At 40.9% G+C, this 72,089-nt stretch overlaps 2 protein-coding genes across 2 annotated transcripts; one reads left to right on the top strand and one right to left on the bottom strand.

The window, feature by feature from the left end:
* Positions 1–46,100: 46,100 nt before the first annotated feature.
* On the bottom strand, positions 46,101–53,139 carry MRPL46 (mitochondrial ribosomal protein L46). Its single transcript, XM_027852074.1, has 4 exons — positions 52,894–53,139; positions 48,749–48,950; positions 47,767–47,940; positions 46,101–46,481 (listed from the first exon to the last, which is right to left on the bottom strand). Exons 1-4 carry the CDS (start codon positions 53,122–53,124, stop codon positions 46,231–46,233), a joined length of 858 nt encoding a protein of 285 aa, XP_027707875.1. The 5' UTR covers positions 53,125–53,139; the 3' UTR covers positions 46,101–46,230.
* Positions 53,140–53,465: 326 nt separating this feature from the next.
* MRPS11 (mitochondrial ribosomal protein S11) lies at positions 53,466–62,973 on the top strand. The gene is made up of 6 exons (XM_027852075.1): positions 53,466–53,576; positions 53,739–53,864; positions 55,708–55,806; positions 61,229–61,358; positions 62,097–62,162; positions 62,559–62,973. Exons 1-6 carry the CDS (start codon positions 53,512–53,514, stop codon positions 62,664–62,666), a joined length of 594 nt encoding a protein of 197 aa, XP_027707876.1. The 5' UTR covers positions 53,466–53,511; the 3' UTR covers positions 62,667–62,973.
* Positions 62,974–72,089: the final 9,116 nt, after the last annotated feature.

Below are 72,089 nucleotides of genomic sequence, written 5' to 3'. Positions count from 1 at the left end.
TTCCATGGTCTCTACTTCTTTATACAGTTAGTCTTTCTCATTAGAATGTTAGGTCCATGAAGCTATCTCACTCTTGTTTTTCTAATGCACAGTGCCTGACACATAGTAAATGCTTAATAAGTGCCTTTTCATTCATTCATTCATTCACAGTCAGGGATAGAAACAAAGTTTTCTGACTCCCAATCCAGTGCTTATTCTATGACACCACCAATGGTTCCCATACGGCTTTGAGAACATCACTCCCCTATTCTAGAGCATAATGGTTCCATATTATGGAATAACAATAATAACTGACATGTATATAATACATTAAGGTTTCTTAAAGCTCCTTACCTACATTCTCTCATTTGACCCATACAACTTTAAAAAGTTGTCTACTTATGATTTCATTGGGGTAGTCTACTTATGATTTCATTGGTATAAGGAATGCCTAGTAAGATTCTACATTCTACCAGTGCAAATGTGCAACTATTCTGTGACTTACAGTCTTAGACAGATACTTGGAGCATAGAGAGGTTATTATAAAAATGATCACTCCTATTTTATACGGAAGGATAAGGTTAGATATATCAAGCTCAGAGAAGAAAGCCCATGGTCATACAGCTAGTAAATGTGACAGGCAGGATTTGAACCATGGTCTCTCCTGACTCCATGTCCACCCTGAAATGATTCTACTACATCACTAAATGTTTTTTCATTACCTCAATCTAGAAAGATCTCTTTTTTTCTCTGAATTCCTATAATTCACTGTATTCTATTGATTGTCTTTATAATGCAGTCTAGTACTTGATTACATGCTGTATTATTTTCTCTAATTGTTTCATATATTAATATCTCCTTTCCCCAATTAGATCATAATCTCCTCAGGGCTAAGTGCTATGTCTGCTATTTAGTTTTTTTTCCCTTCTATTCATGGTGCCTTGTTCAATGCAGTATGCAAGGAAGACATTAAATAAATACTTCTAGACTTGACTTGTTAATCCAGGTTTCTGCCCCATCCAACTAATGCAAGAAACCTCAGAATATCCTAGGGAAACCAGAATGGTAGTCATCTCTGAGGTGAGCTCAGTAGACCTGTTTGATCTTTCTTGCCCAGGAAGGGCAAAGAAAAGCTATTTTGTTTCTGCTCTCCAGGATCAGATGCTTCGCCTTCAAAAACAGATTCCATGGAATTCCCTTTCATCTTCGCTCATGCCTTCTGCTTGACCGACTGACCACATTTTGGGGCCATTTCCTGGAAGAGGCCATTCTTGCTAGAATTAATAACAATAACAAAACAACAACAATAATACCCTCTAGTATTTATACAGCACTTTAAGGTTTTTCAAAGCACTTCACATGCTTTCTCATGTGACCCTCACAACAACTCTGTGAGTTAGGTGCTGTTAGTATCCCCATTTTATAGATGAGGAAACTGAGGTCATATAGAGGTTGAGTGACTTGTCCAGGGTCACAGAGCTAGTAAATGTCTGAGGTAGAATTTGAACTCAGGTCTTCCTGTCCAGAGATTGAACATCTTCTCCCCTTAGAAACCAGGCTCACCAGACCAAGACTTATGCTAAAGGGTGAGGAAAACAACCCAAGCAGATGCCAGTCTAGGAGACCAAGCTCTGCCAGGTCTCATGCACTCCTGAGAGACCTGTTAATTGATGTCTATTCATAGCAACAATTATAAGGACATTAAGGTGGTATTTATAGCTGCCTTCACCTCAGGCTCCCAGCAAAGTGGCAGGGGGTGTGTCTTGGCAGAATCATTCCATTACTTTCTGGTGACGGATCAAAAAAAACTTGTGGTGGCCTTAGGACTATGTATCCATTATTTTATACCTCTCATCCCTACCTGAGTCAGACTTTTTGAGCAATCTGGTATTCTTCCATTCCCCAAGCAGTTGCCTGAAGGATGCTATCCTTCATGTGGTCAGCATCAGGCTCTTCAGGCCATATCTCTGACCTCAAGCCATCCTCCTGTCTCAGCCTAGCACTGTAGTGGTGGACCCCAGTGCCTGGCTCTCTAGGCACTTTGTACCTCTCCTTATGTGCCGCCCTGTATCATTGGTACTTGTGTGTATATCTTCTTTCTCTTACTACAGGCAATGTGGTGTTGTGAAAAGAGCAATGACTTGAAGTCAGCTGAGGCCCCAGTTCAAATTTCATCTCTGACATTTAGGTGTGTGACCAGGGGTGAGTATTTTACTTACCTGTTTCCTAAGGGTTGTTGAAAAGATCAAATGAAATAATGAATGCAAGGCACTTTGTAAACTCTAAGAACCCTATAAAAAGTCAGTCCTTACTATTATTTTGTAAGCTCCTCAAATGAAAAAACATCATCTGATCGAAATTTTTATGCCTCTCAGCACCTAGCACATAGCACCATACACATAGTAGACATTATGAGGCAGCTAGAATACAGGATTTGGAATCAGGAAGACTTTCATTCAAAATCCTGCCTCAGATACTTGCTAGGTATGTGATCCTGGTAAGTCTCAGACTCAGTTACCTCACCTGTAAAATAGGTGTAACAAGTGACTGGTGCATACCCAGAAAGCATCAGTGTTTTTAAACAATGCAGCTCTCAACATGGAAAAGGTTGTGGGGCTTGCTTCCAGAAGAGTCATGGTGACATGTAATGCAAATGCCTTGGAGAGACTGTGGAGCAGGTGTAAACGTTCTGCAGCTAGTCCTGACCTGCCGACTGTGTCATAAATGGCAGCCTCTTTGATTGGCTGTAGTCATAGCCCCTAAAGGCCTCAGTCAGCTTCTACCTTTTCCACTCTCTCGGAGGATCTCACTTCTTGGTTTGATCCCTTCACGGATAGCGTCTGGTGGAGTTAATACTGTGAGGGAAGGAGCTTTGGGCTCTCCCTCCAGGCTAACACATGGCTCCATGAATATGGGTCTTAGTACTTTGTCTGCCTCTGCCTTTGTCCTTTCACGGCAGGTATGGGGATTGAAGACTTTGACCTTTTAAGTTTCAAAAGATCAGGAGAGTGAGCCATCCAGACATCCAGGAGTCAAACCTATGCTAGGTTTTGCAGCCAGTACAGCACTGATCCTCCTAGAATCAAAAGCAACCACCTTCAGGACCCTGTCCAGCAGTGTCTGAGACAAAGACTTTTCCAGAAGCAATGCTGCATTTGGATATGAATTTCATGAGAATAATGCTAGATAGAAACTGTTAAATTTCAACCTATTCTCCCCAGAAACCAGGGAGGTATAGAGGAGAGAGTGTACTTCAAAGCTAGGGAGAAACTTTGCATTTTGTTCTTGCAACATCTTACAAGTAAATTGACTTTCTAAAAGTTAATTGATAAGTGATTAAATTGAACTGGAACACTAGCCACACCCTGATGGCTAACAGTAGGGAAAGCACAACTGGTAGGCCCTTGAGCCAGTAGCATTAGCAAAGAAACACCCCCGAATCCTCAGGGTTATCTCTAGAACTCTGATGGGGATACATAGCTGTTTGGGGGTGGGATAGTGGGTCACAGTATACTTACTACATGGGGATAATAACAACATCTATCTCACAAAGCTCTTATGAGGACCAAAAGAGAAAATGTATGTAAAATACTTTTCAGACCTTAAAGTACCATTTAAATGCTAGCTATTACTATAATATTATTATATTGTTATTGAATTATGTTTATATCATAATATGATTATAATCTGTAATACATTGTTATGTAATCATTTTAGTTGGTTGGATGAATGAATGAGTTCTTCCTGGAGTCCAGAGAGAAGGATCGAGGCTTCAGCTTTTAAACAGGGAATTTTCTTTTCTCTATCTTTGATTTGGCTAATAACTCTTTCATTTTCCTATAGGGTTTGTGAAGTCAATCCCATGATGGAAACCAGATGAGTAATTCTGCAGGAAGAAGATAGGGATATGAAGCTCCAAACTCAACTACTTATTCCTGTTAGCCTTGGTCCAAGACTTCCACGCTCCTTAAGACTGTGTGTTCTATTTCCTAAATCTCTGCTAGGTGAAAAGCTGTAAAGATGTCCCCCGAACTCCCCTGACACATTTGCAGTTTTCCTAGGGAGAGGTGACTGATGACCTCCAGAAAGGCTCTTATTCTGGACTTTGACATCTTTCAAGTTGCTGACTTGGTTTAACAAATTTCAGTTTATCCAAAGAGAGAAAATATTTACAACCTGACAACCAGAAGGGGAAGGAGGAAGGGAAAGATGCCTGTCTGGTGCCACCAGGCATTCTCCCTCCTCTGGGATAATGCCTCAATAGCTGACCCCTCTGTCTTGTTATCCCACCAACCTGGCCCACCCAGAAAGTGCCCACCCCCAGCCTCCAGTAGGTTCATATCATCATAGTTTTATCATTTCAACACCCCATCACTACCACCCCCGCCCCTCACACATACACATGCATATCCCACTTCTCCATTGCCAGACTAGACAGAGAGCTCTTTCTATGACAGCCCTTCCCTTCCAATAACAGGCAGAGACAAATTCTGGGCAATTTGTGGAGCATGGGAAGAGTTGTATATTTGTAGCATCCTTTGTAACACCACAGGCAGCTATTAGACAATGTTTCTCCCAGAGAGAAAGGCTCAGAGAGATGGGGGGAGCCAAAGGAGGGAAATGGCGAAAATATGGGGTGGACAGATGGAGAAACAGAGATGAAAATGGTTGAAGGAGGTTAAATTCCTCACTAGCCCTATTTCTTTGCACATTGTCTCATCATTTCCATAATTCAGAACAAAGTGCAACACTATTTAATGAGCCCATTAATGACCCTCTAATTTAGTCTCTGCAGGACAAATTCATAAAATATTTATGCTCCATTTACACAGGATTTCCTCTGACTCTTTGGGGTGAATGGACTTTGTAGAACAGCTGGACGGTGATATGCCCATAGGCTCTAGACCAATGAGTTCCTGAGATCTTCTGGCCCGAATCAAGAGGGAACAGAGGAAAGATGAAAGAAAGCAGAAAGGTGGCCGCTTCCTGATGTAATCATGTTTCCTTGTCCTGCTCCCAATCACAGGCAGTGAGAAGTTAGGTTAAAGAAAGCCTGGATTTTAGTCTCAGCTCTAACCCTAACCCAACCCAGACTTCTGTGGGAGGCCCTCAGCTTGATGAGTGTCAACAAAGAAGCGTTTAATTCATGCCTGCTAGGTTCCTAGAACCGTGCAGGACATCCAGCCCCAGAATGCACGGATTTCTCTCTAGAGCACTGGTTTCCACAGTAGAGGGTACAAAATGACCCATTAGGGTGCAGGTAGAAAATATTAGAAGTGAGGAGAGTCATTAGAGCTGCTCAGCGAATTGCAGCTGCAGCCTTCCTCCGATGTTCCCCTGGACGTGAGCCTTGCTTACTCATCCCCAGGCTGGCAGGTGAACAGGAAGGTGTCTGGCTCCCATGCACCCTGACCACATAGGAGCATCATCGTTCCCTGACATGGGTACTGGGGGATCTCAGGCTGTAATTGACATAGGCAGACCCTACGACTCTGGGAGCAAGAGTGGGGATAGATGAACGTGTACCTTCAAGGTGCCTCACTAATCCCCTAGGCATACCACGAAGCCTCCAGAAGGGCAGAGGCCCAGGCTGCAAGAGGAACAGGCAGACTATGGTTCCCTGGGAATGGAAAAACTTGAAGGAGATGAGTCCCATATGACTAAAGATGTACAATACAGAACCTGGGCCAGGGTAAGGGGAGGGGAGTCTTCATGGGCCAGGGAAGAGGGAAATACTTCCCAAGAACTTGAATTCCTTGATGCCTGTGGAGACTGTCCCCCCATTCTCCCACACCTCCCACTATGAGAGAACCCAGGAGGCTCATGCCTGGCCAGGAGAAGCCTCAGCAAAGAGAGCCAGAAAGGAACAGTACCTTAGCCATGGCAGGAAGAGGGGCAGTGGGAGCAAATAGCAGTACACAGAGAGTAGAGTAAGTGGCAAGTATCACTGCCAGTGGGCTTAGAGCTCATGAAGCCAAGCAAAGAACTCATTCTATAATGCAGTCTTGTTCCCCAATCTACCTACCCAAACCAGAGAGACAACTTGGAAGCAAATGAAAAAGGACATCCACTACCAGGAAACCCGGTGGGCATATTGCTATCTGCCCTGCCACAGCCCTGTTTGCCCACCTAGAAGAGTCATTTCTGGACCTGGGATGTGACCCCAGAGCCCACACCAAATTTGGGAAAATGGAAAATGGAAATTTACTGTCCAAATTTTAGCAAAAACTTTTATATAATTAGTGGTGGAGATTTTTTAAAATGAGCATCATGTAAGTAAGTGCAATCACGGATGCATGCACTTCTTCAATCTTTATCTAGCTGTCTTTATGAGGTATCTTTCTCAGCTGTGACAGACATTAAAAGCAAGTATTGAAACAAACCAAACTCAGAACCAGACCTTCAAAATCACTCTATCACCAAGATTTTCAAAAAAATAATAAAGCTTATTCAATCACACTATTTGTACTAAAAATTCTAGAATACATCTTAGAAAGAGCAAAAAGGATTTTTATGATTAATAAAATGATATTTTAAATATTTCTTTCATCTTTATCTCATTCTTTTTATTTCTATTTTTGTGTGTTTTGTAATATACATATTAAAATGAAAATTAGCAGTACAGGTCTCTAATTTACAAATAAATATATACATTATACACACACATACACACACACACACACACACACACACACAAACACACACATACATATAATGGGGAATATGCTCCAAAATAGTTTGTTGCTAGGGGTGCACAATCAAGAGTTTGGAGGTCACTTCTACGGAGACCACTAGAGCACCTGGCCCAAGTCCGTAGTCCCAGAGAGACTCCCCTCCTCCAAACACTGGGTAGTTCTGAGAGCATTCTGGATCAGGTTGGCGGCCTGTTGGTCCTCAGACCAACCTTCATTCTGCCCCAAAGCACTCTATTCCTGTTATGGAGATGTCGCAGGAAACCTTAAACGTCCTACCCTTAAAGTTTTATCTCTGGCAATCAGCAGTAGTCTAAGACACAGAGAAGGAATTAATCCTTCTCTCTCCCTCCTTCCCAAGTATCATAGGTCAGGGCCCAAGCTGCTAGGGCTCTCTGCTTCTCCCTCAGGCTACTAGCATGTACCTGAAAATGAATGAGTGTTAGTGCTATGATTCCAGCAGCACTCGGTGTGAAAAAAAAAAAATGCCCGCATTAGGCATCAGAAGGCCTGGATTTTAATCTCAGCTCCAACACTTACTGGCTTCAGAACTTTGGACAAATCACTTTACCTCTGGAGGGCTCTGTTATCTCATCTACAAAATAGAGGTAATAAACTAGAGAAGTAAGAATAAAATAAGGACCTTACAGGGTTACTATAAGGGTCCAATGTCATAATGTGTGTAAAAGTGCTTTGAAATGTGGAAAACAAAGATATTTACTGAGATGGTGTCATAAGAAAAACAGTAATAAAGCATTCTTTCTGTAGACCTGGAGTGTACTCTCCCACAAATATACATAGCATTAGAAGGGAGAATGGTTATAAGCACAAACTTACAGAGAGGTATACACTCATGGGACACATGTGGCCAAGGCAACTTACACCACCAGCAATGTAGGACCCTAATGTCCTCTCTCTTATCATGTTGTCTTAATGGTGTTCCCCTAGACTGGTCACTCTGCCTAGGAGAGTTCCTCTCTAAAGTTCAGAATATGCTGTGGCCAAGTAGCTCAGATGCAAGACATCATCACAAATTTGGGGGGAGTGATAATGGGGGTGGGGATAGGCAAAGTAACCTTTGATCTGGAGATTCTTCTCATAGGCATATACCCTAAAGAGGTTGATGACAGAAAAAGAAAGGCTCCATACACACCAACATAGTTATAATAGCATTTTTTTGTAGTAGTAGTAGTAGTGAAGAATCGGAAACAAAGTAGATGCCCATCAATTTGGGAATGGCTAAATAAATTGTGGTATGTGAATGGAATGGAATGGAATATTACTTTGTCAAAAGAAAAAATGACTATGACAACTACAGGTATACACAAGAAGACATATTGATACAAAGTGAATTAAACAGAACCGGGAAAACAATACACACAATGACTGCAATGATGTAAATGGACAGCATAACAATAAAAATTGAAACTGAATCCATGTGATTATGACCAAACTTGGCCCTGAAGAAGAAATCAGAACATACTTCCCTCCTTTCTTGGCAGAGGTGGGTGACTTTGGAGATGGAACACAGAACAAAATGTTGGACTTGATTGATGGTTTTGCTGAACTATTTTTTCCCTTCTTGATACCAAGATCCCTAGATCTTGGTAAGTGTATGTAATCCTGTCATCCCCAAGATTCCCTGAACTCTATGGAGTTTCTCTTTCCCTCAGTGAACGGCTATGAATCTCCTCCCTCTCCAATTCCCTCGCTGTCTGTCTCTCTTCCCTCCCCCTTCTTCTTTCCCTTTCCCCCCTTCTCCTCTCTCCCCACCCCAGCACCTATCAGCAGAGATCTTAAGTGGTTCTAGCATTAGGCTGAGTCCCAAGGGTGTTAGATGTCTAAGAAGCCAATGGGGCTCCAAGGACATCATGGCTCATTGCTCATAGACTCTATCACCCTTCGTTAGTCCTGATTATGAGCAAGAGCCCAGACAGGCTGCCTCCAGGTTTCGGTCCTTGACTTTTCTATTTCAATAGCCTTTTTCTGTTTTACCAAATCACCAAATTGAATTATGCCTGACGTCTTTCCAGGTCACTGGCTCCTTAGTTCTCCCCCTTTCAAGCACATAGAACAAAATCAGACCCTCCTCACTTTCTATACTTGCTCAGGTGCGCGCGCACGCTCTCACACACACACACACACACACACACACACACACACACACACGAGCAGCAGCAGCAGCACCAGTATCGTCATCATAATAAGGAGCCCTTATATAGCACATTAAGATTTGCAAAGTGTTTTTACATATTTTATCTCACTTGATCCTTAAAACAACCCTGGAAGGTGCCTGCTACTATTATCCCCGTTTTGCAGATGAGGAAACTAAGGCAGACAGAGGTTAAGTGTTGCCCAGGTCACACAGCAATTAACTGTCTGAGGCAGGACTTCAGCTCAGGTTTTCCTAACTTAAAGTCAGGATCCAGTGAGGTCAGAGCAATACTCTATCCACTCCCTGAATGACCTAACTGCTTTGAGCAAACATACACATACGGGAGACAATTGGGAAGGAATCCCGATGTCTGGTGGCCTGAATCATCCACCCCCCCTCCCCATTTACTTTCTCTTCATAGAATCACAGAAACATGTACTTACAAAGAACCCTTCAGGTCAATGTAGTTCAACTTCCTGCCCAGTACCAGAAGCTCCCCTAAAACATCATCCCCACTTCTACTTTGGTGGGGAACTCTCTACTTGGACAGACTGCATCAGGAGACAGCTCTGAGTATTAGAACAATCTTCTTTATATGGGCAGCTAGATGGCACAGTGAATAGAACCACACCTGGAGTCAGGAAGAGCTGAGTTCAAATCTGACCTCAGATAACTTGCTAGTTGTGTGATCCTGGGCAAGTCACTTAATCCTGTTTGCCTCAGTTTTCTCATCTGTAAAATGAGAAGGAAATGGCAAGCCACTTTAGTATCTTTGCCAAGAAAACTCCAAATGGGGTCATGAAGAGTCAGACATGACTGAAACAAATGAACAAAAAAAAAAATCTGCCTCCCTCATAGGATCATAGGAGCATAAGCTTATGAATTAAGAGCTAGAAAGGATCTTACAGGATATCTAATCCAACCTCCTCATTTTATAGATCAGGAAACTGAGGCCCAGAGAAATTAAGTCACCTGCCCAACATGACACAGATGACAAGTGGCAGAGCTGGGACCTGAGCTCAGGTCCTCTGACTTCAGATTTAGCACTCTTCCACCCTGATTATAGTGGTAGCTGCTGGAGCTATACAGAATAAACCTAATTTTACTTCCACATAACATATCCTTTCAAATATTTAAAGACAGCTTTCATACCTCATCCAAAAAAATCATCTTCTCTCAGCCAGTTTTTTCTCAATTCCTTCTTCCATTCTTCATTAGCAATTCATAGGGTCATAGATTTAAAGCTGACAGAGAATCTGGAACTCATCAAGTACAATTCTCTCACTTTACAGAAGAGGAAACTGAGGCCCATAATGGTTAAGTGACTTTCTCCAAGTCACATAGATAGTAAGTGGCAGAGATAGGATTCAAATCCAAATCCAGTGCTCTATCCACAGCACTGCCTTGTTATTTAGAGAATTATAATATTCCAGTTTCACTCTGCATTCAGTGGCGGTGGAAGTGGTGGAAGTGGTGGTAGTGGTGGTGGTGATGGTAGTGTTGTTTTTCCCATTCGCTGCTCTGGCTAGTGTTGTTATGAGAAAAAATGCCATTATCCTTTTGGAGAAGATGACCCAACTCTAAGAAATGAGAACCCATGAAAGAAACTACTCATTTTACGGGGCAGCTAGGTGAAGCAGCAGATAGAGTTCCAGCCTTGGAGTCAGGAGGACCTGAGCTCAAATCCTGCCTCAGACACTTGACACTTACTAGCTGTGTGACCCTGGGCAAGTCACTTAACCCCAATTGCCTTAAAAAAAAAAATGAAGGAAGGAAACTACTCATTTCGGTAATGGATAGGATAAAGGACTGAAAATCTGAGCTACCAGGACTCAATTGTGTGCCTTTAGTAAGGCAATAAGCATCTCTGAACCTCAATTTCCTCACCTATAAAATCAGGGTATTAGACTAGATTAACTGTTAGGTCCTTTTTGTCTCTAGAACCCCACGACTCACAAGAGAAGTGGATCTCAAAAGTGAGAAGCTTATCCAAAGGTCACATTAGGTCTGCCAAAGTGGGCTATCAGCAAGGATATGCGGGTAAATGTTTACCAACAGGTTCTCAAAAAAAAAAAAAAACGCAAGCATGACATACTTTTAAATTTAGTCTGCATTATTAACTTTTTAATCTATCATTTTCTTAAGCCTGGACAATCAACAAAAGAATAAATCAAGTCCTAATTTGTAGCATTGGCCTATTTCTGAGGTATAATTGCTCACACCAAAAATTTAACAATTGGCTCTCAGCATTCATTTTTTTTATGAGATTTTGAGTTCCAAATTTTCCTCCCTCCCCCTTCTCCAAGATGGCAAGCAATATGATATAGGTCACACATGAACAATTGGCCCTCACTAGTTGGTACAAGTTGGCTCCAGCACACCTCTGCAGTCTATCAAGCACAACAAAGAGGTTTAGACATCTAATTATCCCAGTCTTCAGCCTACATGTCTAATGTTTTAACAAGACCCTTCCTCTTTCATGATTTTGGAAACTCTAGACCTTAGCCAATGGCCAGACAATCAGTGAAACTTACACCTAGAGGGAAAACCTGAGCATCAAGTCAGGGTAAAAAGAAACTCTAAAATGACCAAGGTCTTTAGAGCTGATAGACTTTCTAGTCTTTCTTGTATCACCAAATTAAAGGCATTAATGAGAAAGCCTCAAAGACTGAGTTGAACTCAGAAGAAATCTAATCTGAACACATAGGCCTAGCTACAGAAGATAAGGCTTGACTGCATCTAATATGTAGGAGTCATCTAGCTTCCTTTCTAGATGCTTCAATCACCTTAGAGATGCTTCTTCACAACTTGTCCAGGAAGTTCTTTCTTACTATTACGTGCTATATGATTTTTTAATAGAGAGCAATAGAAATGATTCTTCTGGCAGAAGAAACTGAGATATAGAGAATCATCAGCACTTGCCTAGTAATGCATAGTAAATAAAGAACAGAACTGGGGTCAGAAGTTTGGTCTCAAGATTCATAATCTCTGGGGCAGCTAGGTGGCGCAGTGCATAGAGCTCCAGCCTTGGAGTCAGGAGGACCTGAGTTCAAAATTGACCTCAGACACTTGACACTTACTAGCTGTGTGACCCTGGGCAAGTCACTTAACCCTGATTGCCTCACCAAAAAAAAAAAAAAAGATTCATAATCTCTTCTTTATATAGTATTTTGTCTAGGATTCCTTGCCCAACCTGGGCTTAGCATTGGCAGGCCAGATCTCCAGAAGGTGGCTGACTACTGTCTCTAGAACCCTGAGGGGGAATAGAGATTTTCTAGTAGTGTCACTGATGAGCCCCTATTTGTGTGTTGCTCATTATCAGAAAGTATTGATTACCTTTTAGAAAAGGTATTTACTAAGAGGGGCAACTAGGTGGCACAGTAGATGGTGTGCCAAACCTGAAGTCAGGAAGACTCATCTTCCTGAGTTCAAATCTGGCTTCAGACATTTACTAGCTATGTGACTCTGGGCAAATCACTTCACCCTGTTTGCCTCAGTTTTCTCATCTATAAAATGAGCTGGAGAAGGAAATGGCAAACCACTCCAGTATTTTTCCAAGAAAACCCCAAATGGGGTCATGAAGTTGGACAGAACTGAAAAACAACTGACCAACATTTACTAAGCAGGTAGAATAAACCAGATGTTCTCTTCCCTTGTACACTTAAGGTCCCTGAGGAAAATGGGATCAAACTTGGAAATGGCATGTGGCCGAAGGGTAAACTCACAGAGCTTGGTTACTAGGAAGTCCTTTTCTCCCTTGTGAAGTCCTTAGATGTAGGTCTATACTGGGCTCCATGGGTCAGTGCCTTTGTAGTGTCCTAAAGCTGACTTTAAGTGTGTCATATATCTTATGTGTATTTCACAGCTCCGTAAGCCACTGATGTTCAGGGGACAATGCTACTGGCTCCAGTGGACACTGTTGTATTCATGAGAACTTCTTGAAGTTCCCAAGATTATCATCTCATCTTTGGGGAGAGGGAAGGGAGGGGACTGGAACAAAAGAAAAAGAGAAAAATCTTCCCATCCCCAGGGCAATTCCTCTCCCAAGTCTTTCACCACAAGATTTTTCATCACTCAACCAGCCTACTGCTGCTGGAATGCATGTTTTTTTAACTCACTCACTGTTGTTATACAGAGATCCAGAGGAGCGTTTGAGTCTTTTAGACAATCACAACACATTTTCTGTGTACCAACATGTGTGTTCATCCTATGATTAAAGCAGTTCACTTTTCCCAAATTGATTATGAACTTATTTCTACTCAGTTTATACCTTTGATTGATTGATTCAATCTAGCTGTGCAAGCCTCTAAGATTACATTAATTGGAGTGGAGGTCTCCTACCCTTACACTTAGATCTCGAAGCAACATTGTCAATTTTTACCACACACCACACCACCCCTATTATAGAAGGTAGGGCTGCCTTCCCTGTGCCAAAGTGGTGCACTCTAATGTCACAGCAGCAACTTTGGGGATGGTGATTGGCAATCTGTTGCTTCATTTGAGGAAATTCACAAGTGTTGGTTATGCAGGTATGATCTCCTTTTTGAGGGGGTGCGAGTCTCTCATGATTGCTGGAGTCTCTTTTTCCCAAGGATGATTTCCAAATTAGCCCTAGGCATAGTTGTATGCCTCCCCCATTCCTACACAGCTGGTGAACAGGAGGCCCACAGCTCTTAATTTGGAAAACTATCAGCTTCTAAGCTCATTTCTGGGGCCATGCCTGTCAGAAGCCATCTTTTAAAGGAATTAATTAGCCTTGTTCATTCTGATTGATCATAGTTTGTTTTTTTTCTCTTTTTTTTTTTTGCAACACGATTTGCTGAGAGTTCTACAGTGCTCCTGCCTCCCTTTATCATCACAGCCCTTGTAAGGCGGTTTGTGTTGTGTTTTTTCCTACTGCTTTTCCTTCTCCAAATCAGTTACCTTGTGGGAGAATTGTTCTGGCCCATGGGAACCTCTGATGAAAATTTCATCTGAGTTTTCAAGATAATAGAATATATTTTACACTTTTAGACCAAAGGGACCTTCGAGATCATCTAGTTCAACCTCTTCATTTTATAGATGAGGAAACCGAAACCCATCCAGACTAAGTGACTTGCCCAAAGTCACACATTTAGTCAGAGGAGCCAGGGATAAAACCCAACTCTTGTGACACCAAGTCAATTTCTCTTTCCACCGTGTCACGCTACCACTTAAGCATGCCTGTGCACATAAACCAGATCTTTTAAGATACTCATTGTCTCTTCTAATTCCACACAAGAAAAATTCCAAATTCTGATTTCCAAAGAGAGAACTTATTCCTCTAGTGGTGGATGGGCCCTTAGTTAGATATCAAAGAAATACTTTAGCAAAGCACTTGACAAAGCCCAGTGGACAAGATGCAAAGATACTTGCTAAACAATAGTATATTTACTGGATTCAAAGCTGATTGAACGGCCTGATTTGATTAATGACTCAATGTCATTTTACAAGGGGATCTCTAATAGAGAGCCTTACAAATCTGTCCTCGGCCTGTGTGAATTTACATATATTTATAAACATAGATATATGTAAACTTGCACATGTATGCATATATTGTTGGGTTGTCTTTTATTTATTTTTTACCAGTTACCCCCTCCAACCCACTGATGCTCACTTTTTACCTCCCTTTTGTATATTATCTTCCCCATTAGAATGTAAGCTCCTTGAGCAGGGACTCTTTTTTTTTGGCTTATATTTGTATCAAGTAGGCACTTTATTGATTGATAGATTGATTGATTGTATCTCTAGCTCTTAGCATAGTGCCTAGCATATCGTAAGTATTTAATAAATGTTTCTTGAATTGCCTTGCCTAGCCTTGCCAAGATGGTCTCTGTGCAATTTGCAACTGACGCAAAGCTAAGAGGGATAACTAACTGTCAAATGACAAAAACAAGACCCAAAATGATCTGGATAGACTCAATTGGCTGGATGTAATTAGATGAAATTTAATAGAGATAAAAGTCATCATGAACTTGGGTTTAAAAAAAGCAGCCTCGAAAGTACAAGATTGGGAAGGCTTAACTAGATAGCGGTTGGCCTGAAAAAGTATCTGGGGGTTTTAGTGGACTGCAAACTCAATATGAGTCAACAGCGTGATGATATAGCCAAGAAAGCTAACGCTCTCTTAGGCTGCATAAATGGAGGTAAAGTGTCCATACAAGAGAAGTTGTATTTCCACTCTATTCTACCCTTCTTAAATTGCATCTGGAGTATCATGTTCACTTGTAGGAGCCGTAATGTGAAGACACTGAAAAGCTAGAGAACATATAATGGAGGGCAACCAGGATGGAAAAGATTCCGAGGTCATTCCACATGAGAATTGATTAAAGGAAGTTGGGATGGTTACTCTAAAGAAGACTTAGAGGAGGACGTGATACCGTCTTCAAGTATCTGAAGGAACATCATGTGAAAAGGAGATTAGACTTGTTCTGCTTGTCCCCAGAGGGCAGAACCAGGAGAAGCAAATTTTTAAAAATTTTTTTTTCTCAATTACATGTAAATACAATTTTTAAGATTCATTTTTAAAATTTTAAGTTCCAAATTCTCTGTCTCCCTTCCATTCCCCTTCATTGAGAAGGCAAGCAATTTGATATACATGTGCGATCATGAAAAACATATTTCCATATTAGTCATATTGTGAAAGAAAACACAGGCAGAAAAAACAAGAAAAATAAATTTTTTTTAAAGTATGCTTTAGACTCCATCAGTTCTTTCTCTGGAGGTGGACAGCATTTTTTCATCATAAGTTCTTAATTGTCTTGGATTGCTTGGATTGCTGAGAATAGCTAAGTTATTCACAGTTGATCATCATACAATACTGATGTTACTATGTACAACATTCTCCTCTTTTATGTGAGATAATTTACCCTATTCTCCCTCTCTCTTCCCCCTTCTCCCATAATAGGCAAATTTAGGATTGATCTGCAAGATATGTGGGTACATGTTAAACAAGTATATTCTCATGGTTTGTTTCAGAGTATAGATGTAGTTTATAAGTGGTAGGGATAATTTCTGGAATCTGACCCATCCCTCTCCAAAGGAGATTGCTATTGCTGCCTTGAGGGGAACAGGAGAAGAGCATGAGACATATGAGACATATCTATATGCCTCCCCCTCACACATGTCAAAGGGTACAGTACAAAAAACCATACTGAACTAGGATGTGAAATAAAAGCCATTCCCCAGGTCACTCATAAAGGAAACAGTAGATCCAAGCTTATATTCACTAGCTTGGCCCATTTCAACCAAACTCTAGTTACACTAAAGACCATCACAAATAGCAAACAGCCAAGAAAATACTAAATAGAAATTGGAGAAATTCAGCAGATTAGAATATACCACAAAATATGTAAGTGAATGAGTTCATTGCCGGGAACAAGATAAAAGCTAAGCTCAAAGAGAAAGGTTCCAATCTTACTTAAGAGAAAAGTCTCCAAAGTCTCTAGGAGACAATCAGGGACACAATGAGGAATCAACTTCCCCTATGTGTTTGCAACTTTCAAAGTTTTTTTATGTGTGTCTCTCTCTGTGCCAAAACACATGTCTTTCAAGAAGCTCTGGCCTCCCATTTCACCTGTGAAATCAGTCCCCAGTATTGTGTCAGCATTATGTCAGCCATTGAGGAATCATGTCTCTTTCTGCAAATGCAGCAACATCCAATACACCCCAGGCTCAGTTAGAAGGTTAAAGATGTAAGGAAAAAGTCGTAAAAAACCAAAGATATCCAAAAATGTAACTGGCGGCCTCAGACAGTAGTGATTTCCCTCATTGGAAGTCTTTATAAGCAAAGGTTGGATATGTTTTAGAGAGAATTCTCATTTGAGTACAAATTAGACTAGAAAGTCTCTGAGATCCCTTCCAATTCTGAGATTCCATGATGAGACTATGCCTTGTCCTCCATCAAGTTCTCAGAGATGATCAGAGTTTGGGGTAGCTATGCTTATCTATTCTAGGACAGGCCTAACTCAGGCCAATCTAGTGATTCAGGTGCAGGGGTAAAATGCAATGAGACATTCTTAGAGGCAATTTATTAAATTTGAAAAATAAACTTTACCAATAGTGAGAGGGGATAGGAACTGGACCTGTGGTTCCATTGGTATAGAGAACTCCTGGATGCAGGAGCTTCCTGTACCAATGCAGGCACCTTCTCCGAAAGTAACAGTCTTAGAGAGTTACCCACAGCTGCCTGGCAGCAAGTGGCCAGCAAAACTCCTAGTGTGGAGGAACCAGATTAATATGTAGATGAGAAATATTTGTAGATAATGTTAATTTGTGGTTTTCTAAGTCAATATGGACCTGCAGAGATCCATTTCTACTTGAGTATGATACCCCTGGCCTAGAGAACTGAGATATTAAGTGACTTCCTGTGGACCTAGTACACATCAGAGGAAAGATGTGAACTCAGCAATTCCTGTTTCTAAGGCCAGCTCTCTATCAGACACATAACACTACCTCTCAACTTTATTGATTATGATATTTTAAAAGATACAGTTCTTGGTTAAATTCAAATAAAATACTTCTCCCCTCTGCCTCCACATTTACCACAATAATCAGTTAGGCTAGGTTAGAAAGATATCCTACAAGGTATTGGGAATTCTGCTAAAACCTCCAACACCAACTCCCCATGTCTCCTTAGGCTGGGTCTGTTATTACTCAGATGGCAATGAAAGCAAAGGATAGTTTCACTATCTTCAAGAACTTCCCCAGCCTATATAAGACAGGCGCTACTCTCACCATGTCATCCATCATGCCATCAGTAGATTGAGAAGAAACATGGGATTGCTAGACTTTCATTCAACAAGCTGACAAATTCTTTGGGGATAAGGGGCCTTGGCTTCTGAATTACGAGGTCAAGTCTTAACTCTTAGCCCACAGTGCCCTGTAGGTACCTGGAAGGAATATAGGTATCAGGGAATAGACATATTCCTATTTAGATGGCTCTTGTCTCCATGGGAAGGGAGACCATATTCCAATGAGTGCTTCTGCAACTGGCATGTTAAACACTAAGTATCTAATTACTTTGTTCCATGGCACTAATAATAAAATGACAGGAAGTTTCAGAAATGTCTAGCAAGTGATTTATTCAATTAAACTGCTGTGTTATTAAAAACACACACACAGGTAATTTTCCCCCCAGTGCAGACAAAACTATGCCTTTCTAATTAGAAGCTAATTACTTACTGATGTGGTACTCTCTCTGCTTTCTGAACAATGTATTGGAAGGTGGAGACACACAAGGGTAGTTTAACTGGGCACCTTGGGAATGAAAAGTGTTGAGCCTGTGCCCCAATCTAGTATATTCATTCACTCATCCATTCATTAAACTGTATTAACTAGCCTGTGATGTATAGTTTTCACCAACTCAACAAAGTCTCTCCCAAGGATAAGGATGAAATCCATCACACAAAAATCACTCAATCTCAAAAGAAGATGTGATCTTGGTCTGTGAAAGGATCTCTCCTTTCCATACCACTGCCCCACCCATCCCTCTGTGACATGACAATGGATTATGTGGGAGATCAAGGAAGAATCTACAGCCAGATGTCTAGTTTGAGTGACTTGAGTCCCTGCCCGATTCTTGGCAGCCACTCCCCACCTATGTAGATAACGTGCTCCTACTGACCATAAGAAAGCCTAATGAAACCACAGAGACACTTTGGGTTCAGAGGAGCCAGTTAGACAAGGTGGGGCTGAACAAGAAGGCCTGAGCCATTCAGGCTTAAAAAAAAAAAAACAACAAGAGAAGTCTTTAGGCCACTGTTTAAGTCCCTAACATCACAAACCTCCAATGGCTGCTATTGCCATAGGTACTAGAAAGGCCTGCTGTGCTAACAACGGGTTAAGTCCAGTCACTGAAATTTCCCCTCAAATATTCCCCCTCAGGCTAAAGTTCTTGACTCTGACTCTTGCTCTTCTACCTGGTTTCACGGTAACAGGACCAGCCTGGTGTCTAATCTTCCTCTTGTATTGTCCATAGTTTTTAACCCCCATGATCTAGACTTTATTGTTCATTTATTTCAGTCACGTCTGATTCTTTGTGAGCCCATTTAATGTTTTCTTGGCAAAGATTCTGTAGTGGTTTGCCATTCCCTTCTCCAGCTCATTTTATAGATGAGTAAACTGAGGCAAATGGGGTTAAGTGACTTGCCCAGGGTCACATAGCTAGTAAGTGCCTGAGGCCACATTTGAACTCAGGAAGATGATTCTAGGTCTAGTGCTCTATGTACTGTGCCCCCTAGCTGCCCATGACCTAGCCAGGGGTGGAAAACCTGCAGCCTCAAGGGCACATGTGTCCCTCTAGGTCCTCAAGTGCAGCCCTTTGATTGAATTCAGACTTCACAGAACAAATACCCTTAATAACAGAATTTGTTCTGTAAAACTTGAACTCAGTCAAAAGGCCACACCCAAGGACCTAGGAGGCCACATGTGGCCTCAAAGTCACAACTTCCCCACCACTGATCCTAAAGACCATCAAATTATGTAACTTTCATCCAGCACTACCAATACATTGGCCCGGCACACCCTTAGTGCCTGTTCTCTTAGAGCAAAAAATTATGATAATAATAATAAGCATTTATATAGAATTTCAAGGTTTGAAAAGTGCTGTGCATAGGTTATCTTAGTGGATCAGCAAAATGGGAAAAACTCAGGTCTTTTTGATCCATCCCACCCGCACAAACTCCAAAGAGGCTTATTGACAACTCTTTCTTCAGTCACTATTAGCAACTTGTTTGCTTGTGTGAAAACCACCCCCAGAGTTGACTCAATCAGAATTAAGGATGTGCCATTAAATTGTACAATAGCACATGTCTATATAGTTCTGTAGAGTTCACAAAGAATTTTCCTAACAGCTACCCTGTGTTAAACAATACAGGGCCATTCCAGTGCAGGTATTATTTCCATTTTACAGATGAGAAAACTGAGGCCCAAGGAAGTGAAGCAATTCAGCCAACGTCACGCCTCTAGTAGGTATCTGCATGCCCATGCCTCATATATGATAGTTAATGGATTTGGAGAGGGGAATGATTTAATCCAAGAAAAGCATTTACTGGTAATAGCTTTCACTGTAAAGAGAAGAATGGGGTAAAACCTAAAAAAACAAGCAGGGGAACAAAATGTAGCCAGGTATCTGAAAGTGGGGGGAATGGAGCAAGGAACCAGGAAGAGAGTTGTTATTTTGTTTTGTTTTTTAATCAAAGAGAGAATTTGATTTTGGACTAAAGAAGATTAGGACATATGGGGATACTTCATGCAAGGTGGGTAAGAATTTGGGAGAAAGAGAATGATAACCTAGAAAAGTAGAAATAAATCTAGACAGAGCAAGGAAAATGGGAAGAAACTACTAAGAAATCTTCACAATGATCTTCTGCTCTTATCTTACCTAATTGGTAACTAGTCTCGAACCTATACATCTATCGTCTTCATCATCCACAGCAAAATAATTATTAATGTGCTTGAGACAAGCCTGAAAGAGTGCCTCTGATGGATGACTCCCTGTGAGAAAAAGGTACAAGACATTAAGCAGGAGCTACATTTCTGAGGCCTGAGTGAACAAAGACTCTCTCGTGTAGTTCTTCCTGGTGGACAGCGTCAGATGGAGACAGCAAAAACAGACACTGTTACAACTTAGCAGCTATGTGCCATGATATGGGGAAAGAGGGAAGGAAATCACAATTATGAGCCAGCTAGAGACCAAGAGAAAGCTGGGTAGACCAGAAAACAGTTCCCAATCCCCGTCATTTTGTTTGTAGGTATAGCAGCATGTGGGGACGCACTAGAGAACCTTTCCCCAAAGTCCACAGGGAGGATGGTGTGTGATTTGGGGGAAGGTATAGGCTGGCACCTGTTGCAAAATTTTACATCAAGGACCTTGAATTTTAGCTTAGGCCACTCCTTTTTGCCAGAAATATACGTTGGCAGAGAGAAAAATATACTGTACACCATACTGTGTAGAAGGTCTGGACCAAGTGAAAGCACTTTCCAAAGCATTTTCTGGGCAGCACAGATGGGCACTGGTTTGAAGCTGCTCAGCTTCCCATCCTGCTCAGGACCCCCTAGGGTGATCTTAAGCAGAAGACTGAAAAGGGCACAGCTTTTCCTGATCCCTCTCCACAAATAGACAAGATGGTGCTATCGTGTTAGGTGAACAGAGTAGGAGGCAGCACGAGATTTTCTGAAATACCTGCTCCTTTTGGAAACCCAAGCCAAGAGACATAATACTGTAGCCTATGCTGGGTTTCCCTCTGCCCTAAAGGAGCTGTGTCTTCTGTCCATCCAATGCAGAATATTTAAGATTGATATTGCATTATGGGAAGGAATTCTTTTTTCTGTTCCTTGAGACATTTCATGGACTGCCCAGAAAAGGGTCACTCCGATCTGTTCTACATGTGGGTCTGGTTTTCAACCCTAAAACAGACTCATAATTAGAGCACGAGACAAACAGGATTTCATCCCAGGGTGCTGATAGGAGAAGGGGCATGTACTTCCTCCCCACAGAGATCATTGCCCAGAGGGCTTCCCTCACAGTCCTGCAGAAGTGCAGAATTCTGGGCCACTGTGCCCCTCCCACTGTCTTCAGTCCATATTTCACCACCTCCCTCCTCCCTACTCAGGCAGATATTGCTCTAGGCACAATTCTGGCTAGTTATGGCTCTGTCCTAGATTTCACAAAAGGAATTAAAACCGCAGGAATCTCGAGGTCATCTATCCAATGCCTGCCCCCTTCATCCAGACAGGATCGTAGAGAAAGAATCACAGAATCTTAGCCAAAGAGTCAGGAAGTTCTCCCGTGACTAACCTAATTCCCTCCCACTGCAATTTAAGTCCTTTTCCTCTTGGGCTGTTCTCAGTGAAAACAGAGAACAGCTGCTCATCGTGCTCACCCCCATCCAGCCCTTGGCTTCTCATCAAAAAGCGAGTATGAAATGTCTAATAGTTTCTCATGCTGCTCTTGGTGATGGGTGGTGATGGGTGGGGAGTGCCAGTCATGAAATCTCCAGTTAAGAAACATCTCTATTGGAAAACTTCTCTAGCTCAACCCAGGAATTGGAGAATTCCTCAACCCAGATGTTCAAAGAGCCTCCCACCTTGAAGGTCAATGAATCAGGAAGCAAGGCTGGAAAACAAAAAGTTGAATTAACATCAGCTGATGGGCACTTGCCAGGTGCATATTAACTATGAGGAACAAAGGGAGGTACATATCTAGGGTTTTACACAGTCTTAGGGCAACAGTATGTGACCAAAGAAATCTATCAGGTGAAGATTCTTAGCCACTTTCCTTCTTTGGAAGTTGGGTAATAGAGATAGGATGTCAGATGACTTGGGGGAGAATGTGTTAACCTTGGGGTTAGAATGTGTTAATCTTAGAGTTTCGGGAGTTGCCAAAAATCAGGTGATTTTTTTTCCCCCAGTAGGATAATGTTTTTTCTGTAATTAATCTCATCAGAATATCCTCTTTGGACAGGAAATCCCTAAAATGGAGGAAGATTCTTCCAGATTGAATCTGTCAGGCTCATCCTGTCCTTGCTAGCCTGAGGGTCTCTATTTATACAAACCCATAGATCTGTTTCTTTGGTCCCAAAGGTTATTATTTTCTATATTTTTCTCCCAAACTTGCAGTCCACATCCTCCACAGTAGTCAGGTTAACTCCTGAAAACAGAAAAGTCTAGGCTCCCTGAGGACATAGGACTAAAGGGTCTGAGAAGACCATTGCCAGCCTTACAGGTAGATGGCATAGGTGGTCATTATGGTTTCTTCTAAACTGAACAGCCACCCAAGGCAAAGAACACTTTACGAGACTCATGTTTGCTGTTCCAGTCTCTGTGAAGCTTCCTGGACGTGGCAGAGGGAGCCAGCTGGCTTATATGGGCAACCCTAGGAAAACTGGGGAGGTGAGTAAAGTTTGTCTTTGGTACCTACCTACTTATCATCTTATCCCTACCACTATATCATACCCTATTTCCTCCTCTCCTCCACTCCCAGAAGTCCTGGATCCTTAGGACACTTTCTCACTACTCAAACACTACTGCTTCAGCACCCCCAAAATGTTTTTCCTGTCTCAAACTACACTGAAATCCAAAATTACTTTTCCTTCTTTCTTCCCTCCTCATTCCCATATCAAAACTCTTATCCCCTGTGCCAGAATGTTAGTTTGTGTTTGGAAAGCAACCTGATTGAAGCATGAACACTAAAGTGGGATAGACACAGCAAACAAGAGTCTTAACCTTACCAGGAATATGTGTTTATTAACTCAAATAAATCTTGTATCAGTTCAAAAAGTAGAGAAACTTAGCTCACATTCACAGGGAACTTGGCTAGTTATCATTTATTATATATTATTATAAATACAGTTGTCCCTATTAAAATGTAAACTCCCATGAGCAGGAATTGTTGATGTATTCTATCACCAGTGCCTGGCACATAGTAGGTGCTTTACAAATGCTTGTTGATTGATTGACATTAGAAGCAAAATAAAGTACACCAGAAAGATACATACACCAGTCTGTGAAAAAACCAAATAGTGCCCTTTTGCCCTGATAACAAGACATGACACAGCACAGGTGAGATCTGAGCTGGGAAGTGGCCAGCTCTGCTTGGCCTAGAGACTGATGAAGAGTAGCTCCTTCCTTTAGCTCCTCCTACCACTACCCTCAGCAAAGAAAAGAAAATAGAACCTTTTTGTAAATGCACAGATTAACAACAAACCCTAGAAACCTTTCAATATACAGATCAGAAACCAGGTAAGGATGCCCACTACAATTGGTACAATGTTTTTGTGGCTTCCTGGTTACACTTAGGGATTCTTCAGTCCTGGTGGCCATTTCTATTATGCCGCTGGTCCCTCCCCCAAAGATTGTTAACTTGCAGCTTATACAGTGAACCCAGTAAGTCGTACTTAATTCCTTTTTTTTTCTTAGCGATATAAACTTTTAAGGATATACTCTGAAGTCATTTTATGTATTAAATATCATTGAAAAGATATTAATGTTAAGGTTTTTACCAACCATTTGAAATGATCATTTTGCTTGGAGTGTGTGTGTGTATTTGTGTGTTTGTGTGTGTGTACAGTTTATTGTCAAAATACTTTTACCCTTTTAAAAAAAAGTTTTTCTTTTTTTTTTTAAATTTTTAGGCAATTGGGGTTAAGTGACTTGCCCAGGGTCACACAGCTAGTAAGTGTCAAGTGTTTGGTCTGAGGCAGGATTTGAACTCAGGTCCTCCTGACTTCAGGGCCGGTGCTCTATCCACTGCACCACCTAGCTGCCCCCCAAAAACAAGTTTTTCAAGAAAAAATATCCAATCCCTTTTTGCATCATCTGGAAGTGTTTCACTCTACTTGTGCATCTGTTATTTGTCATCAAAAAAGCACTTTGCCCAAAAGAAAGAACTAACAAAAGTGCAAATTGCTTACAATTTTTTGTGAAATTATAATTTATTATCAATTTTACTTCAATTTTTGTCATATTACCTGTATTTCCTAAGCTACATACAACTTATGTATTTTCTGAGTTACATACAACTTGAAGCATGTGTAGCTTTGAATTGCAACTAAAATTTATTTTGTTGATTTTGGTGGAAGAGGGAAGGGGAGTACAGGGGAGTCAACATTTACTTCCTATCACTCTGATGAGGTCTAGATATTTAGGGGTGCTGAAACCCCAAAATTATGACCTCGGGTCCTGCCCAAAAGAATTCAACCTAAGCCTTCTTTCAGCCAAAGACAAAGTTTATTAGAATATTTGTCATATTGGGCACACTCTTAAGGAATCTGAGCAGTGGCTAGATTGTAAGAATCTGAGCACCTTAATGGAGACAAGATGGACCTTATAAACAGAAAGACTGTGGGAGGGATCTTGGAGTGGCCAAGTAGTTTGCAGGGACAGTGAGGTAATAGAATGCCAGGGACCTAGACCACTTGGCCTAGGGAGAATGGAGCCTAGCTAACATTAAGGGTGGGAAATGTCCAGGAGCCATAGGAGGTAAGACAATAGAAGTCTAGGCTAGGTTAAGGGTAACTGAGAATTGCGAGATTGGGTGTAGCCACAATGAAGGCCAGTTGATGGGATTACAGCCTCAGGCAAATGCCAGAGATTTGACCATGTGGGAAAGTCCAGGGTTTTTCCTTTCTGGGGTCTAGATCCTCATCAACTCCATCTACTACTAAAAACAACTCTGAGACTAGCAAAGGAATTTCTTTTCTCCATTCTCTGTAAATCTACCAACTCCCCAGCAGATGCTGGCACTGGGATTGATGGGGTTGGGATCTGGACCCCAGAAAGGAAAAACCCTGGACTTTCCCACATGGCCAAATCTCTGGCATTCGCCTGAGGCTATAATCCCATCAACTGACCTTTCACCCAATCTCCCAATTCTCTGTTACTCTTAACCTAGCCTAGCCCTCCATTGTCTTACCTCCCTATGGCCCCTGGCCACTTCCCACCCTTAATCCTAGCTAGGCTCCATTCTCCCTGGCATTCTATTACCTTACTGTCCCTGAAAACTACTTGGCCACTCCTAGATCCCTCCCACAGTCTTTCTATATGTAAGGTCCACCTTGTCTCCATTAAGGTGCTCAGATTCTTATTTAGCCACTGCTCAGATTTTTGCAATCTAACCAATAGCTCACAGAAACTCAGATTCCTTAAGAGTCTGGCTAATATGGCAGACCTTTAATGAACCTTGTCTTTGGCTGAAAGAAGGCTTGGGTCAAATGCTTTCAGGCAGGACCCATGTGTTGTGATTTTGAGGTTCCAGCACCCCTTAATCTCTAGACCTCATCAGAATCCCAGTGTCTGCCCTGTCCAAGAGCAAGGATATGTCAGGCTGAGATTGCCAGGACACCCAAGCCATGGCCACTCCTTGCCCTAAACTCAAAGAAATCTGACTTCTGGGCTCCACAGGGATATGGGTCAGCAGAACTGACAGTATCCTCACCTGTGCAGTGGCATGCCCTATCATGGCAAAAAGTCTCAGTTGGTTGTATCACAGATGCTACATCCTCCTTTTGTCAGGATATTAACAAATTGTAACAAGGTATGATCTTCAAAGTGACCTTAGAAAAGCCTCTCATTTCCCTTTTTCTAACTGACCTATCCACCCCTCACAAGACCCCAAAAGTACTCAAATTGGCTATAGCATACAAAGTTTTTCATGGCTGGTCCATCCTGCCTTTCCAGACTTGCTGCACATTATTCTCCACAACTATGATCCATCCAAACTAACCTTATGGTTCTTCATATATAGTACTCCATGTCTGGTCTCCATGCCTTTGCTGTGCCCAATGCCTAGAATGTCACACACACACACCCCCTTTAGAATTCCTATTTCCCTGGAAGGCTCAGTTCAGGAGCCACCTCCCACATGAAGCCTTTCCTAATTCCCCTAGATACTAGAGCCTTCCCCCCAAATTATCTTGTATTGATTTGATCTATTCCTGTATATGCACAGGTTGTCCATTTCCTCACACTACTCCTTTCCTCCCCCACAGATTATATAAAATCATCAGGGGCAAAGACTTTCCCTTTTGTTTTTGTATCCTGACAGACTAGCACATAGAAAGCAATAATAAATGCTTATTGATAGTCACAGTATGAAAACTGCCTAATTACCATTACAACCCAATAATGATTGTGAATAACACTAAATATGTATCCGATTAACTTTGTTGTAAGTTTTGTTCCATTGAAATACTAAACCCTTATGTAGTCTTTATAGTTTCTTGTTTGCCTAGTGTGGGGGCCCATCTATCCACAAGTTAAAAAAAAACACCGATGAACAATGGAATTCAGACATCTTGTCATTTAAGAGGCAATAGGAAAGTCCTGAATGAATGAGCGTTTATTAAAGACTTATAATATGCCAGGCTCTAAAGGTACAAATACAAGCAAGCAAGGCAGTTCCTACCCTTAAGCAGATTACATTTTAATGGGGAATGAAAACACATAATAGGAAGGTTTATATCCCCTGCCACCTGGTTTGGAAAAATGGCCAGGAAGTGATAAGGAGGCTTGCTTCTGAGCAAGATAAGACAAAAGTTCACCTATTAGACAACTCAAGGTCCCAGAAGCTCAAAGTCCAGATCCCAGAGGGAAAGAGACAAAGAGGATGGCCAGAGTATAGGTGACATGGTTTGGAAAATGGCCAGATGCCCCAAATTCCCCTCCCATAAAGCTAGCTGCTAATGCTTGAAATGTTCCTAGGAAAAAGGCCTTAACCCTGAGGAGAAACATACTAAGCTATTAAGTATCTGGGGGGTCTGAGTTGAGGGGAAGAAGAGAGGAAGCCATTTATGATTCTTACTACTTTATGAATCAGATTGCTTCTCTAATACCTAGCTGAGATTTCGGCCAGAAGGAATGGGAGTTTAGGTGTGCTGGGAGAGGAGAGAGGAGAAGAATCAATTAACACCCTATTGTGAATTATTTTATCAGATTATGGAGGATCTGCATTGTGCTATCACTTTGGCTGTGGGCTTGTATTTTTCTAGGTTTATATTTTCCCACTTGTTTTGGAGGACTCGCTATAGGACAAATCAGTGAAGATTCTCAGCAGAAAGCAGCAACCCTGAAATCCTATTTCTGGAGATAAGATGCAGCTGAGGCTTCAAAGCAGTTATGACCTTGGCCAGTGGAGCAGCCTAGCAACCTAAAAGGATCAATGAGGCCAAGGTCTTGGTTACTTTAGATTGTGGCTATTTGAGTTGTGTCAGCATCAGCAGGAAAAGCAATGAAGAGGACACGGAGGGAAGAGGGCATTAAGTTCTGTGGCCCAGCTACTGCTCCCAGAAGCTCACTTGCACTCCTGGGCTTGGAGCTGGGGCAGCAATTAATCAGCTTCTAAGAAACAGAGAGAAGCCACAAGAGTTTCTGAATTGATGACATTGTATAAAACACTCCTGGTATTTTCTTCTGACTGTCCCCCTCACCTGAAACACTCTCCCTCCCTTGCTCCTAACTACTGACCTCGCTTCCTTTAAGTTCCAACAAAAATCCCACCTTCTACAGGAAGCCTTCCCTAACCCCTCTTAATTCCAGGGCCTTATTCTTTTAATTATTTCCTATTTCTCCTATGTAGTTTGCCTTGCATGTGTTTATTTGTATGTTGTCTCTCCTATTAGATTATAAGCTCCTTGAGGGCAGGAATTGTCTTTTGCCTCTTTTTTGTATCCCCAGCCCTTAGCACAGTGCCTGACACATACTAGGCACTTAATAAATGTTTACTTAATTGAATTAAGAAGACCCACTAAAATCCTGTGCCACATATTGTGTCCTGAAGAGATGAAATTCTCCGCCTTTTAGCAGAGACTTTCAAGGTTTTACCCAACAAGACTGACCAAAATGGTGTGAAGTCTAAGCAACAGGGGTGGCATATGGAGGGCAGCATATAGGCAATTGAACTCTCCATTAATGAATGGGAAACCAGCTATAAACTCTGTTAAAGGAAGAACTAAATTCTCTGAAGGAGTACCATATTAGCCTCAATCAATCAATTAATCAATAAATATTAAGCACCTACTATGTGCCTAAAGTGACAAATGCTGGTGCCAAAAGTGACCAACAGTGCTTACAGATTTAAGTACAGGCCAAAGACATAATCTCTGAACACCACATTTACAGCCTGTTACCAGAAGAAAAATCAGATAATGTTAAATCTGGAAAGTGCCTAGAAACAATCTTGTCTATTCTCCCTCATTGGATAGATTAAGGTAATTGAGGCCCAGAGAGAAAAGTGACTTGGCCAATGTCAAACTGCAAGCTAGTGACAAAAGTCAGTCAATCAACAAGCATTTAGTAAGCACTCATTACTACTACTACTATCAGCTATTGTTCTGAGCATTGGGGATACAAAGAAAGACAAAAACAGTCCCTGCCCTCACAGATTTTGCATGCTAATGCAGAAGACAATATCTAAATAACTATGTACAGAGACAGAAAGTAATCTCGGGGGCAAGATATGGAGACAGGAGATAAAGTGTTAAGTTTGATCTGAGAACAGCTCCAACGCATCTTTCCTTGTCCCACACTGTTGGTACTTTGCCCATTGTCTGAGTCCAGTTTCCAAATATATGATACAATCTGATTTTTTTCTTTCCCAGAACAGAAATACTTAAGAGGTTGACTAGGGCGAGTGCCCTAGAGTTTTTTGTTTTTTGTTTTTTGTTTTCTATTTAGAAATCTCTGTCCCTAGCATCTGTCCCAACCATCAACCAACTTTTCCTGTGTTACATACTTGGTGCAATTATTACTGGGAATCACAATAAAGCAAAAGCATCCTTTTTTTTTGTAACTGAACAAACATTTATTTAACACCTATGTGCAAGATGGGGAACACGACTTACCCTACAAAGATGAAAAACAACTTGGTCACTGCATTGAAGGAGCTTACATTTTTTTTTTTTTTTTTGACTAGGCAATGGGGTTAAGTGACTTGCCTAGGGTCATACAGCTACTAAGTGTTATGTGTCTGAGTCCACATTTGAACTCAGGTCCTCCTGAATCCAGGGCCACTTCACCACCTGGCTGCCCCAAGGAGCTTATGTTCTAACACAACATTTGAAATGCCAACAAATAGGGATGATACAAGATAGAATGTGATAAAAAACAAAGGAGATGTCCAGACTGGGTATTCTGGAAGAGTTTCAGGAGGGAGAGTTCACCAAGGAGAAGGAGATACCTGACCTGAAGAGCAGGATTCTAAAAAGTGGAGATGAAGAGGAAGTATATTCGTCATGAAGAGAGATGCATGCAAATGCCTAGAGGTGGAAGAGGAAAAGATGAGAGCAGTGACCAGTTAGAAGTCCAATTTTGTTAGAATTATATCCAACAAGAAAGCAGGAATATTAGTAACTCATGGCATTTCCCTTCTTCATAACACTCTCACAAGTGATGAAAAGACATGTAGTATCTCAGAATAGAAGCATAAGTGTATTAGAGAGGACCTTCAAGATCAACTTATGGACTCATAAGAACCTGCTCAATGAATGACCAACCACATTCCAGAGGACTGATAAGGAAACAAGCTACCCATCTCTGGACAGAGAAGAGATGGAAGCCAGATGCAGAACACATATTCAAGTATGGCCAATGTTTGGATTTGTTTTGCTTGACTATGCTTATTTGTTACAAAGGTTTTATTTTTTTTCCTATTGAAGGGATAGGATGAAGAAGGAGAGATCAGCAATCGTTCCACCGGCTCCAAGAAAAAAGAAGAGGGTCATTGAAACATTTCAAAGAAAATGGACAGAAGAGAAGAGAAAGAAGTTCAGAAGCAACACAGAAAAGCAGGCCGCCTTTGAAAGTAATAAGCTGAATTTATTATATACTTGTTTTTTTAAAGCAATTCATATGTAATAGAGATTTGAAGTTACATAAGCAATCCTCTTTTTCTGTTCTAGTTTGTATATGGGGGGGTGGGGAGGTGGGGAGAGGAGGTGTTTGTCAACTACCGAATTTAAAAAAAAAACTAAAAAGAAAATGAAAGGGGCAAAAAAGAAATGAGATCACTCCAAGCAAGGGGTGAAGTGATCTGTCCAAAATCAAACTTGCAATAAGCAACAGAACCGAGATTTGAATCTTGGTATTCTTAGTCTAAATTCAGTGTTCTTTCCACTGCACCACAGTGCTCTGTCATTTGACTTAGGAAACTGGGGACCAGAAGGAAGAAGGGACTTACCCAACATCACACAGGTGGTAAGAAGCACAAATGAAGACCTAAATCAAGGTCTTCACATTCCAAATCCAACTTTCTTTCCACACTATTCCCTCATTTAACAGATGAAGAAACAGAGGCCCACCCAAGTGAAGTCCATGTAATGGAATATTACTTTAGCCACAAGACACAATGAAAAGAAGCATGAGAAAACTTATATGAACTAATACAAAGTGAAGGAGGCAGAACCAGGAAAATAATGGACACAGGGACTACAGCCATGTAAATAGAAAGAACAATAACAAAATGATCAAAACTGAATACTAGAAAATATAATGACCAAGCTTGGCCTAGAGGAAGAGAGATGAGAAGGAAACTTCTTGGCAGAGATGAGGGCTATGAATGTGAAGCACTGCATGTTAACCTTTTTCATTATGTTGATTAGTTTTGCTGAACTGTATTTTTCCCTTTTTAAAATTCTTTTATAAAGTATGCTTTCTGGGAGGGTGGAAAATAAGGGTTATACTGGGAAATGGAGGAGATATAAAAACAAAAGATATCAATAAAAAAATTTTAAGAGAAAACTGAGGGATAGAGGGTAATTTACCCAAAATGGTTTCATAGCTAGAATTTCTGGGAAAATGTTCTCCCAAATCTTCAAGGATGAAAGTGCCAAAAGCACTTACATGTCTTATTTGCCAACAACACTCCTCACCTCACTGCACATACACACACACTAACACACTCACACATTACCAGCATTACTACACTTCTCTAAAGTAAATAGTGTCTTGATCCTGGCATCACATCTGGTCTGTTGCTGGAGAGTGGGGACTGGTTATTTATGGAACTCATTTCAAATTTCTGCTGTTGCCTGACCCATCTGTTTGACCATGCATCCTCCTTCAGCTATGCTGGGTTCTGACTGATAGTCCTGGGCCAGATGGGGATCTGCCCCAGGCTGGAAGCTGTCACTGCCTTTCTTCATAGTCCATATGGTAAGGGCAGAGAATGACCCCAGGTCATCGGGCAAAGAGCCACTGATGGGGCTGGAGGAAGCACCATCAGAAAAAGACCCTGGGACACAGATGGGTCACTTAGTCTTGATAAGAAACATACCAGTGTTGAAACAGAGTAAGTGTTGGAACTTACATGGAACTTACATAGAAAAGAAAGGCTGGAATAAGGTCAGCGCTCCATCAGGAGGCAGCCTACCATAATGCAATAAGTACTGGACCTAAAGTGAAAAGAGACCTGGGTCAGAATCCTGGTTCTGACACTTAAAAGTTGTGTAACCCTGGAAAGTTACTTCACTTTTATGAGCCTTTTCCTCATTTGTCAAATGGAAATGACAGTACATGTACCATTTACCTCACAAGGATGAGGAACTCACATGGGGAATCCTAAAGCAATATATGACTATGCATAATTATTGTTATAGGATTTAAAGCTGGAAGGGACCTTGGAGTTAATCTAGTCCAACCTACTCATTTATAGATGAGGAAACTGAAGCCAAGAAAGGTGGAGGGACTTGCCCAAAGTTATACAAGTTGCAGAGAGAGACTTTAAACCCAGGTCCTCTGATGCAAAATCAAATGTTCTTTCCATTGTACCACAATGTAAATATTCAAAGATGTGTGTGTGGAAGGAGCTGATGGAAATAGAAGGCAGATAAAGGTTTTAACATCTGCAGAAATCTCCCTGTCTGTCTTCAGTGAGTACATAATCATGGTATGGAGGCGTTTATACACACACATACACATGCATATATACATATATGTTTGCTGGAGAAAAACATAAAGGTATTGAGAAGGATTTGTATAAAGTAATGGGACTTATTTTTCAATAAAGATACCAGAATACATATGCAAACTAGTGTTGACCTTCTCAAAGGGGTTCCCTTGGAAGTCTAGACCCTTATTTTAATGAAAAAGTAGAAAGTAAGTTCCTTGCAGCCAGGAACCATTATCATTTTTTTGTCTTTGTGCCCTATCTGGCACAGTGCCTTTTTCACATAGCAGGCACTTAATAATGTTTGTTGTACTAAAAGCATTACTGCTCAAAACTTGTCAGAACACATCTTTGGGAACTGCCTTTATAGGCAACTTAGGAGTCAGGCAAGAAAACCAGTTATTACTTTATAGTCACACAGGTTACCTTGGTTTTCCCTAGCTTTCTTGATTATTCATCTTATTAACTAGAGTTGATTCCAAATGACTTTCCCCAAAATCAAGTGCATCCTCAAAGGACAAAGATTTACCATGATGGAGCGCCATAGTCATGTGGACGGACGCTGGCTACAACATAACTTTATGCCTCCTATAGTCACACCTTTTTGCATATATGTGGGAGGTAACAGTGGATGGAATCAAAAGACTAGAAAAAGTCAAATCAATAAGCATTTATCAAATGTCTACTCTGTGCTCTCCCTGTTGCCCCCTGCCTTTTACCACCAGGAACAGCTATCAACTGGAGCTAATCTATTCAACTCTGGGACTCACCCTGGGGGCAGGGTTGCCTGGGCTGTTTATTGGAGGATGATTGAGGGAAACCTTCACCTCAACATTCTATTTCTAGTTGGCTCTAGCCTAAGCTTCACCCCATCTAGCCATCCCACCAGGGCTTGGCCAGATCAGACCTCTTGCCAACTACCCTATCAATATCTACATATGCCCCACCCCCCTCACTTTTCACCTCTGTCTCAGGGAATAATAACTAAATTAACATTACCATTCCTACTGGGAAGGACAAGACTATCTACAGCTCCATGGCTCTACTTAAAATCCCTGTGATTCTGAATAATAAACTGCTAAGACCACCATTCCTTTCCCCAGTAACCACTCCATGCTCCATCACACCTATCTAATCTCTAATGAGTCTCTAACCAACTCTATCCTCCCTTTCCACTGAACCCTGTAGAATCCTAGTTCTACTTTCCCATACCTTTGTACAGGCCTCCCCCCATTTCTAGAATGCTCTCCTAGGCCTCTTGGAGCCCCTAGTTCCCTTCAAGGCTCAGCTCAAATGCCACCTCCTTTAAGAAGGCTTTCCTGATTCTCCCAGTTGTGAGAGTCCTCGCCCTAATTACTATTTTTAAAAATGTTGCTGTATTTTCTTGTAATACCTGTAAATATGTTGTATTCCTCTGGCAGAATAAAAACTCCTTAAGAGCAAGGACTGCCTCATTTTTTTACTTGTGTCTTCAGTGCCTAGCACAGTACTTAATAAGATACTTAATAAACTTGTTCATTAGTTGATAGGCAAAGTGGAAGATAGGAAAGAAAGGTAAGATATTTCCCATCCACAGGAGTTCATAGTCTAGTAGAGACAAGAATGGATCTCTAGGTATCATCTAATCCATTCTCTTGCCTTCAGGCAAAAACCAACCACCCTTAAACCATCCCAGAGAAAAATGATTTTATTTCACTTAAAAGGACTCCAGAGAAGCTGACTCCATAACATAGATCAAGAACTCATGTCAATGTTTAACAACAGCCTCTGCCTTCCCTTACACCATTTCTCCTTCCTAGAAATACCTCCCTTCACCTTTTCACCTTTTGAGTCCCAACCCTCCTTTAAAACCCAACTCAGATACCACATTGTAACTTCCCCTGATCTCCTGCCCCCTCTTTCAAAATTAAACTACCCTTTCAAACAAAATATACATTTTATTGTGTAGCTTGGCAATGCATTTATCCTGCAACATTTGACTCTCTCAAAAATGTCATCAGTAGATGTGCTACAGATATTTGTGGTTGTCTATCTTTCACCAGACTATGAGCTCCATAAAGGCAATGAACTGTCTTATCTAAACTTTGTATCTTCCTGCCCCCCCCCACTATCTAGCAGACCACTCTTCATAGAAACTTAATAAATATTTGTAAAATGAAAAATTGATTACGAATGAATTCTCCCTTATAGTTAACCTAAATTTCTCATGCAGCAATATGCCTATTTTCTCCTGTTCAAAGATCAGTGGAGAAAGCTGGTCATCATCCGGTCCAGGAGTCCCGAGGACCTTTCTCTAAGATGAATATTCTCAGCTCCTTCAACCTTTCCTCATAAATCCTATTTTCCAAACCTCCAAGTTTTTGGTCTCACTTTTTTAACCCATTCCATGTTCTATAATTGCGGAACCCCAAACTAAATAGTTCAGGCTTTTCCTGCTTTCACAACTTTTAGGTTTATCATAAGTACTCACCTTTGTCAGGTTATCAGTTATGAGAACAAAGAATTCCTAACTTCTCCAGAAAAGGATCTTTACATTAGGCACTAAAGAAATCCACCAGTCTCAAAATGAACAGGGTCAGCCAGTTACAACCAGTGAACTCTCTTTGAAATGTCCTCAGGTTAGTTGGTCTGGTTATCAGGTGAAATATAGGTAAGTAGGTGGACTCCTTGATTTGAAAGCATCAGCAAAACTCTTCAGCTTTGATGCTGAAGAGGTACACATGTCCAAACGTATACCTCAACTGTTGCCCTGGTTACAACCCATTAGATCTGGGACAAGGCACAAATATATAGAAAAGAGTCACTGAAAAGCCATTCTGATCTCTCTGACCCCAACCCAAAACATTCACAATCTGCTACAGAATCAATCAGTCTGAGGGTAAGAAGCAAAAGCATAAGACTATGCAGAAATCTAAAGCACCTAACATGAGAACTGAAAGGCAGGAAATGTACCACCTTTTTCCTACAACCAGCTGGTGGTTTTCCAGTCAAATTCTGCCATCTTGTGGCACAAGTATGTATGGGAACAGGAAACAAGCATAAAGGATAACCTTCAGCCTTGCCTTCTGTCCAAAAGCTTCCTAAACCAGGAGACAAACTGAGGCCTGGAAAAAATCATAATTTAGAAAGGCGGAGGTCATCCATTGCATCCCAGGTCATCCCAGTCATCTTGACTTATGTCTTGCCACTGGATTTCAATAACTCTGGCCGAGAGAGAGGCTGACAACTTCGTGCAGCTGTCTCTCAAATCCAATTCACGAACAAGACATCACTTTTGTGATATCATTGCTCCCTTTCAAGAATGAAGGATCAAAAACAACAGCAACAATCTGGTAGTGCCTTAATTCATGAAAATCCATTTGGAGGGAAGCCTTCTACTCCACTGCTACCTCCACCTACACATATACCTCCTACCAAACCCATTAAAATCTAAAATCCAGACTCAATGTGTTGTATGACTGATTTCTTCCCCAGAGTCCTAATGGCACTCAGCACAGGAATGAGACAAATTTATCAGGTATCCAAGGACCACACCTTCATCTGATCCTAGCAGAAAACTCAAACACACAAAAGGCAAGATGGCTTAATGGAAAATGAATATCCACAGGCTTTGTTTTTGTTGTTCAGTCATGTTCAACTCTTCATGGCCCCATTTGGGGTTTTCTTGGCAGAGATACTGGAGTAGTTTGCTATTTCCTTCTCCAGCTCATTTTACAGATGTAGAAACTGAGGCAAATAGGATTAAGGGACTTGCCTATGGTCACACAGTTAGTAAATGTCTAAGGCCAGATTTGAACTCAAGAAGATGAGTCTTCCTGAGTCCAGGCCCAACATTCTATCCACTGCACCACCAAACTGCCCCATAGGTTTTAGTCCTCCTTGACCAATGATCTCCCAGATGTCATGGTCCTCTTTGAGAACAAAGGACAAACAACAACAACAACAACAACCCATGTGTTTTAAAATAATTTTTTCATCCACTTCAATTATATACTTTACAAAAAAGACAGTATCACTCCTAGTAGCTACATTCCTCTAAGAGGCATGCCTGCCCTGAGATCCTAACCAATAACCCAAGTTGTACCTATTAAAATATCCTAAAAATTCAACCTTGAGTACAGTTTTATCACCTTTAGCTTTCACAACTCTTAATGCCGCCCTAAGTCTTCACCTTTTCCAGGTGAAGATATCAATTATGAGGACAAAGAATTCCTAACCTTTTCAGGAAGGGGTCTTTACATTTGGGCTCTAATGGAATCCACTAGCCCGTCTCAAGAGGACAGGAGCAGGTCAGCTATTCACAACCATATCCAGCTGTTTGGCCCGATTAGCTTTCAACTTAGTTCCAGCTCTACATCATTCTGGGGCAGGAAATCGAGAGCTACCATTAAGCACAGGATTACTCCCGCACTCAAAGCAGAATGGAACTGCTGACCCATTCTATTACCCCAGCAGGGGGAGAAAGGAGCATAGTCGAAAAGGTCAGTAAAGCAATTACTAAGAACTCACAGATCACTAAGCTGCATACCCCCACAGCAAGAGAAAGCCTTGTTTGCCTGAAATCACAGGGCATGGCCCTAAGTACCCTATAACTTCACTGTTATATTTTCTAACAGCCCATCAAGCCTGGATTGTAGCTGGTCACTTTAGGTGATCGTTCACCTCTCACCTTCTCAGAATTTCAGTGCTCAGGAACACTTAAAATAAAGGAGGAAAGGTGTGTATCTTTGTACCAACAGCAAAGACACAGGAATAGAAGTTGCTGGAATTTAGTCTTAGGAACAGCTAGGCTGTTTTCAATAGTCTGGTGGGGGAGCAACTAGAATAGAAGACAGGTCTTGGGGGTTATTTCTCATGAGCTCCTGGCAAGAAAATAGGATTCTTTCATAAAACACAAACGAGAAAATCATGAGGGTACCCTGTCCCCAAGATCTCCCAGCAGACCAGAACATCCAACAAAGAGAACACAGCTTTGTCAAAGGGGATCTGGGATTACAAGCACACTATTGATTTTTGAAAAATCTCATTGCCTCAGGTTTTGCCTGTGCCAAGCTTCCACAACACTATGCCTGCTCCAGGCCCAAGAGAAAACGCACTGTGAAAAACAAACACCAGCTAAGCAGGAAACCAACAGACTAAGTGGTGGGAAGTTTATTCTCAACAAAGAAAAGACACATCCTAATCCCCATCCAACATACACCTTTGCCTTCCCTCCCTCTAGCATTTTTTTCCACTTTAAAATCCTATTCCTTTATCTTCTCCCCAAACCCCTGAAACAGCTTCCCATTTGATGCCCTAGGGCTTCTAGGACAAATGTGAAAGAGAAAAGTTTATACAGATATATATATATATAGATAGATAGATATATATATATACACACACACATATATATATATGCATATATGTATATATTTATTACTAGCCCAGCAACTCCAAACCACCCAGGCTTTAGAAAATAGAACAAACACCACAGTGGAATTTCAAGGTGATTACAAAGAGTTGTAATACGAACCCTGCAGCTCAAAGACCCCCGGGAGAGTTGGGAATATACACCTTTAGTATTCTCCATGCCATCCCCGAGCTATAGTCCTCCACCTGCCTTTCCCCACTATGATAGATGAAGACTTTCTTTTATTATCTTGTATAGCAAGATAGAGTAAGCAGAAAGCAGAACCAGTGGGAGTTTTCTACCTGAAGGGAGAGGTGGTATAATAATTGTTAGTGGAAATTGTGTACTATTATTACTATTTATGTAAAGTATTTGAGAAATTGTGATGTAACGGATAGAGTTCTAAACTCAGAGTCAGGAAGACCTAGGTTTGAATCCTGCCTCAGATACTTACTAGCTGAGTGACCCTGAGCAAGTAACTTAATGTCTCTGTGCCTCGATTTCTTCATCTGTAAAATGAGGATAAAAATAGGACCAATTTCACAAGGTTGTTATGAAGTTCAAATGATATAATAGGTAAAGCACTTTGCAAATTTAGAGTGCTATGTAAATGCTAGCTATATTAGCCTTATTAGTACTACTACTGCTATTAAATTATGTAAATTATGAGGTAGGCTTTGAGGTGTCCACTTCCCTGAAGATCAGAGCCAACATTAAGTCAGCAGTCCCTTAAAAAACATAGGGAAGGGAGTAGAGCCATCAGCTGAGATGGACATGCATGAAGGGTTAACTGGACCTAAGCGGTATCAGTCTTTTTCTAGCTTTGCAAAGAAAATAAGAACTAATGTCAGCTGAAAATACTCTGAAAACCAGAGTTTGGTGGGAAATGTCCAAAGGGGAAGAATTTTGAAACTAGAAGAGAAAGGTGGTTGGTTATGGGCAGATAATCTCATGTGGTCAGGCCAGGCTCAAATGCTAGTGAGAGCAAAGTAGAAGGGATCTTGGAATGCCAGCCTGAACAACTAGATAATGAAATGAAGACAGGGTCAGGTGGCACTAGAAGCCAGTTGGCCCTAGAGACTGATAATGGATACTTTAAGACAAAGATTTTTGTAATCCATAAACCTCCCAATTTTTTACTCTGTAATTTGTTTTATTTTACTTTTTTCTCCCTTATACTTTGACAGTCAAGGATCTGTGATTTCACAAATGTATAGGCTGCAAATTCTCCCTGAAATAGCAGATTGTCTTTGTGATAGGCTATAAGGACAAAGATAATCATCTTGGGGCCAACCTAATGATAAACCTCTTCAAATTTAAGATCACAGAATCACAGATTCAGAGCTAAAAGAGTTCCCAGAGGCCATGTATTCCAACCTCCTCATTTTACGGATGAAGAAACTGAGGCTGAAAGAACTCAAGTGATTTGGCCAGGGTCACACAGGCAGTAAGTGGCAGAGCTAAGAATTCAATCTAGATATTGTGAACCCAAATCCAATATCATTTTCACCATTTCACGTTGTCTCTCCTAGTTAGACTGGTCCTCAGATATCAGATATACATCAGTGAGATGGCAGTAGAAGACTTTCCAGCTTGATAGCACCTGTCAAGAGTTTATGCTTTCCCCAAGTAGCCCTCAAAAACCCAGTCATCTCCAGGATATCAATGAAGCATTAAAGTAGTACTTTTTATTACTAATTACTAGTATTCTTTATTACTAATGGAGTCATTTCTTAAAAATCTAGCAAAGGCCTCAAGGGAACTAAGGGGAAGAAGAAACTTGTCCACCCAGGCCAGGAGATCCAAGGAAGTGGATTATCTTAAAGACCAGCCAAGGACCGGATGAAGAGGCAGAGAAGTCAGTCCTCTAACATTCTGGGGTATGGGCTTATTAGAAAATAAAGATCATCTCAGGTACATCAGGGTGTGGGGGTTGAACTGCCAGCGCTAACCCCCTTCCTGACTGAAGCACTTCTTTATAGGTCGTACTCAGCTAGTTGCTAACACAGAAAACAACCTGACCACTAACTTCCAGTGGCAGAGGTGCTTGAGGTTCAGAGAGAGTAACGTGTATCACGTGTTGGAGTCAGCATTAGGAGTCAAGTCTCCAGTCATGAGCTACTATACTATCCTACCTCTTAGGACTTAAGAAAAAATAAAACCATTGAGAATCTGCCACGGATAACTTTCCATTCTAATGAGAGATTCCAAGGAGAGAAAATGGACAGAGTTCCTATGTAAATATCTATTCCTACATTTCTTTCCTAGGTTCACTATAGGACCATAAGAAATCTTGTTCATAGTATAGTAGATAGAGTGCTATCTATGGAGTCAAGAAGACCTGGGTTTGAATTGTATTTCAGATATTTATTACCTGCATGACCTGACCAAGTCACTAAACCTCTCAATATTTCAGTTGCCTTGTGCAGAATAAGAATAATACCTGTAACACTTACCTCACAGGGTGGTGATGAGAACTCAATGGCCTAATGTATGTGAAGCACTTTCTAAGCTTTCAGATGCTATGTAATTGTCAGTCGCTCTTACTCAAGATAAGAAAGATCTTGTTCCTTTTGCTGATTTTTCTCAATCAATACCCAAAGCAGCTACCTCTGCTTTTGGAAGGAATAGGGAGTAAGTTACAGGTAAGGGGCATCCCCGCTTAATAAGAGAGGGAGAACCAAGGACTGCAGGGTAGCACACATCACTTCTTGCACTTAGATCATAGGAAATAATAATAGGATGGGGACTAGATCTATGATTTCATTGATCTAGGAAACTTCCAGCTGAGAAAACTCTCTCTACTAATATAGCACCTGCACCTTCTCTATAATTTGCATTCTTTTTTGTTTTTGTTTTGTTTTTAGGCAATTGGAGTTAAGTGACTTGCCCAGGGTCACACAGCTAGTAAGTGTCAAGTGTTTGCTCTGAGGCTGGATTTGAACTCAGGTCCTCCTGACTTCAGGGTAGATGCTCTATCCACTGCACCACCTAGCTGCCCCTTTAACTTACATTCTTAGAGAACTGACGAGAGCAGTAAAAGTTTGTGACTTGCACAGGGTCACAAAGACAGTATATCAGAGACAGAAACCGAACCTAAATGTTTCTGCCTTCAAGGCCAGTTGTCTAACCATTACACCAAGCTATCTGTCTGTCTGTGTATCTCTCTCTCTCACTCTCTTTTTCTCTTCTCTGCCACCATGATGATAGCAAACAGGAGGACATAGTATATACATGGATAGGTATGTTTCACGGCAGAATGTAATAGGGACAAAGGAGAAATGCAAAATGCTTTTTTTTAAAATGATGAGGAAGAAAGAGATTTGTAATCAAAGAATCTGGATTCAGTTCTCAACTCTGCTACTTCCTTCCTGTGTGATCCTGGCAAGTCTTTCTGAATGTGTTTCCTCATTTGTACAATGAGGCTCCTTGTAAACGTATGATCAGATGACCCTGAGTCACTCTGGTATTTAAATGGCTGCACGGTATCACCAGGCAGAACCGGAAGCAACGACAGCAAGTTCCAGAGAAGCAGAGACAGAAGGAAAAACTTCATTACAATTAAAGCTACACAAATGAGGAATCACGGCTGAGGCCTCCAACAATGGAGGCCTTCAGGAGGTGTCCACTTCTACAGATGCTCTTGTTAAGGTGCTTTTTGGGCCTCTCAGGTCCCTTCCAATATTGAGATTCTGCAATTTTTAATTTGGTGAAAGTTTCATGGAGGAGGTGGCATTACAGCTGAGCCTTGAAGAGAAGAAGTTCAACTGGTAGAGACGTGGAAAGAGCACTTGACAAAGGGAACACTGTGCAAATGCAGGGAGACAAGGAGAAAGACAAGGCAAGGTGGAAAAATAACTAGAAACCCAGTCTGACTGGAATACAGAGTAAATACAGGAGAGTAGCGTGCAATAGGCAGCTAGGTGGCACGGTGGATAGAGTGCTGGACCTGGAGCCAGGAAGACTCATCTTTGTGAGTTCAAATTCGGCCTCAGACACTTAACAGCTGTGTGACCCTGGGCAAGTCACTTAACCCTGCTTGCCTCAGATTCGTCATCTGCAAAATGAGAAGAAAATGGCAAGCTGATCCAGTATCTTTGCCAAGAAAACCTCAAATGGGGTCATGATGAGTCATGCATGACTAAAAAACAACTCAACAAGAAGTATGTAATAAGGTTCGTAAGGCAGGTTGAAGCCATTTTGTGGAGAGCCTCAAATGTCAAGCTAAAAAGTTTGCATTGTTAATCCTTTAGGCAATAAGAAACCATTGAAGGATCAGAGATTTAGAGATGGAAGAGACCTCTGAAGTCATGTAATCCAACTCCTTCATTTTATAGGTGAGATAACTAAGGCCTAGGGACCGTAAGCGAATCGCCCAAAGTCAGACAAGGACTAAGTGGCAGAGCTGAAACTCCAACCCGGGTCCTTTCAAGCCAAATCCAGAGTTAATTCTTTCCATTACAGCACATTTTTAAGCAGGTAGGGGAGGGATGTGGTCAGACCTACATATTACCAAGATTATTTTGCCAATTATGTGAAGAACAGACCAAAGAAAGGAGAGTGTAAAGGCAAAAAGACTGGACTAGGATATAGTACTAGTGTGAATGCAGAAGGACAAACACTAGAGTTTATTTTGGAAGTGTAATCCGCAGGACTTAGCAACTGATTGAATACAGGTAGTGAGAGAGTGGGAAAAGTTAAAATCGGCTTTAAGGTTTCAAGTCTGGGTGACTAGGAAGATGGTAGCACTATCAACTGAAATGCAGAAATTGGAACTGTGTAAAACATTTAGTTTTTGACATGTTGGTTTTAAAGCTAGCTAGGGGATATCTAGTAGGCTATCAGAAATACAGAAGTGGAATTCTGGGGACAGACTGGGGCTGAATATACAAATTTGGTAATCATTTGCCTGGAGGTAATAATTGAAGTCCTAGCAAAGTATAAGATTATTAAGAAAGAATTGCTTCACATCATCCCCCCTTCACATTTTCTATATTCCAGGCAAACTAGCCTACTAGATACTCCCTACACATGACATTCGATCTTCTTCTTTTGCAAATTAGTACAGGTTGTCTCCCATGTTAGGAACGATCATCCTAATTCCTTTAAAGACTGTAAAGGGCAACTTTTTACATTAGATCTTTCCCTGACTTCCTTCCTCCATTATTAGTATTCTACACCTCCTGAAATTACTTTGTATGTTTTGTATTTACTTATGCTCCCTCTCCCCAGCAGAATGTAAGATCCTTGAGGGCAGGGACCAATTTTCATTTTTGTCTTTGTATTCCCAGTATTTACTTAGTACTTATTAAATTGAAAAGAACACATAGAAAAATAAGATGGTTGAGAACATAGCTTTGGGGGACACAGAAAATGACAAAAAGATGAACCAGAGAAGACCAAGAAGAAATAAGACAGAGAAGTAGGAGAGAAGATAAGGAAAGAGGTAACATCAAGGATGAGGGTGGTCAGTGTCAAATGTGGTAGAAGTGTCAAGGAGAATGAAGTCTGAGAAAAAGCCATTTGGACTTGGCATAAAGAAGTCATGGTGATCTTGGGACAGAGTAATTTCAGTAGAGCAGTGGGGACAGAAGCCAATTTCAGGGAATTGAGGAGTTTCTGGGTCATAAAGAAATGGAGACAGAAAGTAGTTTCTTGAAACTTAGCTACGAAGGAGAGAGACAAAGGATGGTAGCTCGAGGAGATCCTAAGGTCAAGAAGAGGTTTTCAGCCTACCTGGGGACAGAGGGAAGGAAACTAGGAGACGGAGAAAAGAGGGAAGATAAGAAGGAAATATTAACAGAGAAAGGTCCTAGAGAAAATGGGAGAGGATTGGATTAAGGGCATAAACAGAAAAGATTAGCCTTGACAAATAAGGATACCTCATCCCTTGAAATCAAAGAGAAGGAAGAAGAGGGGTAAAAACAAGAGGTTTTAAGATACAGAACGTGGGAGACAAAGCACCCTTAATTTCAGGAATACAAGATCATATGCTATGAGGAAGGGTTGGAAAGTGGAATGAGGGGCTTGGTAAGAGGTTTAGAATTGCTACTGTGAAAAAGGTAACAGGGAGTCAATCAAAGCTGAATTAAAAGACTGCATTACAGTGGTGAGAGCACAGGTTAGATTAGAGCGTGGATTTGTAGTAGACTCAGCAGTTTTCAGACCTCAGCAGCTCAGGCATGAGAACCAAGTAGGTAAACGATAGTTGTAACAGAAGGCTGGAGATTAGCAAGGCAGGAACAACAGAACGACGAGGAGGCAAGTATTTCAAGGGTGAGGACAGTGAATTGTGGAAATAGCCTCAAGACTGAAGGGAAGTGGGTAAAGCCAAAAAATGGGTAATGAACTGGGAGAAGGAAGAAGAGAACACTGGAGAATGAAGCAGGTGAAAAGGTAGAAGGCAAGATGATGACCAGAGAAGCAGTATCGGTTTATCAGAATCTTAGAGAAGGAATCATTTTACATAATGATGAGGTTTTAAGGTACAGTCCTCCCTATGGGTAGCTGAAGTAAAATGGATATGACAGTTATAGAAGGTGAGGCTAATATAGGAATACTGAAATCACCAAGGATATGGAAGAGTTGAAAGACTACAAGCCAGGTGCTGAAGTCACTGAGGAAGATGGCATGGAAAAGGATTCAGACAGTGACAATGATGCTTGTAGCTGTGTTATAATTTATTCATGACTGTCACAGAGGACGTCATATGCAGAGTCCAAATGAAAGGGAGGATTCCCTACAGATAGTAAGGTTCTTCAGATATTCCTGTGTTGACTGCACCAAGCCTCAGGATATTACAAGGTCAACTCATTGAGATCCATGATTACTCAAGCTACTAGCATTAAAAAAAATAAAAAAGCTCATGAAAGAAAAACTAAATGTATTAAAAATCTATTTTTCAGACTATGACGTGCTGTTGGAATGCTAATTGAGGGGTACTGATGTAATTTATCGATATTAACATATGTATATCTGTGACAAGAGCTGCAGAGGAACAAATAGGTTGGGCCTAGAATTAACTAGAAGGAAGAGAGTGAGCTGGACCACGTTTGGGAAATTGCCGTGGCCTGGTGTAGTGGAGCACACTTGTAATCACAGCTACCAGGAGGCTAAAGCTGGCAGATCTCTTGAGCTCTGAGTTCTGAGCTGCAGTGGGCTATGCTGATTGGGTGCACACATTAAGTCTGGTATTAATACAGTGAACCTCCAGAAGCAGGGGGACACCGGGTTGCTAAAGGAGGAACAAACAGGTCAGAAACAAAGCAGGTCCAAACTTCTGTGCCAATAAGTAGTCAGACTGGGTCTGCGAGTGGACCTTACACTTCAAGCATAGGTAAGACAGGGAGACCCAGTCTTAGAGGAAATTTTTTAAAAACAGAAATTGCAGTGTTTTTAATAATTCCAAGCTACTCCTCAGCACAAAAACCCACCTTTTTAACACAAATATTCTCCTAATAATGCTATCTTGGAATGCCACACTATCTAAAGAATTAAAGTTGCAGGGGAACCAAAGTTCAATAGAAAGACACACGAAGGGTGTGCTTCAGTATATCTTCAATGGACACCAACATGCAAGAAATGCCATAAGATACATTATTCAGGAAATGTATGATAAGAAAAAAAGAAGGAAGAAGGCTAGTCATGAGGGTAAGAGTGAAGGATAAAGACAGTATTTACAAAATCTAAGAAGGCTGAAAGGAAGGCCTCCAACATAGATCCATGAATGAACAAATGAATGAACAATTATTTATTTTCCATGGAGGAACATGGAAAAGAATTACACAGAATAAGGCATGGACAGGCTGAAATGCATAGTTTGGAGATCATACTCTCATCAATGAGGTAGTGGATCTATTAAGCATCAAAGCAATTAAGTCCTGCTATAATCTATGAATTCTGAGACTAAGGACTAATTTTAACGAGATAAATATAAAGAAAGGAATTTACCTTATTTTCCTACTGGTATTATTACTTGGGGGCAATCTTGTTGGGAGTGCTCTCTCTGTTCCAAATCATATTGTATACCATCAAGTATACCAAACTAAAAGTCTAAAGGCCTTGGTTCTGGTCCTCGTTTATCCATATTAAATGAGCCAGGAAGGCAGCTGGCCAATACAAAGTTCTAAATAAATCATAATGCCTCTACCAAATGGCACTAAGCTATAACACTTCTATACCAAGGAAAGCTAAGAAGCTGCATTTAGTCCTAGATTCCTCACTGGTCAAGGAACTTTCACAGAAGTGAAACCTGTTTTACCTAGCTTACGGATGGTAGAGTAATAAATCAAATTAACAAATATCTAACACCTACAAGTAATTGTTTTAGATAGTCTTCTATCCTTCCCTTCTTGTGTCAAGCAAGTTAAATGACTTTATGTGGAACATCCTGTATAACCCACAACTAGTTACCAGCTCACAAAAGGGAGAGCAACCTTACAAAATAGTAGGTAGTAAAGCCCGGTAGTACTCAAATTCTAAATAAGCTGAGACAAAGGTAAGAAGCTGGTTTATTTGTCAATGCTAAGCTTATTTCATGATGATCCATAGGTGTCAATATAGTCACATGTCCTTTTGCCCACAGTCCAAAGGTCTGTCCCAAGGACAACCGTGTCCATCAGATGTCCATAAAAAATCTCCTAACCTGTGCCAGGTATTTTGGTTTCAAGTAGTCACCCAGCTCTTCCTTGCTGACCCAAGCATGGTCATCCTTCTTCCTGGCTTGGGAGAGATTTCCACTTTGTAGTAAAGCTTTGAAAAAGAACACTTTGGCTCCTATGATGTTCTCTGTCCGAAAAGCCTGAGGAAACTTAAACTTGTAATAGCCACAGGGAGCATTTCCTAGGAATTTGGCTTGCACGCTATTTTCTGAAAGAAGACAAAACAGAAATTAGAGTTAAGTTTCCCCCTATTGGATCTCAGAACCAACACCACATGGAAACAGGAGAGATTTATCTCCATGGATGCCCCCAGGCTCCAGACAATTTCTTCATAGGACTCAATTTAGCCACAGAAAATGGCAGAGACTATACAAAAAGTAGGGAATGTGTTCCCTCTGCAAACAGGTTATGTGTGTTGTTTCAACAGTTCTAAGAAGCCTCTTATTTTTATCTGTAAAGTTGTAATCAAGGCAATCTCACTGTGGCTAAATGCTCGGGTCAATCTGGAAATTAGTTGCCATGACTCTTAATACAAATGTCTGAAAGCATGCTACTTCTCACTGAATTACTCAATTCAATGTTACAAGCCACAGCTATCAGTACTAAAAGCCAGCAGTGTAACTGAAAAGAATACTAGTCTAAGGAATCAGTAAACCTAGGTTTTAAATTTGACTGTTACCGATATAGGGAAAACCACTTACAGTATATTATTATTAATATCTAGTAGCTATAGACTAGAGGTTAAAATTTTTATAAAATAAGTATGTTAAATGTATTGACCTTTTCCTTTTAGAGTTTGGGGAGCAAGAAGCTGAATAAATAGCAGGCATGAAATTTCATCGTAAAGCTGAGTTCCTTCATGGAAGTCACTATCTCTCAAATAGAAAGGAAAGTCTGATTCTCAAAGGCACCAGGCATTGAAGCTGAAATTAAGAAGGGACTACATTATTAACAACTAGCCCTCTTGCCAAAGAAAATTAGCCTCCACGCCTTCTCTGGAACATGTGGCAAGAATTGCTAACCCTTATGTGAAAGAACAAGTGGGCAGTGTCTTTGTGGCTATATGACTGTGTCTGTAAAGTTATAGACTGGGTTATGTGATACTGTCCCTGGGGAAAAACAGGATAGTAACCATGGTGAGCTAGTGATTAATAGTCCCGTGGATTCATTCCATGGAATGTAAGAAGAATAAAAAAAATTAACACCTTAATGATCTGAGTACTGAGACTGAGAGACAGAAATGAACAAGAGACTGGACTCATGCTTGCCTGGAATCAAAGAATATGAGAATTGAAAAGAACCTTTGTCATCTAATCACCTGGGCGGGGAAGAGGGTGAAGAGAAGGATATCATTCTACCCAGTTAATCCTTCCCTAGGCTTTCTTAGTCAATACTTTTAATAAAACACACAAACCCACAACCAGGGAAGTAATTCTTTAATTGGAAGCCAAAGAAAGGCCATTCAGAACCATAAATGGAAGGGGGCTACTCACGTGAGAGAGTAGCAAGGGCCCGCTCAGCAGTTCCACGGAGGGTCTCCCCAGCCTGCCATTCTACATGTGGTAGTATCCACGTTTCCTGATCTCCCAGTTTTTCCTTGACCAACAATACCAAGTTTTGGTCTAACTTCCTGTGCAATGAGGTTCGATCGTTTTTTTGATCAGCTTCTGCCATGGCAAAAAATGAGTCAGAGGAGGAAACAGAAGTGTGGTTGCCAGGACAGAGAAAAAATAAGAGATCAACGATGCTCAAAAACAATTTTGAAAATGTATGTTCTCACACCCGCACTAGAGACTTTAAGAGGGACAGGGCTAAGGTATCTTACAATCAAACTTACATTATCAGCCCTTCCCTCTGACTATCCTCCTTTCATAGCTCTGCTCAGTCACTTAGGGACACCAGAAATAAGAGCAATAACCAAAGAGCTAGGCCTCCCACTTTCAGGTAGTTATATCAAGTACTTTGATCTCTTTGGAAGAGAGGTATTGGCAGCATTTAAAATATTACCATTTTAACATTCTAGACAACATCACTGATCTCAGATATGACAGACCTTTTCTGTCTTTCAAATTCTTGGTCCACAAAAATAAGAACACTATGAATCATCCTCTCCTTATTTAAACAGGGATTTCTGGAGAAACAGAAAGCATTAATGATAATTTATCAATTGATTCTCACACATACTTCCACTTCATGCTTATGGCATTTGCCATTAGTCCAAATACAGGCTCTACACCTAAAATGAGATCTCTCTAAAAAGAAACATATAGGTATATATGCAGTGAAAGGTAACATCTATTATAAACCGCACCAAGGTTTTTTATACAAGCTGGATTTGAGGAAGAATATAGCCTATAATCAGATAATGATAATATTACTTGAAATAAGAGAAATTTAAACATAACTCTTAATTTAGGAATCATAATGCATCCCTTTCTTTCCATTAACACCCCCCCCCCAAAAAAACCCACAAACCTGTTACCCGAGGTTGAGGTTTGAATTGCAAGAATGTCTGCTCCCACGTATCTTCCAAATCTTGTGCCAACAAAATGTCTTTTTCATCATCTTCGTCATTATCATCAGAGTCATAAATGTCAGCTTTCTTCCTCTCCAGTCTCCATGTTTCTTCCAAAACACGAATCTCATGGTCTGAGTATCGGCTTTTTTCTACCTCAATCTGGGAAGGATGGACGAGGAAAAAAAAAAACAGAACTATGGAACATCCCACAGGACCAAAAGTTCACTTCCAAGGTCAGATAAATAAACTTGAGCCAAGAAAATCACCAAAGTGTTCCGCAGAAATATAGGAAAACATTTGAAAGATGGCTACGCTCAAATATGGAAATATCACCCTATGATGTGATCAGGAATTATATTACACTCAATGTCTGGGCCAGGATAATGACCACATATGTGTGGAGATGAGGAATTCTGGGTAGGTTAAGCATTTCCTCAATTCAAAAACTGGGGCAACAATGTATTTGATTATATGAATCCTACTTCTGTCACCATTCTTTATCCTCAAATCCTCATTCTACCTCATGCCATATATCCAATGAGTTAACAAATCCTGCCATTTTTACCTTCGTAATTCTCACATACAACCATCACCTCAGCCATCACCTAAATCTAACCCTCAACACTTCTTGCCTGGTCTATTGCAATGGCCTCCTAATTGGTCTGCCTGCTTCAAGTCCCTCCCTACTTTAATCCATCCTCCATATAGCTGTCAAAGTAATTTCCCTCTATGCAGATCTGACCATATCACTCTTCTCTTCAATAAATTCCAGTGGCTCCACTGGTTTCACTTCACTAATTTCAAACATAAACTCTTCTGTTTGATTTTTAAAGCCCTTCACAACTTGGGCCCCAAATCTATCTTTCCAATATCATTACACACTACTCCCCTTCTTGCACTCCTTGGTGCAGCCCAACCAGCCTCTATTCCCCTCACACAGCATTCCATCTTTGTATTGGCCATCCTCCATACCTGGAAAATACTTTACTCACCTCCCCCTCAATGAATATCTCTCTTCCTTCCAAACATGGCTCAAGCAACACCTTCTACACAGAGCCTTTCCTCATCCCAACTGCTAATACTCTCCCTCCTGAATTACTTTTTTTTTTATATACCAATACATGTATATGTTGTCTTTCTCAACAGGATATAAGTTCCTTGCCTTCAGAACAGTGATTGTTTCATTTTTTTGCCTTTGTACTCTGTTTTCAGCAGTACCTAACACACAATAGGTTCTTTAAAAATGCTTGTTGACGAACCTAAAGTTTTAAAAACATGTTAAAAAATTGTTTTCACATGCAACTCGAAAATAAGATATACAGGAAATGGGGTATAGAAATCTATCCTGCCCTACAGGAAAATTGAAGGGGAAGGGGATAATAGAAGGGGGGAAGAGATAGAAGGGAGGGCCGATTAGGAGAAGGGGTATTCAGAATGCATGCCATCTTGGGGTGGGGGAGGGATGAGATGGGGAGAAAATTTGGAACCCAAAATCTTGTGGAAGTGAATGTTGAAAACTAAAAATAAATTAATTAATTTTAAAATAAATAAAGAAGGGCAAAAAAACCTAAAAATTTAAAAAAAAATGCTTGTTAACTAAGCTAATATCTTTTATGCCTATGCTTGACACATGATAACTCAGACAATTTAACATGCTGCTGTATCTACGAAGGTCAAGTACATTCATCACTGTACCTGTCCCTGTTCTCTCTGTCAAAGAGATATCACTTTCCTTCTGGTTAAGAGCTAAGTTTCATTGATTCATCCATTCATTCACTGAGGATGTGGAGGATGGATTGACATAGACAGTCCAATCATTTCAATAATAGAAATAATATTAAAGAGGATAAATTACCATTAGACTTGCTGCTATACTCTAAAGCCCACTGGGCCTTTCCATGTATCCCTGTGGCTGAATGCTTCTATGTGTGCTGTGTCCATTAGAATGTAAACCCTTTGAGAGAAGGGACTCTCTCAGTTTTGTATCTATAACCTCAGCTCTTAGTACAGTGCTTGGCTCACAGTAAGCACTTAATAAATGTCTTTTTATTCATTCATTTATCAAATGTCAGCTTGTGCTAGACAACAGATATACAAAGATACTACTCTCAGAGTTTACAGTCTAATGGGATGGACAAGTAAAGACATGTATGTAACTGTGATATAAGGTAGAAAAAATTAAGTGTAATCAAAATCTTTCGAAGAATTTTAGTGAAAAATTGCTTTGATATGGGGATCATATAAACAGGTTTGACATAAAGTTAAACAGCCCCGGTATTGTAGATTATGGGGCCTGAAAGGCAAAGTTCCAGAATCTTGGGGTTACAACAATATCTTAAAGGCAGTCTGGCATAGTACAAAGTGCTACACTAGGAGTCATGTGAGACCTGGGTTCCAAACCCAGCTCTGACACTAACTGGGCATAAAACTTTTCACCTCTTTTAGCCTCAGCTTCCTCCTCTATAAAACAGGAACAATTCTTATAATACCTAACCCAAAAAGTTACAGTAAGGAAGAAGACCTTTAAAATTCTAAAGCACTCTATGAATTGTTACTCCATTTACTAAACATTTTAGAGTTGACATTTATTCTCTGTAAATCATCACATTTGAGCCTCACAACAACCCTCCACAGAAGACCAATAGACTTGAAATCTGGAAATGTGGGTTTGAATCCTATGTCTAACTAATACTAGTTATATGGACTTGGAAATGTCATCGACTCTCTTGTAACCTCAATTCTTTCAGCTATAAAAGAAGATGATGATACTTGACCTTGTATTCCAGAGTTTCCAGGAAAGCACATTGTATACCCTAAAGATTTTTAAAATGTGAGTTAAGTGTGTAGCTAGGTAGGGTGGGTGTTTACTTTCATTTCACAGACATCAAATGAGGGGATTGAACTAGCTGGTCTCTAAGGTGACTTCCAGTTCTAAATCCAGGTCTCCTGGCTCACTGCTTGTAAGAGTGACCTTTCCACAGCACCAGGGACCACTAAATTCATTTCCACAAACGTTTATTAAGTACCTACTAAGTCTAAAATTCTGTACTCCACAGCCAGGGGGTACATTAAAAAGAAACAATCCCCTAAGAAATTTACATTTTAATGCATTTGAGAGAATACTCCCCGCACACAGCAAGAGCTTAATGTTGGTTAAATGAAAAATACTACACAGAATCAAGCTGTAAGTCGTTACAAGTAATCAAACTCCAAAAGTTTCCTTTTACAATAGAGTGACTTTTACAATTAAGTGACTTGCCTAAAGTCCCACGGAGTAAACACGTACAAATGTAGACAAATAGGTAAATGCAAATTATATACAAAGTTATACAAATTATACACAAATAGTTATTTTAGGAAGGAGAGAGCACTAAAAAGGGGAGGAGATGTAGAATTAGTAAAAGCCTTTGCAGGCGGCACCTGAGCTGTACTTTGAAGGAAGCTTGGGATTCTATTAGGCAAAGGTGAGGAGGGAGGACAATCTAAACATGGCAACACTTTTCAAGAATTTGTCATCCTTGGGGCGGCTAGGTGGCGCAGTGGAGAGAGCACTGGCCCTAGGGTCAGGAGGACCCGAGTTCAAATACGGCCTCAGACACTTGACACTCACTAGCTGTGTGACCCTGGGCAAGTCACTTAACCCCAACTGCTTCACATTTGAAAAAAAAAAAATTTGTCATTCTTCCGAAGGTATCCTAGATTGAGAATTAGAAAGGGCCTTGGGGACCACAAGGTCCCACAACAGCTAGCATTTATATAGCTGTTTTAACCCTAGGAGGTAAATGATGTTATTATCGCCATTTTACAGATCAGGAAACTGAGGCTAGATAAGGTCAAGTGAGTTGCCCAGAATCACAGTTAGGAAGTGTCTGGAGTCAGTCGAACTCAGGTCTTCCTGATTTCAGACTGTCTTATCCACTGCGCCACCTAGCTTTCCAAGCACCTACTTTGCAGAAGAGGAAACTGAGGCCCAGAAACAGATTCTAAGTGACTTGCCCAAGGTCACACGGCTCAGGCGTGTCTGAGCCAGGGCCCCCAGATGCTACGTCAGGGGCCGCTTGGGCGCAGGAGCACAGGCGCCCCCGGGGTGGCCGGGCCCTACCTGCTGCAGCAGCTCGGCCATCTCCACCTGCAGAGGAGTCAGAGGCTGGGAGACAATCGGAGGCCTCTGCAGGCACAACGCTCCCAGCAGGCGCCACGGAGACCCGCCGCTCGGGGAGGCTGCGCTCCCGCCGGAGGCCGCGGCTGCAGCACAAAGGGTCCGAGAACGCCACGGCCGCCCCGAGTCTCGCGCCGCGCCGTACAACAGCGCCCTCCTCATGGGGGCCGCCATCTTCTCAGCCTCCCCACAATGCACCGCGCTTTCCAGCGGAGTGCCCTCTTCGGCGCCGCGTTTTTCCCACAAGACACCGCGTGTATAAGGACGCGAAAAGTTTTGCCTTTTGCCTTAGGACAAACTATTTCAATGAGGAGGGAGGGGAGTGCAGTTCTTTGTGTGTCTGGCCTTTTATAAAAGAGGACAGCATTTCGGGAGTGACTTTACTCAGAGTTGTTTGAATTTTAATAAAAATCAAGTAGCTATATCTAGCAGCCACAGAATGGAAAAACAATAATTTAGTTTCCCATTTTTTCCTCTTTCTCCCCCCCCGCACGTGGTGCCGGCGAGGCTCCACCCACACCGGGAGTCTCTGAGCCGACAGCCCGGAGCTCCGGTCCGGCCATGCAAGTCTTGAGGACAGCTGGTCGGCGCCTCTTACCCCTGCGGACCTGGGCCCATACTTTGGGGTAAGAACAGCCTCTGCCCACGCCTCCGACCCCAGATCTTTGTCCAGCGCCTAGGGCGTCTTCTCATTTCTTCCCAGGGTCGGGGGTCAGGGGGTCGGGGTGGGGGGAGCAATGAGGGTGGGCGCCCGACCCAGAGCTCACCGGGCCTTCTCTTCTCCGCAGCGTCTGGGACGATGCTCCAGGCGGGGCTCTCCACACAAGCGCGCGGAGGCCCCAGGGGGCGGTGGAGAAGACGGAGGCGGAAACAGAAGCAGAGCCGGGGGCTGCCCAGAAACCTAGCAGGTTCAGGTGAGGCCGGTCCAGAGTGACCCTTAAGAAAAAAAAAAAGCCCTTCCCCAGCCCCTTATCCTTGTCCTGCTCTGGGTGCCCAGGGAGTGCTCCTGTTCCCCTTTCCCCAGCTGCAAACCCAAGCCCAGCCCCTCCTTGCTGAAGAGGACGGTGCCTGGCTTCATTGAGTAAGGGAAAAGCAGTTTCGGACCAAGAACTTTCTCAGGTCCAGAGTGACCAGTTGCGTCTGTACAAGTGAGAGGTGTCAGGCTGAAGAGAGCCAGAGTGTCAGGACCGGGACCACAGTGGAAAGGGCACCAGAATCTGGCTCTTCCACTTACTAACTGCCCTTTTGACCTTGGAGCGGTCACTAAGAGACCTCTGAAGTCCTTCCAGCTTCAGGTTTCAGAATCAGATGGTCAGTAAAGCGCCTACTATGTGTAGGTCACGGGGCTAAGCACTGGTGTTATAAAGAAAGGTGAAAAGACTTCACCTGCTGTCAGGGACCTCACAGCCTAATGAGGGAGGCAACATGCAAACACCTATGTACAAAGAGGATATATACAGGTTAAGTTAGAAATAATACAGAGAGAAGGCACTAGAGTTAAAGGGGATTGGGAAAGGCTTCTTGTAGAAGTTGGAATTTTAGCTGGGAAATGAAGGGAGTCGGGAGGTGGAGAAGAGGGAAACAGTCAGGAAATAGTATCTTTTTGGAAAGAAGGGCAAGGAGCCCAGAGTCACTGGATCAAAAAGTGTTTTGGGGGAGGGAGGGGTAAGGTATAAGAAGACTGGAAAGGAGAGGGCAGTTCTAAAGTACTTTGAATGCCAAACAGGATTTTATATGTTATCCTGATGGAGATAGGTAGGGATGCACTTTGAGTAGGGGAGGGCAATGACATGGTCAGACTTGTGCTTTAGAAAAATCACTGACACCTGAATGGAGGATGGACTAGAGTGGGCAGGCAAACCAACCAGCAGGCTATTATCCAGTCATGAGGTGATGAGGGCCTGTACCTGGGGTGGTAGTGGTGTCAAAGGAAAGAAGGAGGTGGGGGAAAGGGAGGGTGAGGAGTATTAAAGAGGTATTATGAAGGTAAAATCAATAGACCTTGGCAATAGATTGGATTGGGGTGCCAAGAGAGGGAGGAGTTAGTTGAGGATGACACCTCTGTTGTGAGTCTGGTTAACTTGGAGAATGGTAGTGCCCTCAACAGTAATATGAAAGTTAAGAAGACTTTAGGATTTGAGAGAAAAGTTGAAGTGTTCAGTTTTGGATGTGTTGAGTTTAAGATGTCCACGGGACATCCAGTTTGAGATGTCCGGTAGGCCATTGGAGTTGGGATACTAGACATCAGCAGAGAGGTTAGGGTTGGATAGATTTGAAAATCATCAGCATACAGACAGTAACTGATGAGATTGCCGATTGGAGTAGCACAGAGAGAGTAGAGGGTCCAGGACACACCTGTGGAATATCCAGGTTAATGGATGTGACCTGGTTGAAGAGACAGCAGAGGAGACTGAGCAAGATCAGTCAGATAGGTAGGAAAAGAGCCCGAAGAGGGTAATGTCATGAAAACCTCAAAACAGAGGCCTCTCTCCCCTCCTTCTACCCTGCAAGCAAGAATCTTAACTATAATCCTATGTCTCATGGTTTCCCTGCTAGTTTACTATATGACTTTGATCAAGAAAGTTATTTTTCTGTGTTTCAGTTTTTCAGGATGTTTATCTGTTTCCCAGTGGGGCAAAATGAGAATGAGTCAGATAGTAGCAATAAGTTTTTGAAGTTTTTGCAAGTATTCAGTAACAGACTTATTCATGCTTTTGTAGATAGGAGTACTTTAAATATATTTCTGCTTTTTTATAGCATTTTCCCTCCAGTTCCGGGCCAGGAGAGCTCCTTGACATGGGAAGGCAAGACATATGAAGAAATCCCAGTAGCTCACATTAAAGCAACATATAACAAGTAAGGAAGAAACACCCCAAGCTAGAATGTGCCTTTGTAACCTGGGTCTGAAAGCCCTACTACTGTCAGTAAGCTGTTATTGGGAAGGATTAATGTTAGTGTCTTGCCCATCACTAAAGATTCAGTAGAGTTTCCTCATACTGTTACCTCTTATGTCTTTTCTCATCTTATTTTAGGAGAACCACTCTATATCATTACAAAATTACTTCATTATAGTGCACTGCAAATAATATGAAAGTTGAAAATTTTGTAATTTTCTCTTTCAAATGCTGCTAGTATGGCTCAAGAAGAGATAAATTTGTTATTGTATATATTTGCTTTTCATCAGAATGATAATTTTTAGTGTATAATCTACTAAAGGGAGGTGGTTTAAAGCCAGGTGGTACTGCCACGATTAGTAAGTATTTGTTGAGTGTTTACTATATGTTCAGTATTGTATTAAGTATTGTGGAAAGTATGATAGAAACAGACAAGACTCTTGCCACCATAGAGCTTGTGTAATTTGGAAAATAAGGCACACAAATATGTTTGCATGCATATTAATGCATATATGAAGTACTGCAACTATCATATATGTTTGTTTTTTTAAGATAGATCCTAACTTACACATCCAAATTCATTCAAATCCATTCAAAGAAGTCATCTTGAGAGACCAAACCTTTATTACAAGTGATGCTATTGTTCAGTGTGCTTTTGGAATTGCTTCAGTGCATATAGCTTGAGAGCCTATATTTTCTCTTGAGTAGACTCACTGTCACCATACCTATATCCTTTGGGAGTGAATTTTTTTTTTAATAACTAAAAGTTATTTAGTACAAAGTCTGGTGATAAGCAGGATAATTAAGTTGGGTAATACCATTAGGAGGAAAAAATAGTAATGTGACTGGACTTTCATATGCATCAGTTTACAAGCCATGTGAAAAACTTAAGAAGTTCCAGAAATGTTTTTGAGCAGTGGCAGCATGAGTGATGAAAAGAATCACTTGGAGTCCAGAAGACCTGAGTTCAAATCCAACCTCAAATACTCACTAGCTGTTGTGAGCCTGTGCAAGTCATTTAACCTTTCTGGGACTTAGTTTTCTCAGTTATAGAATGAGGTGAGAAAGGAAATGCTTTGCAGAAGACAGTGTGGTAGAAAGAGCACTGAATTCAGAGTCAGATGCCATAGATTCGAATTAGGTTCACTAAAACTACCTTTGTAAACTTGGTTAAGTTAACCCCTTCAAGGTCTCTCAGCGTCATTGTCAATAAAATGAAAGTCTTGAACTAGATTATCTCTAAAGTCTTTCACAACTTTAAATTCTTTGAGCCTTTTTCAAAGTTAAAATACTTACCTGTCCTTCATAGTTAGTAATTTTGAGATCAGTCAACAAATATTTATTTAGGTATGCGAGATACAGAGTATGAAACAATGCCTGCTTGCAGTGTGCTTACATTTTAATGGGGCTACACAAGTTATAAATACATATATATTATAGATATAAAGTTAATCAGTACATGTGGTTTTTTTTTTATTCTGGAGACAATAGAAAGCTTCTGGGGTTGGTTAAATAAGGGGAGTTACATGCTCTTATCTGTGCTTAAGGAAAATTACTTGAGCACCACTGGAGTGGTGAGAAACAAGTCAAGAGACCGATGTATAGGTTGTTTGAGTAATTTAGGCAAGAGGTGATGAGAGCCCTAACTAAAATGCTAGCTTTGTGAGTAGAGAAAAAGAGTAAGATGTGAGAAGTATTATAAAAGTAGAAAAGGTAAGATTCGACAACTGATTAGATATAGGATGAGGGAGAGTGAGGAGTTCAGGATGATGCCAGGATTACAAACCTCAGACAGTAGAAAGATGACTATGCCTTTGACATATTTGTGGAAGAGAGGAAGATTTAGGGGGAAAGGTTCTATTTTAGACATCTTGAGTTTAATTTAAACCTGTTGAAAAGATGTTTTCGGGACATTCAGGGTTTGTTTGTTTTTAATTCAATTTTATTTCATTTTCAAATCTGCATTCTCTCCCTCCCACCTTCCCCTGCCCCTATTGGAAAAAAAGAAAGAAAAACGAAATCTGTTACATAAATCCCCACATTGGCTATGTCTGAAAAATATATCTCTGTTTAGACATATATATTTATTTTAATCTGCACTCTTAAGTCTACCATCTCTATCCGGAGGTTCATAGCATGTTTTATTGTAAGTCCCCTGGAATTATAGTTGATTACCACAATTTGTAAGTTTTTCAAGGTTGTTTGTCTTTATAATATCATTTTTATAGAGTAAATTAATCTCCTAGTTCTGATAACTTCACTTTATATCAGTTCCATACAAGTCTTCTCAGATTTCTCTGAAACCATCCCCTCTCCCTCATGATTTCTTACAGCACAGTAGTATTATATCACATTTATATACTATAATTTGTTTAGCTATTCCCCAGTTTATAGGCATTCCCTCAGTTTTCAACTCTTTACAATCACAAAAATAGCTGCTATAAAAATTTTTGTACTTATGTCCTTTTCCTCCTTATTTCATCTCTGTAGTGTAGCCCTAGTGGTATCTCTAGATAAAGAACATGCACAGTTTTATAGTTTTTAGGCCATAATCCAGATTGTCAGCATTTATCCAGAATGGTTAGACCATTTCATAACTCCAGCAATGTATCAATGTACCTCTTTTCCCATATCCCGTCTTGCATTCAGTTTGAAATATCCAGTAGGCAGTCAGTGGCATTGGGACTGAAGCTCAGGGGAGAGAATAGAGCTAGATAACATAGATCTGGCAGTCATCTGTAGAGAAGTGATCATTAAACTTGAGAAAACTAATGAGGTTACAGAAAGTATGGGAGAAGAGGAGACTCAGACCTGGGACAAAACTTTGAGAAATACCCACAGTTAGGGAGTGTGATGTGGAACATGAGCCAGTGAGAGAGACTGAGGAGTGGTCAGATGTGTAGGAAGTGAACCAGGAGAGAGGAATGTCATGAAATTCCAGAAAGGAGAGAATATCCATTTGAAGAGTGTGGTCAGCAGTGCTCAGTGCAGCAGGAAGGGTTAGGATTGAGAAAAGACCATCAGATTTGGAAATTAACATCAGTGGGAACTTTAAAGAGAGCAGTTTCAATTGAGTGGTGAGGTCAAAAGTGGGGTGGCAGACAGTTAAGTAAATGAAAAAGGAAGTAGAAACAGCAAGTGTAGATAGCTTTTCAAGAGAAAAAGAGGAGTATGTCAGATGATAGCACGAAGGGATATTAGGGTTTGGTAAAGGTTTTTAAGGTGGGGAACGGGCTTGGGCATGTTTGAAGACATCAGGGAAGGAACCCCTTGATAGAGAGAAGTTGGAGATTGAGAAGAGGATCTGTGTTGGAGGGAATAGGGCACCTGCTTTGGAGTGATATTTGTTCCTTGCTTTGTGACTGTAGCCAATCTCTTCCCCTCTCTGGGCTTGGGTTTCTTCATCTATAAAATGAGGCATTTTATATAGAGAGTTTCTAATGATCTAAACTAAATCCCAAAAGGGTCACTTAGAATGTCTGCATAGTCAGTGAAACAGAGGGATAAACGAGAATCTCTGTTGAATTTGGTCAGTGTAGGCAGCTAAAGACTATTTGTAGGGAAAATATCAGCACTAACAGCACTAGAGTGATGGCTTCTAATCACTTATCCATTCCAGCAAAGGAAGCTGTTTGTATGTACCACCCACTGATACACACCTTTACTTCATCTTTTTACCCCCCTTCGGGCTACCATATATGATTTCTCGATGATAGTAATAGTAAGAGGATAGCAGAAGTGAAATGGAGAATAGGTTTGACTGACTTTTTTTTTTAAAGCTACAGTTACTAGAGTTATATCTAAATTCTACTTGGCTTTCTTTCTTTCTCTCCTTTCTCTCTTTTCTTTCTTTTTTTCCCAGCATACTGTAGTTCAGTAATCTTAAATATAATTTAAAATAAATAAAAATAAATAGAAACAGAGGCCACTAAACCATACATAAGGATCCTGTGGTCCTCATGTTGAGTCAGAAAACCACATGTTAATATTATCTATGTTTTATTGTATTTTTATTTATTTTTAAGTATTCCCCAATTACATTTTAATCTGGTTCTACTGCACTGGGGAGTGTTGTGAGCCACATATTTGACACTGCATACTGTTGTAGACTTGGAGTCAGGAAGATCTGGGTTCAAATCCTTCTGAATTAACTCTGATCAAAGGCATGTCACCCTCTCTGAAATTGTCATTTAACTCATTGGTATAAGGTTCAAATAAGATGTCTGTAAAGTACTTTGCAATATTAGCTGCTATTTGTCATCATGTAAATGGGTACCATAAATTTAGTTATTTAATGTAAAACATCTTATATGCTTCAATAAAATGGAATTATTTGTCATTCCTCGAACATGCTTTTCCACCTTAGTGCCTTTGCCCACACCATTCCCTTATGCCTAGAGTGCCACTCACCTCTCATCACCTGTTGAAATTCTGTTTTTAAAAGTCCAGCTCAAATATCATTTTCTCCATGAAAATTTCCCTGAAACCTTCAACTGGAAATGATTTCTCCCTACTTAAAACTCACATGATTTTTTGTTACTTCAGACTTTGAGAGGAAGCATGGCATAATAGAAAGAAGGCCAGCCTTGGAGTCAAGAAAACCTGGGTAGATGGGCTGTGTCTGATTGTACATTGTAACTGTGGGGCCATGGGAAAGTCACTTAACTTTTCTTAAGATTTTAAGGGACAGATCATTGCTGATTTTCATTAATGAAGAGTTTCTATACACTGATGAAATCGCAGATCTGGACCAGAAAACCTTTGTTTTACATTCTGTGTGCATGTCTTATTTCATACTATATTGTAAGTGCCATTAGGGTCACAAGGACTATGTCTCAATTCATCTTTTTTGTCCTTTTTAGCACTTTGTGCTAATAAATCAATAGGTATTTGTTGAATGAATAAAAACAAAATAAGTATTCTTGAATCATTGGCCAAATGGAAGCTGTGAGAAATAATGTGCTGCTTTTGCCATATGTCTGTCCAATTTCTAATTTTGAACATTCCTGCTATTGGGACTCTGACTTTGTTGACTAAAAAAAGCGAAACTTTGGCATTAGCAATTATTGCTAGGTAAGTTGAGGTAAATTATTGCAGTAAATAGAGCCCTGGGCCTGGAGTCAGGAAAACCTGAACTGACTTCAGGTCTCGGAAACTTCCTAGCTTTATGACCCTGGGAAAGTCACCTGCCTCAAGTCTCTTCATCTATAAAATGGGCATAATAGACTAATTCCCAGGGTTGCTATGAGGATAAAATGAGATCCTATTTGTAAAGCACTTTGCAAACCTTAAAGCCCTATATAAATGGTAGCTATTATTGTGATTTTAGATGAGCTTATTAGAAGACACAGTTTTGACCTTTGCCTGGCATCTGCTTTTCCCAGCACACACATCCAGGTGGTGTCTTCCAGGAATGTGCCACTTGCCCGAACTTCTTGTGGCACTGAAGGGTTCAGAAATGCAAAAAAGGCCACAGGGATTGCAGCACAAACTGCAGGCATTGCTGCAGCAGCGGTAAGAACTTTTTCTGTTTGGGCTCCTTGTCGTTTCTTCTAGCTTACAACTGTCTTACCGTTATGGAGAATTCCCGCTTAGCCAGAAATCAAAAAATGTTTTAGTATCTGTCAGTACCCAGCTAATATTCCCTAGCATGGAGGTGGTTAGGAGGCAGTTGGTGGTTTATTTAGTGCAAGAAATGCTTTCTGCCTTTCACTTCTAATGAAGTCTAGGGAGACAAAAACATACTCCTTCACACAGCATGGTAGGAGAGGTTTAGGCTATCATGGATTTAAAAACCAAAGTTTCCTGTATTCAAAAGCCAGGGGCTATCTGTGACAATCCTTAAAGCCAAGCATTTGGCTTCACGGTCTAGAACCCAACATTTTCTCCCTCAGAGGACATCTGAGGGCTCTTTAGAGATCTCCACTGGGTGGCAGTGCTGTTATTTCTTAGGAAGGGAGGCCAGTTAACTTGAGTTCTTCTCTGACATCCTCAGTTCTCTTCCTCTCAATATCTCTCCTCAGTTACTCCCTCATTCATCCCTTCCCTCCCTTACCTCTCTGCATATCATGTTGAGTGCTCAGGTTACCCTCTACAGTACCAAAGGTTCCCCGGTCTAGAATCATAGCATTCTCCATCTACCTGCAGCTTCTGTCCTTGTTTCCATAATTGGCAGTGATACCAGCTATGCATAATCTACAGTGACATATGTAAGTTAATTGTAGGAGACCTGACCACTTGTTTCCTCTCTAGAAAGCCACAGCAAAGGGAGTGATCCATGTCAGAGTGGTGGTGAAAGGCCTGGGACCTGGGCGCTTAGTAAGTATCTGATTGTATTAATTTTTTTTTCCTATTATTGGTAATAGGATTTGCTTTCCAGAGCTGAGAGCAGGAGCATGAGGAGAATCCTAAAACTTAAGCCTTCATGGAAAGTTCATTTTCTAAGCCTAGCTGTTTTCTCCTGTGAGCTGCTCAGCTCCTCTAAGCATGGCTGCCCTTCAGCAGTGGTTAAATTGTAGACTTAGAGGCAAAACACTGATGGCAGTGGGTTTGAGGATAAGAGATCTTAATAGAATCCAAAGGCACATGCCATCTTCCAGTCCTTGCCAATAATTCCACTTAATGTTTAAGTCCTCATAGCTCTTTCAAAATATGGGTTATAACTCTTATCTTGTTCCACTCTACTCAGACTGTCTTTTTTTTGTGCTTTCACAGTCTGCCATCAAGGGGTTGACCATGGGGGGCCTGGAGGTCATCTCAATCACAGACAATACCCCCATCCCACATAATGGTTGCCGCCCAAGAAAAGCCCGGAGGCTGTGAAGGAAACAGTGGACTGTCTTGAGACCTAGTTTCAGTTTTCATCTTTAGAATGACTTCAGAACAATGCAGAACTCAATAAAGATGAGTCAGAGACTCAATTGATAAGCGAAAATGAGATGATTTCCTCCTGTGTATAGGTATATATACAAGTACATCTTTTGAATGTATGCAAAAACTATGCAGTGCTCATCACTGTGAAGCAGTGCCTCTTTTGGACAGGAGGGGGTGCTACAGGTACACTTCTGGCAAGTGTCAACAGCTTGTCTTCTTTCCACAGCCCTGACAAAATAAAATATATCTCACCATATTCTTTGTCATCTGTCATTATTTGATGTGTGACCTTCTGGGTGTTGCCAAAATACACCTCTCTCCCTAAAAGTGATTGTGGTTGGAGGTGTTACCCTAGGAGGATGTGTGTAAAATACAAATGTGAGCATGTCTTAAAATCACTGTTTGGTTTGCCAATCCAATGCTGTAGGTAGCAGTACAGCCCATAATCAGTAACCTTTTTGTTTAGTTACTAAGAGAGAACTTGTCTCCACTCACCAGATGTGGTTCAGTTTTGGAAGATTTTGCTGTTTGTGGAGAATCTTTAGAATTCAGCATATGAATTATGTTTACAATGGCTGTATTTATTTCCTTATAAGGAAGGACACCAAGAGACTATACTAGGGCAGAATTTGCCTTGCACATTAAAATGTTAGTTATGAAACACCAGGATCAGGGCATCCAAACAAGGGAGAAGGAATTGCCTGGCTGAGCCACATAGATTAATCTCTGAGGGGATGGTGTGGAGTTGTGGGGAAAAGAACTAGAAAGGAAAGGTAGGGGAGTGTTAAGTGACGGTGGGCTGAGGGATTCAGAGCAGAAGAAACTGCCCTGGCTCTACTGGTTCTTTGAACAGGCAGCTAAGTCCAACCGAAAAAAGCCCGGCTGGAAGGAATAAGATCCACTTAGTGCTAGCAGACCTTCATTAAGATAAAAAGATTTGTAGGTAGCACAAGTGTCCCCATTTAAAAGAAGAGGAAACTAATAAGATACTTGGGTTCAATTCCCAGTTCTGACATAAGGTCAGTGTTTTTTCTGCTATACAACACCATTACCAAAGTTGCCATAACTAGAAGAAAAAAATCAGTTTCCTGTGGGCAGATGCAGGGGGAATCTTGCCCAAATTCATGAGACGGATTCCTGCCCCAGCAACAGTTAGGGTTAGAGCTAGGGACCATACAGAAAGAAGATCATTTACCACCACCACTACCCCTTTGGAAAAGCAACAAGTTTGCAAGAGCTGTAACTTAAGATTGATGACTTGAAACTGAAAAAGAGAACTTTTGCTAACTTCAGCTACATTGTTTATATCACTTCGACTATATTTCTGTCCTAAAATTCCTTCACACTATAGGAAAGAGCTGTAGTTTTACATTTGAGCTAACAATTGTATGGAGAAGAAAAAATGGGGGGGGAGTGGAAAACTGATTTCATGGGCTTGGTCTTCAAAGAGAAATCTTCCCCTTTTTATCTTTGGCTGCTGATACTAGACTTGTGACTAGACAACCAGCTGGAGAATTCTGCTTTAGGGTTTCCAACTGGGAAGAAATACCCTGGTTTTGTTTTGTTTTTTTTCCACACAGTAATGACTTCATTACAAAAATAGGCCTATTTAAGCCATTGTTATTATGCCCTTAAAATTGGACTGTCCCTACTTGCAAAAAAGGGGTCCCTGCACCTCTGACTACCCAATCCAGTGGGAGATCGACAGTACTAAACTTGGAGTCAGAAAGACCTGGGTTCCAGTCTCTTCTGTTACATTAATCATGTGACCGCAGGCCATTATCTTTGAGCCTCAGTTCCTCATCTATATATATAATCCTTCGATCAGATTATGATGCTTCTTTCCAACAGGTTTTAAGTGATGAATGACAGGTAGATGTACCTGTTGGGCTAGTTTCTTTGCTTTTTCTTTCTCTAAAGACAGATGCAAAGTATAACCCAAGCTCTCTCACATTCTGTGATGAAAGTCAGTTTTTACATACAGGGTGCTAAACCAACCATTCTAGAAAACAATTTGGAAATATACCCAAAAGTTGTTAAACTATACATACTCTTTCTCCCAATAATACCATGACTGGCCCAAAAAGCAAGAGGGAAAAAACCCATGTATACAAAAATATAGTATTATCTAGTCTATTGACTTCAGAACATATGGCACCTTGTATACTATTAAAAAAAAAAAGGAAATATTTATGGTGCTTTAGCTCATACATTTTCATGTATGCTTCCACCAGCTGGAAGCTAGAGATCTAATGTTGGAAGAGATCAGAGAAGTTTATCCCACTCCCTAAGCCAAGATGACAAAAGCCGTCTTCTGCAAGGGCTGGATATTTCTCTATGTTTCAGCCTAGGCTACCATCTGCCATAGCAATGAATAGGACCTGTTAAAAGAAACCAATTTGTCACCATAGCACCTGAGCATTGGCAGACTACTAGAGGATTTTTAGGGGAAACCAGTCTTACAGTAAACCTCTAGAAGACTACCCTGAGACCTCCTATGTCCCTTTTCACAAAATTCTTCCTGATTCTTTTGATCTTTCTTTTCTTGATCTATTTTTCGTACTAATTTTCTTTTTTTGAAAGATAAACTCATAGGTTAGGTTTCACTAGGAGTAAAAAGTAGGTTGTATTAAATATAAACATTGACTTTAATGTGAGCAGTCAGAAAGCTAGAGCCATTAGCCCAACTCTGCACTTACCCAGCTGAATTCCCCTATTAGGAGCCACACTCCAGTCTGGCCTTCACACTGCCGATCCCCTCCCCCCCGACTCCCCACTCTCCATAGCAACTCCTTTCTTTTGCTGTATCTGAAAAGAGTCTAAACTCAGTCCCATTGTCTTACCTGGCCCTGCTGTGCCATCTTCTCTAAATGCAAATAAAACTGGACAGACTCCAATTTTCTTTTAAACCAGACTCCAATCTTTAATAATAACTGGTAAAATTTTTAGAGAAATGATGATGATGATGATGTGTGCATGTATACATGGAAGTATACTAGAAGCTAGAGAACATATTGTTTGCTTTCTGTGATATAATCATGGTGTAGGGCCATTTTGAAGATGCTAAATCCAATTCCTTAAGGTGGGAAGACGAGTCAAATGAGAAGCAGTGTGGTATACTGCCGAGAACACTAGAGTGGGCTCAAGAGACCTGGGCTCTTTTCTCTGCCATTAGCTAGCTTATGTGACCTTAGGTAAGGGACCTCACTTGTCTGGGCTTCAATTAGTCTCTACTTAATGTTTCTAGCAGTAAGCCTCTAAAATCCCCTGAGTCATCAGGGAATGAAAGAAAATTTAATGAGGGAATTAAACAGCAGGGGAGCAAGCAAAGAGATAGAATTTGTGATCCTAGAAATCTAAGCTCTGATTTCACAGTTCTTGCTTTCTTATTTACTCATAGAATTTTACAATCATAGATTTAGAGCTGGAAGGGACCGTGGCGGATATTTAGTCCCACGCCTTCATTTTACAAATGAGAAGACTGAGGCCCAGAAAGATTGTATGATTTGTCCAAGTTCACATGGAGAATAGTAGAATTTGACACCAGATCATATCTCCAAATCACTGTTCTTTCCTTTGTACCATACTGCCTCCCTGTTAATTGCTATCACTGATATCTATTTCTGTCCTCCTATGAATGATGTCAAAGAAAAAGACCTGATTCCCTATGCTATTGAGGTATTCATTTCATAAATTGAAAACTGGAAGAAACCACAGAGATCACTGAATCCAGGGGTTCTTAATCTTGTGTCATTAACCCTTTGAGCAATCTGGTGAAACCTATGAACCCCTTCTCAAAATGTTTTAAAATGCATAAAGCAAGTGGATAGAGCACCAGCCCTGGAGTCAGGAGGACCTGAGTTCAAACCTGACCTCAGACACTTGATACTAGCTGTGTGACCCTGGGCAAGTCACTTAACTCCAATTGCCTCACCAAAAAAAAAAAATGCATAAAGCAAACTATATAGATTGCAAAGGAAATGAATCATGTAAAAATACAGTTAACAAAATATTTTTAATAAATTCTCAGACTTTGAATTAAGAACCCCTGAACTTGTCCAACCCTCTCATTTTACAAATAAAGAAACAAGTCCAAAGAGGTTAAAGCAATTGGCCTAAGATTACACAAATTATACGAAGCAGAATTGAAATTCAAACTCAGGTCCTCTGACTCCAAATCCTGGGCTATTTTCCATTATACCATATGATTAGGCTTTGGCTCCAAGTTCAAGGCAGATTCCAATTTCCTTAATCACCAGAAGAAAGAGTCAGTCCAATTGAACAAACATCCACTGACATCAAAACAATCTATGCATATTAGAAGAAGCTTAACAAATATGAATCACATTCTTGCCCTGCCTAATTTTTTCTCCATTTTTAAACTGAGGTTGTCCCATGGAAATAAGTACTTCAACATCCTTGCAACAACAACCCTCCCACCACTAAACTCCCTTCTAGAACTATCTGCCAAAATGAGTTCCCCCAAATAGTTGTAAGGCACATGAAAATTAAGTAATTAGCATGGAAGGGGAAATGATATGGTATATTTTGCCACATTCACTGCATACATAAGGATCATTACTCCTTTATGTATCCACTGTCTATTACTCTCTTATTTTCTTTGGTGAGGCTTGTCATTGCAGATACCAGTTTTTCTGCTCTGCTCCTTATTTTTGCTGTGTGTTCCCCTCTCAGTTTGATTTTTTTTTCCTTTAAGTAGGCAAACTAGGCTAACTTTTGCCTCATTTCTTACCTAGCCTTAAATCACTGAATGGGTATTGCCTCAAACTGAGACCTGGGACAGATCTTAGCTTAAAAAGGCCAAGATCTTCCGCTGCATTTGGGGTCATCTCCAGTTGTCCTGACCTTTGTCTTGTCATTGGACTCAGATGACCTTGGAGAAGAAAGGGACGCTGGCGACTTTGCACATCCCTTCTTCACTTAATCCAGTTCACTTGCAAGTCAAGACATCACCTTCCTGATGTCATTACTCCTCTTTGAGAATGGAAGGACAAACTACAACCCGGGCACTCAAATAGTAGGGGGTAGGAAGAAAGTTGCATTGAGGTATATTGGAAAGAGTCCTAGATCTGCTTTCCAGGTGACCTGATTCTGAATTCTAGCTCTGACACTAGCTGTGAGACCACGATGTCACAACCTCTGAGCCTCCATGTCCTCATCTTCAAAATGAGAATAATACCCCTCCTGGTTACCTCATAGAGCTATTACCTGTTCCTGATGTTTGTCCTTCATTTTCTAAAAGGACCGATGACATCATGGATGTCTCGATTTACGTGTGAATTACAAGAGTCAAAGGAGATAGATTAGGTTAATTTGTATAGCATTTTATATTATTCAAAATACTTCAAGGGATCATCATCGTCATCATCATCATCATCATCATTATGGAAACATCGGGTGGCAGTTTACATCTCATGATAAATTCTGAAGTCCTCTATTTCAATCCTCCCAACCAACTCTGCCCTCCAGCCATAAACTTCCATTGTAGAGATGATGATTAACCGAGTCTTGTTCTCCAAGTCCTAAGCACGGGCGAAGGAAAAAGAAATGTCCTGTTGGGACTGGGATAATTGGGGCATTAAAGGAAATGCATTTCTCACCCTATTCTGTGTCTGATTGAAAAGTACTTTGCAGTAATTTAGACTAGTCGCACCTCTTCTATAATCAGAGCCCGGATAGCTTGGACAGAAGCTGAAAACTGGGTCACCCCTTGGGATCTGGATCCTCCAGCTCTTGAAAGACAGAACACAAGAAGCCAGTCTTTCTTCTCCTCTTCCTCTCTGTCCCTTTCCCTCTGAAGAACCAAAGGTGCGTCTAGCTCCCTGCAGACTCTGACCCGGGCCTGACTATCCCTCTCTCAGCCAGAGAAGAAAAGCAAAGAAAATTGGGTCACAAAAATCCACCCAGAAAATGCCAAATGCTGACACATAAGAGGAAATGGGAGTAGGAAAGATAATGTTTGGAACAATGGGGAGAAGGAGAAAATGAAGAAATATAAGCCTTTTTTTTTTTTAAGTGAAGAGAGTGGAATGGAATGCCTCAGAATTAGGATTGTGAATGTTTTATGAAATGTGAAGGGAGACTCAGAAGAAAATGAGAGATGAAAAGAAGTCTTGTTAGGAAAACAAAAGGAAGGGAAAGGAGACAGGGCTGAGACAAAGCTAAATGTTAAATGTGTGAAGGTGGTCTTTGCCAGCCAAGGCTGGAACCCATGCTGGAAAGAAGAAATTCTATGTTCTGTTTTCTAATAAAGCAGGAAATGCTTGGGAAATCATTAAAAGGACTAAAACAGAGGATTTAGAAAATGAGGAAATAAGAAAATGTAAAAAAAAAAAAGGATGAATAAGAGAATAAGAAATACTTTTTAAAAGACTATAAGAAGGAAATGGAAAAAAGGACAGTCGAAATCAAAGCATCAGAGAAGAAACTAAAGGAGAAACAAAAACATGCAAAGAAGAAAAGGAAAGCTTCTGAGAATATAATTTTAAAACCCACACAAGTTTCAAGTATCAGCCTCTCCCCTAGCCTACAAACTGAACCATTCAAGAGATCCATGATCTCACCAACATTATTCCACTTGATACCACACATATATGTTATCTCAACTGTATATAAGATATTAGAATTTTTTCTGGGGTATCGTTGCAAACCCATGCAAATATTGAAGAGACATCTTGGTACAGTGAATAATTCAGGAAGATCAAGATTTAAGAGTGCTGGATGTGTATTCATATGACCTAGATTCAAATCCTAGCTGTGCTACTTATTACTTGTGTGACCTTAGGAAATCATTCAAATTTTCTGAGCCTTGGCTTCTTCAGCTATAAAAATTAGCTGGACATTACCTCTCAGGTGCCTTCTAGCTCTATACATATGCCTTGTATGCCATCTCTGACATACCACTTGACCCTAGCTAAGTAATAAACAGGATCTTCCTGAATGGAAGGATCCCCCACACCAGATGTTCCCAATGATGATGAAAGTAAGGACCCTTCATGTACTCAAGTACCTATTACCGGTTTTACAATAATCCCTTATTCTATATCCCAACCAGAAAGTCTCAAAAGTACAGTGTGAAAGAGGAGTGGAAGGAAGAAATAATAACCCACAGTAAAAATGCAAAGTAAAGCAAGAAAACCAATAAGGAGGTTATTGCAATATTCAAGACAAATAGTAATGAAGGGTTAAACTAGGCTGGTGGCCGTGTGAAGAGAAAAGAGTGTAGATGAGTGATATGCTGTAGAGGTAAAATTAGAATGATTTGGTACCTGGCTAGATAGTGATGGTAAGGGAAAAGGAAGAATCAAAGATGGCACTGAGTTTACAAAACCTGGGTGACAAAATGTTGGTGCCCTCAATAAGAAGTTAGGGAAATGGTTGTATTTAAAAAATAGTTCATTCTGTTTTGAACATATTGAGTTTGAGATATCTATCGGACATCAAAATGGAGACACCAACTGACAATTGATGTTATAGGACTGCAGCTCAGGAGAACGAAGAGGACTGAATGAATATGAGATTTCCTTAATTGGCATAGAAATGATAGTTGAACCCATGAGAACTGATGAGATCACAGAGGGAGAGAGTATATAGCAGAGAAGAAGGCTCAGGAAAACACACACACACACATTCACACATCCAAGGATTGTGATACCACAAAAGCAAATGAGGAGGAGTAGAGAGACACATCAAAGAAGATCACCCGGAGAAATTAGTATCAAGAAAACTCAGGAGGAATCACATTATCAAGGAATTTGGAACATTGGAAGGGACCTCCACAGGCATCTAGTCCAAACCACACACAAAAGGAATTCCCACCATAAACATCCCAAACATGCTGTCAACCAGACTGTTTGAAGAGGTTCGAGGAGGAGCCTGCCACCTGCACTTTTGGACAGCTCAATTGTTAGGAATTTGAATTTGCTGCTTCCACTCGCTTTTCCTTGTTTTGGCCTCTGGGACCCTGTTTCACAAGGGTCCTTCAGATATTCGAACACAGATACCCCCTTGCCATGTGCCCCCTGCATCTTCTCCAGGTGAAACCTCCTGAATTCCTTCAACTAATCCTCATGTGACATGAACTCAAGGTCCTTCATCATTCTGGTTACCCTCCTGGGGTGGCTTATCAGGTTATCCATTAGAATGTGCCTTGAGGGCAGGGACTCTGTCTTTTGCCTTTCTTTGTATCCCCAGCTCTTAGCATAGTGCCCGAAACATAGTAGCCATTTCAAAAATTTGTTGGCTGATATCAATGTCCGTCTTAAACTGTGTTGCCCAGAACTGTTAGGCTATCTTAATTGTCCAAACATTTGGCAATGAAGATCCAGCTTTAAAATGGATACAAGGGGCAGCTAGGTGGCACAGTGGATAGAGCACTGACCCTGAAGTCAAGAGGACCTGAGTTCAAATCCTGCCTCAGACCAAACACTTGATACTTACTAGCTGTGTGACCCTGGGCAAGTCACTTAACCCCAAGGCTAAAAACAAAACAAAACAAAACAAAAAAAATAAAGTGGATACAAGGGGCCAAGTATAAACTAGTCACCTTCAGAGTCCAGAAGGTGGGGAGGACAAGAAAGAAGGGTAAAGATTAGGCTTAAGAAGGAGGTGAGAGGATGAATACATAAGACCTCAGGTATCCCACAGACTGGTCAGGTTTCTCAGAAGTCTTTGCTTCAGACTCTCTGGACCCTACCACCAGAGAAGGAAGACAAGCAGAAACCCAATAGTAAAGACCACAAGGGTCCACAGTTTTCCCTGTGGTGTATCTATCTCTCTTTTTATATTAGGGGGTGAGGGAATTAACAATTAAAGAATTTTAACTATCTTATTTATATTCCTTATGGAAGAAATTCTTACTTATTTGCTAAGTTCTATTTTCAAAATCTCTATCACATGGTGTTCTGGAATCCCTGGTGATGTGATATTTTGGATCTGCTGATAGAATTAGAGAACCTGTCATATATATTACTTTAAAACACTCACAAGGGTCCTATTTCAAAAAGATTTTTTTTTCTTGGTTCTAAAATATCTGCCAAGCTTCTCCCATTTTATAATTATACTTCTAGTGGTATTCCACGATCCTTCTGTGTGTGATGTTACGGGTTCTAGAATTGCTTTCTGTATCCAATTTGGGACCTCTCCTTAGGGAGATAGCCAGAGTTCCTCTCTGCACATTTAGAAGAACATGTGGGAATACCACTCACCTGAGGGTCTTAAAATGTAACGGTGGGAAGGATCTAGAACATTAGCTGTGTGAGCATTCCTTTAAAAATACACAGAGAGAGACTCTGATTCTCTATATGACTCCTCACATGAATGGAGGAAGGTTGTGCTCTAGGGCAGATGGTG

Source organism: Vombatus ursinus, unplaced genomic scaffold (genome assembly GCF_900497805.2).
Source record: "Vombatus ursinus unplaced genomic scaffold, bare-nosed wombat genome assembly UNPS02009205.1, whole genome shotgun sequence".
In the NCBI taxonomy this organism is placed as follows: Eukaryota; Metazoa; Chordata; class Mammalia; order Diprotodontia; family Vombatidae; genus Vombatus; species Vombatus ursinus.
Note: the sequence above shows the minus strand (reverse complement) of the source record. Positions and strands in the feature narration are given on the sequence as shown.

Bases quoted from the DNA above. Each gene is read 5' to 3' on its own strand.
- MRPL46 (XM_027852074.1), bottom strand. From the start codon at position 53,124: ATGGCGGCCCCCATGAGGAGGGCGCTGTTGTACGGCGCGGCGCGAGAC. The intron at 48,951-52,893 runs GTAGGGCCCGGC...CATCCTTCCCAG, and splicing joins TGGCCGAGCTGCTGCAGCAG to ATTGAGGTAGAAAAAAGCCG. The intron at 46,482-47,766 runs GTGAGTAGCCCC...GTCTTCTTTCAG, and splicing joins GGCCCTTGCTACTCTCTCAC to AAAATAGCGTGCAAGCCAAA.
- MRPS11 (XM_027852075.1), top strand. From the start codon at position 53,512: ATGCAAGTCTTGAGGACAGCTGGTCGGCGCCTCTTACCCCTGCGGACC. The intron at 53,577-53,738 runs GTAAGAACAGCC...TCTTCTCCGCAG, and splicing joins ACCTGGGCCCATACTTTGGG to CGTCTGGGACGATGCTCCAG. The intron at 61,359-62,096 runs GTAAGAACTTTT...TTTCCTCTCTAG, and splicing joins CAGGCATTGCTGCAGCAGCG to AAAGCCACAGCAAAGGGAGT.